General features: G+C 39.2%; 2 protein-coding genes across 2 annotated transcripts in view; one reads left to right on the forward strand and one right to left on the reverse strand.

The window, feature by feature from the left end:
* The first annotated feature begins 3,811 nt into the window (after positions 1-3,811).
* On the forward strand, positions 3,812-58,071 carry NAPB (NSF attachment protein beta). Its single transcript, XM_049775255.1, has 11 exons — positions 3,812-3,972; positions 21,770-21,849; positions 31,730-31,846; positions 35,497-35,543; positions 35,691-35,768; positions 46,662-46,717; positions 46,880-46,964; positions 53,465-53,569; positions 54,645-54,713; positions 55,052-55,102; positions 57,529-58,071. Exons 1-11 carry the CDS (start codon positions 3,875-3,877, stop codon positions 57,637-57,639), a joined length of 897 nt encoding a protein of 298 aa, XP_049631212.1. The 5' UTR covers positions 3,812-3,874; the 3' UTR covers positions 57,640-58,071.
* A 6,638-nt stretch (positions 58,072-64,709) lies between these two features.
* The window catches only part of GZF1 (GDNF inducible zinc finger protein 1), a 12,863-nt gene continuing 5,483 nt past the window's right edge, over positions 64,710-72,089 (reverse strand). The window contains exons 2-6 of the mRNA XM_049775250.1: positions 71,202-72,089; positions 69,337-69,431; positions 67,344-67,511; positions 65,621-65,778; positions 64,710-65,118 (exon numbers count right to left, since the gene is read on the reverse strand). The exon at positions 71,202-72,089 is cut by the window's right edge and continues 490 nt beyond it. Of these exons, the coding sequence (XP_049631207.1) occupies positions 64,768-65,118; positions 65,621-65,778; positions 67,344-67,511; positions 69,337-69,431; positions 71,202-72,089 (1,660 nt within the window). The 3' untranslated portion in view covers positions 64,710-64,767. The remainder of the gene's footprint in view (positions 65,119-65,620; positions 65,779-67,343; positions 67,512-69,336; positions 69,432-71,201) is intronic.

The raw sequence follows: 72,089 nt of genomic DNA on the forward strand, positions 1-72,089 counted from the left end.
TTGTAATCAGTCTTCTGTAATTAGTGGTCTTGGTTTTTGTTCAGAAACCTAGAACAGAGCCTAGGGTTATTTCTGAGTGTTTCTTAGTGTGTATTCATGGATAAATATGTGTGCCTGTGTCAACATGTGTGGCTGAGTGTGTTGAGTATGTGACTGTGGGTGAGAGTATTAGTGAGTTTGTGTGAGAGTGCGAGTGTATTCTGAGTGTTTCTAAATTTGTGCGTGAGTCTGTGAATATGTGAATGAGAGTTTGTATGTGAGTGGCTGTGAGTGTGATTCTGAATGTGTGGACCTACATGGTGCTTGTGTGTATGTTGTGAGTGTGTGTGTGTGATTGAGTGTGCATTGTGAGAGAGTGTGTGACTGTGTGAATGTGTCTTAGTTTGTGTGTGAGTGCTTGAGTGAGAAAGTGTGAATATGTGTATATTTATGTAGTGTGTGATTTTGTGCATGAGTATTTGTGTCACGGTGTGCCTTGTGTTTGTGTAGTGTGTGATTCTGTGTATTTGTGTCACTATGTGCCTTGTGTCTAAGTGTGAGTGTGATTGATTGTGAGTATTAGCACATGAGTATATTGTATGTGTGATTATGTGTGAGTATATGTTTGAGTTATGTGTGTAGAGTGTTGTGAGTTTGCATGTGAATATTTGTGAGTATGAAAATGTGTGAGTGTGTGAATGTGTAAGTATGTGAGTGTGTTAGTTTATCTGAGTGTGAGTGTGTTTGTGTGGTTTGTGTGTACTTTAGTCATGTGTATTTGAGTGTGCATGACTTTGTGCATATGTGTGGGTCTGAGTTTGCGGTACTGTGTGCTAGTGTGTTTGCCTGGGTGTGTGTGTATTTGAGAGTATGTGTGAGTGGGTGGAGTAGATATTTGACTACTTATATGTGAGTCTGCGAGTGTTCATGTGTGAATATTTGTGTGAATGTGTGTTTAAATGTTTGTGAATTAGTGTGTGTGATTGTGTAGGTCTGTGAGAGTTTATGCGAGTGTCTGTGTGTGTTTTATGAGTGTTCTTAGTGTTTGTCAGTGCGACGGTGAGAGTGTTTGTGTGAGTTGTGTTAGTGTGTTTTTGTGTTAGTATTTCTGAGTGTGTGTGATGAAGTGTGTGCATGTCTGTGTGAGTGCATGCGTGAAATGTGTGTATGCATATGCTGTGAGTGAGTTTATGTGTCTGAGTGTTTCTGAGTGTGTTGAGTGTGTGAATGCATGAATGAGTTTGTGTGAGTGTGGAGTTTGTGTGTGTTTGGGGGAGTGTGTCAGAATGTGTATTTGTGTTCACGTGTGATTGTGAGTGTTTGTGGGTGACCATGCGAGTATGTGTTAGTGTGTGGAGGACATGAGCTTTGTGAGTGTCTATAAGTGTGAGTACACATCTGAGTGTGTGAATGTGTGGGTCTGAGTTTGTGTTAGTGAGGGAGAATATCTGTGTGGAGCACATATTTGAGTGCTTCTGTGTGAGTGTGTGGTTATGTGTGAGTTTGAATGTTGTGTGTGTTGTATAAGTGTGTGCTTGAATATGTGTATGTTAGCTTATGTGATTGTGTGAGTCTCAGTGTAAGTATGTTTTTTACTCACTGTAACCTTCTGAAATTCTTTTCTGTGATGAAAAGGTAAGACTCCAGTTCCAGGACCAGGATAAAGGTTGAGACTGATTTTTCCTTTTTCCTGAAAGGAGCATAACTTCATCTCAGCCTGAGAACTAGGAGCCCCCCAACATCCAAGTGATAGGAACCAGTTCCTATGCTTATAGATCAAGTGGGTCTCATACAGAGTTTGAAAGATACCATAGTAAAGCTGGTATGACCCTATATCAACTCAATGCAGGAACTTATGTAGACTTTACCAGTTCTGATTTTCCTAGCCACACAGCTTGAAGTTTTCCACTTCACTTGGGTGTTGAGTGAAGTATTTGACAAGTTTCCAATTAAAACCATGAATTCTATTGACTTGCTATGAAAAGAAATGAAGATATGTTTAGATTTAGCAAAAAGATCAAAATAATCACCTGTCTATATCAAATACAAGTTCTAATTCACAAAAGGAAGTTGATTCTACCTCCTTTTCAGCTGGTGGCAGATTTGAGCACTCAGAATCTGAGAACTCAGAATTGTTTTCTGCTTCTGAGTTCTTTGAAAAATATGTTTGCTAGGTTCCAATTTAAGGAAATCTTGACACAGAAAGTTAGAATCTTAAAAATTGCTATTTTTTTTTTTTTTGCAGATTAAAGTTTCTAAATTGAATCAAGTTTGGAAACTGCTTCCACTGACTATTTTGGAGGTTTATTTGTTTTTGGCCACACCTGGTGGTGTTCAGGCCTTACGCTTGGCTCTGTGCTCAGGGATCATTCCTGGAGGGTTTAGGGGACCATACCAGGTACTGAGAATAGAACTCAGGTTGATTGTGTGCAAGGCAAATGCCCTCCTCGCTGCACTCTCCCCATGGCCTCTCCACTAACATTTTGATGCTGTATTGAGTGTTAGCCCCACTCCATTAACTCTCCAGAGGCATCTCTGCTTTCTAAGCACATACCCACTTTTTGTTCTTTTCTTTACTCTTGTATTTACTGCCACCCCAATTTTCTCTGCCTTCTTACTTCATATCTTTCCCAAAGTAAATTAGCTTTTCAAAGATAGAGTTATATAAATTCTGTTAGTAAATACATCATGCCTGAATTCTGAGACTTTATTCTAGAATGTCCTGCAATGTATGAATTTCATGACATATGCTTTTGTTATCTTTCTTTCTATGAGTCTGGCACTTCATACATTAGTCTCTCTGAAGACAGGCTTCAGTTTTTAAAATATATTTTGTATACTGATATCCATAATGTACTTAACAGTTTGAAGTTGTAACAAGCTCTTACTTGGCAGTGAATTTTCAGTAAGATTCCTTTCAATATCTCTGCTTGAGCATTGCCAAATGTAAATTGTCTTACTGAAAAATAAATCTCTTAGGGACGTCATTGGCTCATGTAGCATCTATCTATGGATAATTTTCCTAGGAATTTAGAAGTCTTTCTAATGGGGAGAAATTGTATTCCAGGAAATCCATCTCCTATGGCAAGCATTAGGTTAAGGGCAATAAAGCACAATGTCTCACATATATTGGAAAGAATACAGTCGACCAAAGGAATGAATATGTATATATTACAGACATGAGCGCATTTCTTTTCTAAAAACAGAGGCTCAACAGTCAGAAAATTGTAGTGCCGGCCAACTAAAAAAAAATAACTGAATTATGTTGGTGACAACGATACGTTTTTAAACGTCTTGTTCTGGAAATAAAAATAATTCCTTATGCCAGCTGTTGCTGATAGGTGGGTGGATGAACATCGCACGATTAATTAAATTGCTTTGGGTGGTTTCCAGATTTCCTTTTTCAGAACTTGCAAGTTGGTTGAGAGTTCCAATCTGTTAGCACATTACTTCATGCCTCCTAGGCCCTCTGTCGGTGTACCCAGCAGGGATTCTTAAGCCAATGAAATGCTGTAAATTTAAGGCGATAAGCGCTTTATTCATAAACTCTGATTCTCTCTGCTCTTTTATTTCTTCTCCTTGCCCTCTTGCAAAGGATTAAAGTTCACCTTGGCCTACGATGCCCACAGAGGGCCACGCCCCTAACCTCGAGACCCGGGGAACGAGCTCTAGAGACCGCTAGGTTCTTACCCGCTCTCTCCTGATGCCTGATGGGAACTGTAGTTGATATTTTCGTCGCGGTCTTCACCAGGACGGTCATAGAGACTACAACTCCCGAGAGGCCTTGCGCGCGCGCCTGGCCCGCGCCCCACCCGCGAGACGCGAGCCACGGCGTGGACGGCGCCTGAGAGCATCTGTGCTGTTTGTGCTGGTGGCGGCGGCGGCGGCGGGCAACATGGACAACGCTGGCAAGGAGCGGGAGGCCGTGCAGCTGATGGCGGAGGCCGAGAAGCGAGTCAAGGCCTCGCACTCTTTCCTTCGAGGGCTTTTTGGGTGAGCGCTTCGGAGAGGTGGGAAATCTCGGTCCCCCGCCCTGCATCAACCCACCTGGGTGCTTCCCGCAGCCCCTTTTCACGCCTCCCGGGACGTCCTCGGAACCCCCCAGGCCGCCCGTCGCTCCCAGGGGTGCGGTGGCCCCGGAGACCTTCCTGTCAGTCGGCCTCGATGCCCTCCACCCCGGCGGTCTCTTCAGATCTCTGCTCATCACCTCCAGCTCCTCCCCGGGCCTCTGACGACCTCCCGGGGCTGGGTGGCCCCTGCAGCCTCAGCGTGACCCATCGAGGTGTCGCCGCCTCGGGATGGGGTCCGGGGGAGCAGGCCGGGCGCGGGACCCTCACCCCTGCTGGGTGTGAGGCCTGCAGTGGGGTGGCCCGTTAGCCCGGAGCCCAGGCAACTTTGACGAGTGCTCCCCGGCTAAACGGACCCGTTTTTTTTTTCTTCCAGCATTTGACGTTTCCATCACCGGATGGAAGGCACAGACCCCTGTCAGAGCCTTTTTTTGCATTTTAATGGGGGGACTTGACCCGAAGCGGAGCCTGTGCGCAGGACGCTCTTGGGGAGAATTCTGGGGCTGTTGAGTCTGTGAATGATTCAGCTATTTAAAAAGGAGGGAGGCAGAAATTTCACTTTCTTGACGCTTGTGTGTGTGTGTGTGTGTTTTTTTTTCCATCTCTGGGAAGCGATACATTTTCTCTCCTCAGGGCCCATAGCATGTATTTATATTCTTGAGAAGGAACCTATGGTCCCTATTTTGCCATTGTTTATTAAGGTGTCATTTCATTTCTGTTTATGTGTAAGCTACTTGTCTTGGCACTTCTTTTATTTATTTATTTATTTATTTATTTATTTATTTATTTATTTATTTATTTATTTATTTATTTATTTATTTATTTATTTATTTTGTCCCTACATGATAATACTTCGGCTTTGGAAATTCCATCTCCAGTAAGCATTTAAATTCAGTATTTCCTATTACTGTGGTATGCAAGCATGCAGAGATAAGAGTTCATGGCTTCAAGAACCTTTCAGAGGATATTTGTCCCAACTGGTTTTTAAATTCTTCATTTGGTAGGGAATTTAGAAGGACAACAAAAATTCTAACTTCTTTCCTTCTTGAAAGTTAGGACAGAAGATGTTCTGCTAATCCTTGATGCTAATGTTTGACAATTGCATCTTTTCTCTGATTCACGCATTTCAAATCTACTCAAATAAAGTATCTCGTTAGACAGAAGGCAAGGAGGTGATGGATTACTTGTTGAAAGTAAATCTAATTGGCAGATTATGAAAACACTACAGCACTTTGTGCTTGTTTTAGAGGAGTCCTCCTTTTTTTTGTGAAGAGTTATTAAATTGTATTGGTGAAATGAAACCAAATCTTGAGCCACCAAAATTCCTAAATGAATTTTGAGGGTTTTTTTTTTTTTGACTTTCTGCAGTTTCATTTTAGTGTCATAGATAATAGATTTCAATAGAATGAATAGATTGAAAAGTTTTTTTAATGATTTATAGAGTATATTTGTCTGTCAGTGATAAAATGCCATCACATCATGCTCATCACTAGAGTGTTAATATTGCTACACCACTTGTCCATTTTACATAATCTTTTTAGCTCATTCACTTCTTTTCACATCTCCTCAGTTCTGTAACTGGAATCTAAAAAAGCTTAAGTTCATAAAGTTTCTTTCAGTCTATGAAGTGTACCATCACTACTACAATTTCATAGTAGAGGGTGAATACAGATGCTTCTTCAAAAACTGAAAGTTTTTATTTTGATGAACAAAAGGATTGTTTTGATAGGACAGTGCCTTTCATGCCCTTTATAAACTGTAGATAAGTGAGGTTATCTTGTCTTTTTCCTTCTCTCTTATTTATCTTAGTATGATGGCAAGATTTAGCTTTTCTAATGGCTGAGAAGTAATCCATTGTGTTTAGTATATTACATCTTGTTTATTCACTCATTCCTCACTGGGTTGCTTTCAGAACTAGCTACCATATTTTTCGGCGTATAAAACGACTTTTGAAACAAAAAAAGTCACCGAAACACCGAGTATATCCCGAAAAATGTTTCAATATGCCGCTAAATGAAACAAACAAACAAAAAAATCAGGCCACCGAGTTTCCAAATCTCTTTCTTGGGGGCTCCCAAACAGTACTCAGGAGATCTGGCAAAACCCAGCTAACCATGTTGATGGTTCAGTGCTAGGGTCCAAGGATGGGGTGTTGTTTGGTTCATGTAGTGGGGGAGATTAACTGATGCCACCAGGGAATTGCCAGGAAAGGTGTTTATGATAAGGGACCAATCACTGCAAGGCTGCTCGGACCGCCTCTCTAACTCAGCCAAATCAAGAAGGCTTTTGATGCATGCAAATTAGACAATGTTCTGGACCCAAATCTACAACTGTCAGAATCCTGCTTAGATTGGCCAGAGTCAGAGAGGAAGTCTATTACAGTATAACCTTTGACCCTTTGCTTGTTGTGATTGGCTCACTGTGGTACATACAGTTGCAGCACAGGAACGTTCTGTCTGATACAGTGAATACAGGCCTAAACCTATGTTTTAACCGCAAAATTAGGGGGTCATCTTATACACCCAGTCATCTTATACGCCGGAAAATACGGTAATAAAAAATAGCCCTGCAGTAAATGTGGGTGTACACTTATCTTTTCATATTAGTGGGTTTCCCTCCCCAAGTTAGTGTATTTTGGAGAATCTGATATGTTTTGGGTCACACCTAGCTGTGCTCAGGGTTTACTACTTCTGGTTCTATGATTGAAACATATGGGGATATATTTCATGCACAGGATTAATTTCTGAACTAATTTGCCTATGCCTTACAGGCTTTTTTTTTTTTTTTTTTTTTTTTTTTTTGGTTTTTGGGCTACACCCGGCGGTGCTCAGGAGTTACTCCTGACTGTCTGCTCAAAAATAGCTCCTGGCAGGCACGGGGGACCATATGGGACACCAGATTTGAACCAACCACCCTAGGTCCTGGATCGGCTGCTTGCAAAGCAACACCGCTGTGCTATCTCTCCGGGCCCAGGCTTTTTGTTTTTAAAGAACCAGTTTTCTCATTGACTGTAATTACCGATTGATTAGCAGTCCACATAGGAAAACTTGCATCTTCACCATCCCACTCAAATTTGCACAGAAATCACTGAATCATAAGTTTAACCTGAATATTGCCAGTCACTTTATTTTAGCTTTGATTACTGAGATAAGTTACTTAACCCCTTTGTGCCTTGTTTTCTGCTCTAAATTTGGGGTTATAATAACACATTTCACAATTTGTGAGGACTTAGTTTGTATGTAATGTATGTAAACATTTAGAACCATTGTAAATGATTGTGAAATATTAGTATATTCTTTGAAATTGTAAGACCCTGGGGCCGGAGAGATAGCATGGAGGTAGGGTGTTTGCCTTGCATGCAGAAGGATGGTGGTTCGAATCCCAGCATCCTATATGGTACCCCAAGCCTGCCAGAGGCGATTTCTGAGTGTAGAGCCAGGAGTAGCCCCTGAGTGCTGCTTGGTGTGACCCAGAAACCAGAAACCAAAAACCAAAATCCAAAAAAAAAAAAAAAAGAAATTGTAAGACCCAATTATTTATGAAAGAAAGCAGAGAACCAGACGGATTAAGTAATTTGTCTAGGATTTCAAAGCTACAGAGGATTTTTGATTTTTGGACTGATTATTGTTCTTCTAATGAAATATTCATATCAGTTGTATATCAGTGCCATATCAGTTGTATTTATACAATGAAATCTTATTTTTCAGTAATATCTGATTCAAGAAAAGATCAGAGAAGAGTACACAGGATTCTTTGAGGTTTAATATGTGAAATTTAATGTTACATCATTATTTTGAAACCATGAACCTTAGTTTTTATTTCTACCAGTTGTGATGAGAATACAGATATTTTATTGCTTTTTGAGATTTAGATCCTACATCATATTTGGCATCCAGTGATCCTGCCATCACCCTCCTAGGCTGGAGTACTTGCTTGTTATTCTACTTTGGCTGCCTTCTTTAGCCTTACAGTTTTCCCATTTAAGTTGTTATCATCTATGTTATTCTTTATTTAAATCACAGTGTATTTATTAAATCACATTGTAGAGGAGCTAGAGTACATCAGAGAGGGTGCATATGCTTGCATGCAGCCTACCCAGGTTTGATCTCCTACTCTCTTTAAGGTCCCCCTGAGCCCACCAGGAGTGATTCGTAAGTACAGAGTCAGAAGTAATTCTAGAGCATTTCTGGGTATGCTCCAAAACAAACAAAAATAAAACAAATAAATTATAGTGTCCATGCCAGACTCTTGAATTTTGAAAGCACACATGGAGATAGGAACCCTCATACTGAGGAACTGACCAGTATTTGGCTGAAAAAAGAGGTGATACTATTGGAACAATGATCTAGATATTAAATGATGTTTATGGGTTAGAGTTATAGTACAGCCAGTAAGGCTCTTGCCTTGCACCTAGCCCACCTGGATTTAATCCTTGGTACTCTGTATAGTCTTCTCAGCCTGCTAGGAGTAAGCCCTGAGAACCTCTGGTTATAGCCCCTCTATCCCCCAAATAAAATTAAAATGTTTAGCTATTTCCCAACTCATTCTATTGTGAAATCCTAGTTGCCAGTGACAGTGTGCTCTAGTTAGTTCATCTCTTCTTTTACTCAGAGATGTTTGGTAATAATGCATTATCATTAGTATGAGAAAAAAACCACTTTTTTTTTGGGTGGTTGTTTTCAGTCAAATAAGGTCAGTTGTATATTTCTTCCTGTGTAAGTCACAAGGTAAAGTTATCTGCAGAATTGTCACATCCTTACTATAATAAAAGAGCTGCTGATTATCTCACGAAACCAGTCTTGTTTGTAGACTGTTTTTCTGCTGACTACTAGTTAAATGGTTATGTCTTTGTAATTACAGAATTAAATTAAAATATACTCCTGAAAGGCTTGTCTATCACAGGGCTGCTAGCGGTAAGACGTCTGCCTTGCAAGTGCTAACCTAGGATGGACCGAGGTTCGTCAATCCCCCAGCACCCCATATGGTCCCCCAAGCCAGGAGAGACTTCTGAGCGCAGGAGTAACCCCAGAGCATCACCAGGTGTGGCCCCCAAACAAATAAACGAACAAAAAAATACCACCCCTCTAAGTTGTGCTTTATTGTTTGTATAGATGTGTCCTCATCAATTCACATTCTGATTTTAATAATCTTAGTGAACTGCTGTTAGGATTTTATGTTGGACCAATTTGCCAATTGAAATGGTTTTCAATTGCAAAGACTTCTCTTATGATCCTCTGGGCTTGTTCTAGGAGACCAGATTAGTGAGAATTTGCACAGTGCACATCGACGAAAGTGACCATTTAAGAATGATAGGGGGAGGCTGTTCTGCAATAGTTAATAGTCTTCTGCTTTTGAATATTCACCTACCCCATTTTTTTGTTTGTTTGTTTTTGGCCACACCTGCCAGTTACTCCTGGTGGGCTCCCAAAATATTTTTTAATTGAGGTAGCATAGTTTATAATACAATTAAAGTTCACTGTTTTATAATTGCAGATCACTCTATCAGTCCCTCTATCAGTGTTTCCAGATAACTTCACATTATCCCAGGGTCACCCTCCTACCCCTACCCCCCATTTTTATTTCTCTTCAATTCTGCCTCATGATTTGTTTCCATTGGGGATTGCCTAACCCCTTTATTTATTTGTTTTTTAATACATTCAGAATATGAGCGAAGATTATCTGAGATTTATCCTTTACTTTCTTTTTTTTTTTTTTGCCACACCCGGTGACACTCAGGGGTTACTCCTGGCTATGTGCTCAGAAATCGCTCCTGGCTTGGGGGACCATATGGGATGCTGAGGGATGCTCCCTCCCCTATTCTTTACTTTCTGATTCACTTTACTTTTGCTTGACCCCCTCCAGTTTCATCCAAGTAGTAGCAAACTGCATTTCATCATTTCTCATAACTGAATAATACTATTGTGTACACTTATCACAACTTTTTTGCTTTGATTTTTGTTTTGGGGCCATACAGAGCTCAAGGATTCCTGGCTCTGCACTCAGGGATCATTCCTGGTGGTGCTCAGGAATGTCAGATCAAAGCCAGGTTAGTCATGTGCAAGGCAAGTGCTATACTTGTGCTATTTCTCTGGCCACTCATTTTTTTTTTTTTTTTGGAGGAGAGGGCCACAGTAGGTTGTGCTCAGGGCTCCTGACTTTGTGCTCAGTAATCACTTCTGTTGGAGATTGGGGTCCAAGTGTGACCAGGGATCAACCTAGTTTGATTTTGTAAGGCAAGTACCTTACTTTCTATACTCTGTCTCTCGTCATTATTCTTAACTCTGTTCACAAAGATTGTACTTAAGTTTTGCTAATCTAGAGCAAAAATGTAATTGTGTTTATAAAGAATTTCAATTTTTTTTCTTAGTTCAGATCTGGAGTTGTGAAGATGCCTCAGAGGATTCTAGTACATGCCTGGCACACAGGAGTTCCTGAAATGATTTTGGGCACTGAATATCCTTGCACCCAGCACTGCTGGGTATTGCCTTGATGGCTCCCAGTACCCAGACATACTCAAATGCAGAAGAAACTTAAAATTACTAGCTTTAGTTTTTCTTTTCTTCTTCTTTTTCTTTCTTTCTTTTTTTTTTTTTAGCCTTAATTTTTCTTAAAGATGGGTGGCATAGTATTTGACTTACAATGGTAAAAATAGAGTAATACGGGCTGGAGAGATAGCATAGCAGTAAGGCGTTTGTCTTATATGCAGAAGGACTGTGGTTCGAATCCCGGCATCCCATATGGTCCCCTGTGCCTGCCAGGGGGCAATTTCTGAGCATAGAGCCAGGAGTAACCCCTGAGTGCTGCCGGGTGTTACCCAAAAATCAAAAACCAAAAAAAAAAAAAAAAAGAGTAATACATGTTGGTTATTTTTATATTTTATAAATGTTAAATTTAATAACAAATTTAATAATATATTTATTACATTAATAAATGTAATAACATACTCTGAAAAGTTGTACAAATATTATAATGCCTCTGTTTAAATAAATCATACTGGGCTGAAGTGATAGCTTAATGGGTAGAGTGCTTACCTTGCACAGCGCTGACCCGGTTACAATACCTAGGACCACAGATGGTCCCCCAAGCTCTGCCAGAAGTATTCCTGAGTGCAAAATCAGGAGTAAGTCATGAGAAGCACCTCCACCCCCAACAGAAAAACAAAACAAAATAAAGCTAAATGAATCATCGGTGTAGCTCTGGCTATTTTAGCTTTCAAGTGGGAAGAGGAACAGAATCTTCATTTCAGAGTTTTAAGGGTTGAATAGTGTTAGAAAGCTTATTAAATCACACAGAGCTAGGCTGCTGTTAATTATAATCATTTGACTGCTAATTTTAGGGTCATGTTACAGTTTGTATACCAAATGATAACCCTTTACTAGGTTATGGTGTTCACCCTGTTTTCTCATTCTTTTGAACCCCTGAGGTGCAGAGTTGTTTGAAAGGACCTGCTGTGGTGTGTGACTAGCTCCTAAGGAGTCAGAATGTTTAGTTGTCCAATACTTTACCCAGCATGTTTTGGTGCTTGTTCAATATTGGTAAAAAGAAAGAATATATAAATGTTAATACTTGCACTGGGGTTTTTTGTTTATTCTCAGTTTTGCTTGCAGGGAGGAGCCACAACTGGTAGTGTTCAGGGCTTACTCCTGCCTCACGCTCAGGGATTAGTGCTCTGGTGACTATATGGGGATGCTAGTGTTTGAACATGGGTCACCTGCTTGAAAGGCAACACTTTACCCACTGTACTATCTCTCCATCCCCCTCCCCCTTTTTTCTTTTTCCATTTGGCCTAACTTGTCTGCAAGGTGAACTGGAATTCCTGTAACTTTATGTGTTCTTTAATTATGGTATCGTTAATACTAATCTGTATATTCTCTTTCTGGTCCCAAGTTGTCTTTCTCTTTTGTTTTTTGTTTTTGTGCCACACTGCTCAGGGCTTACTCCTGACTGAGCTCAGGGCACACTCCTTATGAGTTCAGGGGACTATCTGGGATGCTGAGAATTGAATTTAGTTCAGCTGCATGCAAAGCAAGCACCCCACTATGGCTCTGTCCCTGAGCTGGAGCTGTGGTTCTTATGAATAGTCAGGTTGTAGGGCTCTTTGAGGTTGCCTTCTGCTTACTGGAGATTGCACTTCTGGCTGTGGTGCTTGTCTTTAATTGCATTGCTGACGTCCATCTGACATAAGTGGGAAATTGCACATAGTTTCAGCACCATAAATCCCAAATAGCAGGGACATTGGACAGTTCTTGGTATATGTGAGTAGTTTTTGGTATATGTGAGCAAATTTGGGGCTTCAAATTTGGGGCAAGTGCTTTTACTGCTGAGCCATATTTTGGACCTCATTGTTAATATTTTTTCTGTAAATCAAATACTTTAATTTATTCGTTTTCATTATTTTAATGTTTTCTGATTTAAGTAAAGAGTAAATTTTGCCTTTACTGTTACTGTATTCTTTTGTACCCCTCCCATGTCTTTGGGGGAGGGTTGAGAGATGATAGTTCACTGTTTCCATTGTATTAATTACATAGTTGTAAATATTTATGTATGGGACTTTCTTTAAAATTATGTGAATAGTTGTATTTTGTAGGTCCTTATTTTCATTTTTAGTTACTTTTAACTGAATTTTTTGGGGTATTGTGACAAGTGTATTTTTGTATATCACTAATTTCTAGTGTTAGTTTATTATTATTATCATAATAAAGCATCATTAATGCTTTCTTTGCCACCTAATATATTAGATTTTATAAATAGTCCATGTGAACTTGAGAAGAGGGAGGATATTCTCTTATCAGAGACTGATTTTGATAAGATCTTTATTGTGAGACTTATGCCTGAATCTTTCATGTCTTCTAACAACTAATATTTCCCAATGAGTTATAATACAATTTCCATAAATTTCATCTTATTTTATTTAAGCTTATTTGAAGACATTCATAACAAATTATACCTTGTGTGGTACTAGAATGGCAGTTCCTTTTTCTTTTTGGGGTGTGTGTGTGTTCTTTAACATTTTTTTTTTTAATTTGGAAACAGGATTGAGAATAGTGAGTTTCTAGATTTAATTTGTCCAAATTGCTGGGTTGTAGACAATTAGCCAAAATTACTAATTTTTAATCCTGACACTGTATTAAAATAATCTGGTGAATAGTTTTTTGGGGGGCACCACACCCGGCAGCGCTCAGGGGTTACTCCTGGCTCTCTGCTCAGAAATTACTCCTGGCAGGCATGGGGGACCATATGGGAACCACCATTGGCCCTGGGTCGGCTGCTTGCAAGGCAAACCCCCTACCGCTGTGCTATCTCTCTGTCCCCTGGTGAATTAATTTTATTTTAGTTACTGTGATTTACAATTATTAAATTGTAACAAATTAACATTATAAAATGGTAGAGTTTTATGCATACAACATTCAAACACCAGATCTGCCACCCTAGTGCCTGTTTTCCTCCACTATTGAGGTAGGGTTGTTTTTCCTTCCCCCACTTCCTCCTCCTCTTGATCCCCAAACCACTTCCACCCTTTCCTACCCCCATCCTTTTACTGTCTTGATAAGTGGTCCTGTAGACCAGTTCTCAGATTTTATTGCTTTGGGACTACTTGCTACTCTCTTACTATGCTTTTATATGTTCCCCACATGAGAGACATTATTCTGTCTTGTCTTTTCTGCTGACTTTACTTAGTTTGATATCAAATTGCTTGATTTCATCTTTTCTTATAGCCATATGTATATATGTACCATATATTTTTCCACACTATTAAACATTTTATTTTAGACACCGTGATTTACAATATGTCACGATCATATGCATAAAACATAAGGATCATAATAATCCTTATCCCAACGGGAGAAATGTTGGGGTGGCTTATTCTGGCCTCTTCCTTTAAATCTGAGTTTTTAAATATCTGATTTAAGGTATTGTTTCAAATCTGCAGATATTTGTTTAGTAATGTTTAAATCATATGGGACTATTTGTCATGTGGGTGGAGAATATATTATTTCCAGCTATAATTTTTTCTTGCTTCTTATATAGTAATGTTATTTTGCTGCTGCTTTTTATTCTGTTTAAGGTCTTAGAATTTCTGGGGCCCTGAACAATTGCACTTGTTTCTACAATGCAAGACAAAGTATTTGGGGGTGTTTCACAGGTTTCTTGTTTTGGTTGCCCTCTTGAATATAGTTTCTTACTGAAAGTGTCCTGGAGGCATGAGTAAGGGTTAATGGGACCTCTACTTCTTTATGCTTTTTTTTTTTTTTTTGGAAATAAGGGAATATTTTACTTTACTTTTCTTTTCATTACCAGACCTCTTTCTGTCTCTGGCTAAACATTATTTCCCAGTCTTCAGTTGCATTGCTCTGGCCCACTGGGTTTTTACACCAGGCCTCCTTATTTCTTCACACAAGGCTCCTTTTCTTTGCTTATTATCTCTGTCCATGAACCTAGGGTGCTTGGACCCGGCAGCACCTCCCTATCTGTCCCAAGATTTACTTCTCCATTTACATTTAAGTAGAATACTTAATTGAACTAGTTTCGCATTCAGTATAGATTAAAGGTAACTGTTGCTGAATGTGTTTTGGATGATATGTGGATAAATACGTATTTAGCCATGATTACATTATACTAATCATACGTCCCACTATTTTTTTGAATATTGAACTCCATGTTTCTTTTGGTGGAGTGGGATTCGGCTACTTGGTTGTGCTTGGGGACTACTCCTGCCCATGCTGGGGGACTATGCAATGCATTGAACACTGCATTGCGTGGTGTTTTAATTGCATTAAGACAAGTTCTATAACCCCAGTACTATTTATCTCTCTGGCCCCTGAGTTTCAGTTTAAAAGTTTAATTTTTATATGCACATAAACATAAGGGTATTTCTTGACAAGTTATGCTTTATGTGACAGTCATTCTGAGTTACTATTCCTTGCTAATGTTTTTAACAATGTTAACTTCTCAATATTTCCAGTCTAGGGCCAGAAAGCTAGTATAGGCATGTACCCTGCATCTCACTCATCCTGGTTTGAATCCCTAGCACCACCTGTTGTCTCTTGAGCAGTAGGAGGCGGCCATTCATGAGCACAGAAACAGGAATTGGTGTGCCACCAAACAAAATTTTCTGTCTCTGTATAGGAAGGTGTCATTGGGGAACAAGTGAGATGGCAACTCCAGAAGGGAGACCCTCTTACCCTTTTACCCACCTTGGTCACCTAGGAAGTAACCAAGTGATCAATCTAGGACTGATAATAGTCAGCGATGTGTCTAGATCTTGTATCTCACCAGCCCTCAATGAGGCAGTTTTCAAACCATATTTGAGTTCCATATGCTCTACTGGTGTAGGAAGTGATCCCTGCTACTTGATTACTTTTTTTTTTCCCTGAGATGAGGGGAGGCACACCAGGAATCACTCTTGGTGGTGCTCCGGGGACCATATGGAATGCTGGAGATTGAACCCAGGTCTGCTGTGTGCAAGGCAAGCTCTCTACCTGTGGTATAATTGCTCAGGCCTACTTCCTGATTTCTTGGTGGAACCTAGACTAGAGCTAGTAAATTGCTCTTTGAAAAACAGAAAAGTCAGTCTTAAAAATAAAACCATCTGGGGCCAGGTAGGTGGCGCTGGAGGTAAGGTGTCTGCCTTGCAAGCGCTAGCCAAGGAAGGACCGCGGTTCGATCCCCCGGCGTCCCATATGGTCCCCCCAAGCCAGGGGCGATTTCTGAGCACATAGCCAGGAGTAACCCCTGAGCGTCAAACGGGTGTGGCCCAAAAACCAAAAAAAAAAAATAAATAAAAAAATAAATAAAGCCATCTTAAATTCTACCCAGGCTTTTCAGGAACTTAATCCTTTTCTTCACAGAAAAATTTCAAGAAACGAATAGTGAAGTAAATGTTTTATTTGGATGTTATGAGGGGGAAGGAAAAACAAAAGAGAGGACACATTCAAGAGAGAATGCAAGCTTCTCCAAGGGGAGAACTGAGAGTACTTATCTCAGTTGGAGTTATAGGCTATCCCTCTACAATGAGGAAGCACCCAACTTGGCCTTTGCAGAGTTGGTTTCATAGGTTTTCTATGCCCCCATGGGGAGCTTTATACAGACCTAAGCTTCTGTTGCAATGGCATCAAAGAGGAAGAGTGTGTAACTTTTAGTGTCCATGTTCTTGACAATATCACAACTTTTTTTCCTTCTGGAACTTTTTTCTAGAAGGGGGTCCTGGGCTGGTGCTGATACCAGTTGAGTCTTACTACCCTCTGTTTCTGTATCCATAAAAGGAACCTGGTCATTATGCTTTTTGACTGTTTTAGGATTAGACACTAACATTTTTATTTCCCACCTTAGTGAGCTTCCAATTGAGGGTAAACAAAGCTGAAGTAGAGCAAGTCACTAATGGCCAAATATTTTATGATGACAAGTGAGTCTTCATAAAACCTCTAAAACCTCTATTTTTGTTCATAGAGCAGCATTACATACATTATTTTGTTTCTCATTCAGCTTTCAGATCATCATATCACTGTCATTGTCACTATGACTTTTCACTCTAAGATCTGGTTATTTTAGAAACAGCTCAGTGACAATGCTGAGTGGTTGTCACCTTTTCTATTGAGTACATCTTGCAATGTATCTGTCATTAGTTCCACAGATTCTACTTTTAACACTTCCCTCCTCCCACCCATGGTTTAAAGATCATGCATGATAGTTGCCAGTCTTTTACAATGCTCTCAAATAGTGCTGGTTAAGAATGAGAAAAAAAGGGCCCGGAGAGATAGCACAACGGCGTTTGCCTTGCAAGCAGCCGATCCAGGACCAAAGGTGGTTGGTTCGAATCCTGGTGTCCCATATGGTTCCCTGTGCCTGCCAGGAGCTATTTCTGAGCAGACAGACAGGAGTAACCCCTGAGCACCGCCGGGTGTGACCCAAAAACCAAAAAAAAAAAAGAATGAGAAAAAAATGAAGACTAGCTTCTTTGAGTCAAATTGGTTCTTAAAAGATCAGTGACTTATCTGCATGTAAGATGGCATTTGTGTTCTTTGAAATTAATGACCAATTTTCTATTTCTTTTTGTATATTTTATAACACTGATTTACCAAGTTACACATTTTTAGGCTTTCAGTCATTGTTTCACATCACTAGGGTGACCTGCTGTCTACCAGTGTCCCTAGTTTCACACCTACCACTGAAGCTTGGCCCCCTTGCAAGCACAAATTGACTTCATAGTGCTTGTTAAAATTGCTAAAAAAAATTAGTAAAAGTCAGTTTATGTTGTTATATCTCACAGTGGTATTACTAAAGTCAGTCATTGTCTGAGGACTTAACAGGCTTGTTTGGACTAGTTGAACTTTTGATGTATATTATTTTTGCTCATTGAGTTTAGGTGTTCTGTCAACTTTTCCATCAGAATTTTTGTAGTCCTATCGAAAATTTTAATACTATGAAATTTGGAGGCATTGTGCAGCTTATGTGGCTGCATATTCCAGGACCTATAGAGCTGAAACTATTTGGTGGCTAGGCAGCTTGATGAGATTTGGTTGTGGAGCTGGGCTGTTTCTATGCCAGAGGGTGTTTGATGTCACTGGGGGCTATTGTGACATCAGACAGAGAGCTGGAATCTGCCCCAGCTGAGAAGTCTATTCTGAGAAGTCCCCAGAATTTTTAGGCAGAACTGTTCAATAGTCAGTGAACAAGATTCAGTAGTATCATGGTCTTTTTGAGATTCAGTGTGGAACTGAACCATTTCTTGCAGGAAGATTTTGGGTGTGAGTATCTTTTTTGTTGCCCTGAAGGTGAATGACTAGTCTGATCTTCAGTATTCTGACTTTCCTTGTGAATAAGAACTTTTTTCCCTTAGTATTTTATGATTACATACTCATTTCAGTGAAATGCTTTTTTTGAATAAGAATGATGGAGAACATGAGAAATCCAGTTTTACTTCTAAAATTGAGGGAAAGGGACTCTAATCAGGGTTGCCTGATGATGGTGGTAGTTCTTACATAGGCAAATCACAGTTTGTGTTCTTGATGGAGAAAGCATTATCATGGTACTGTGATGCCAAAAGTGAGTAAGTTTACCTTTCTTAATAACAATACCATGTGCTTAAATTGTCCATTTTGTAATGTCCCCTCACAGATTCTTGTTTCTTGTTTTTAAGGATCTAAATTTAAGGGGCTCTGAATGATAGTTTGATTATTTTAATATGAATTCTATATTTGTCCTTTAAACCTATACAAATTAGTTTTTTCATATCAAATGGGCATTTTGAAATAATACACATTTTAGGGAAGTTTTAACGTTTGGTTTATTAGAAAGGAATTTCCTTAGTGCTTGTAAAGAGAGAACACTCTGGTGTTTATTTTCAGAGAGGTGGGACAGGGTTCCTTTAATATTTTTTTAAAGATCACTGATCTTGACTGGATGACCTTGAACCTAGTCATTGACCTCCAGATCATTTTAGTGTCTTTTAAAGTTGATAATGAAAGAGACAATACATATGTAGAAATACTAGTATAAAAACCTGGCATAATGTAGGTGTTCTATTCCTAGTTGAATCTGTCTCTGAAAATAATAGGATAAAGTACTTTTTAATTAAGCTAGTTTTATGTACAATCCCTTAGTGAGAATGATCACACTATAATTACAGTTCGAGATTCTTGGTATGCTTTAGAAAAGCAAGATATAATAAAGTGGCAATCCTTTCTTAGCTCCCAGGGTCTGTGGCTAAAATCAAAAACTTTCTCATGATAGGAATTTTCCATTGGGGAAATTAGTTCTGCGTGAACGTGTGTGTGTGTTTGTGTGTAAGCGTGTGTGCACATTCATGCACACACACATGTATGTAGATCTGAAACAGAGAAAAAGGAATGTGAATGTGTGGATGAGAAAAAGTTTTACTTAATTCTGACATTTTATTTTTGGAGTGCCCTTGCCATTTGTCATTCCTGGGGTGACATAGCCATCAAACATAGGTAAGGCACTTGCCTTTCATGTGACTGGCACAGGTTCAGTTCACAGCATCTCTACGGTTTCCCAGTCTCTACCAGTAGTGATCCTTGGATACAGAAATGGGAGTTGAACACCACTGGGTATTACCCATAAAGTCAAAAAGATTTAAAAGAATTATGTTTTGTTTTTGGGGAGAGATTGTATAGCTTTGTTGAGATTTTTTTTTTTTTGGTCAGTAGTAGTTTTTTATTTTATTTTTTAGCAAATCTATGAAACTATCACAATTGAGGACATTTTTATCACCTCCAAAAGAAAATGAAATTTCCCTGCCCCCACTAGTTATTTCTCTAGTACTTCTAGATCTAGACAACTACCGTATTTTCCGGCGTATAAGACGACCCCCTAATTTTGCAGTTAAAACATATTTGCTGTATCAGACAGAACATTCTGTGCTGCAATTGTATATACCACAGTGAGCCAATCACAACAAGCAAAGGTTCAAAGGTTATACTGTAATAGACTACCTCTCTGACTCTGGCCAATCTGAGCAGGTTTTTTTACAGTGTAGATTTGGGTCCAGAACATTGTCTAATTTGCATGCATCAAAAGCCTTCTTGGATTGGCTGAGTTAGAGAGGCGGTCCGAGCAGCCTTGCAGTGATTGGTCCCTTATCATAGGCACCTTTTCTGGCAATTCCCTGGTGGCCTCAGTTAATCTCCCCACTACATGAACCAAACAACACCCCATCCTCGGACCCTAGCACTGAACCACCAACATGGTTAGCTGGGTTTTGCCAGAAGTGGCCCCCAGATCTCCTGAGTACTGTTTGGGAGCCCCCAAGAAAGAGATTTGGAAACTCGGCAGCCTGATTTTTTGTTGTTGTTGTTTCGTTTAGCGGCATTTTTCGGGATATACTCGGCGTGTAAGACGCCCCCCGATTTTCGGTTGACTTTTTTTTGTTTCAAAAGTCGTCTTATACACCGGAAAATATGGTATGTTTCTGTAAATTTCCCAATTCTAAAACTTTCATACACCAGGAATACACTATGTGCTTGTGACTAACTTCTTAAAGTAATGCATTCAAAGCTCATCTGTGTTGTAATATATTGATATAATCAACTCATTCCTTTTAATTTATTTGTTTATATTTAAGAAAAATTTGGGAGGGGCTGGAGCGGTAAGGTATCTGACTTGCCAGCACTAGCCTGGAATGGGTCTCGGTTTGATCCCCTGGAGTCCCATATGGTCCCCCAAGACAGGAATGATTTCTGAGCTCTCATAGCCAGGAGTGACCCCTGAGCATCACTGGGTGTAGCCAACCCCCCTCCCCCCCAAAAAAAAAAACAAAAAAAAAAAAAGGAAAGAAAGAAAAAAGAAAAATTTGCGAGAATATCTGGCTGTGCTCTGACCTTAACCCTGTCCCTGTGCTCAGGGATCACTCCTTGTGGATCACTTGGAACCATTTGTGGTGCTAAGGATTGAACCTGAATTGGCTGCTCTAGCTGCTGTTCTGTTGTTCTGGCCCCAACTTCATTTTTTTTTTTTTTTTTTTGGTTTTGAGGCCATACCCAGCGGTGCTTAAGAGCAGCTGCACTCAAAAATCATTGCAGACAGGCTTGGGAGACCATATGGGATGTGGAGTTTCCAACCTCGGTTGGCTGCATGTCAGGCAAATACCCTCCCTGCTGTGCTATTGCTCTGGCTCCTCTTCATTACGTTTTATTGTTTAAAAAGATCTCATTATGTATGTTTGTACTTTATTCATTATTTAGTTGATCACTTCTTTGGTTTTCATTTTGGTGGGGCACAATTTATATTGAATACTGTCGTAGAACATTTTTATTTATTTATTTTTTTTTGATTTTGGGCCACCCGGTGATGCTCAGGGGTGACTCTTGGCTACATGCTCAGATATCGCTCCTGGTTCGGAGGACCATTTGGGACACCAGGAGATTGAACCTCGGTCCGTCCTAGGTTAGCATGTGCAAGGCAAACACCCTACTTCTTGCGCCACCATTTCAGCCCTCATACTTTTTCTTTATATGTTTGAATACATGTATTATCATACTCTGAAATTAACAGGGTAAAGATTTCTTTATCCTTCAGAATTTAATATTTTTTAAAGATGGACTTCTTGGACTAGACGGATAGTTAAGGTGTCTCTGCCTTAATTAAATTGGCTAACCAGAGGTTTTATTCAAGCACCACATTAACCCACAGCACACTCCCATCCAGCCACCCCACCCTAATGTTGTCTAACTTCTCATATTGATGTAAACCTTCAGGTTTCATTCATATAAAAGACTTATTATTGGGCCCGGAGAGATAGCACAGCGGTGTTTGCCTTGCAAGCAGCCGATCCAGGACCAAAGGTGGTTGGTTCGAGTCCCGGTGTCCCATATGGTCCCCCGTGCCTGTCAGGAGCTATTTCTGAGCAGACAGCCAGGAGTAACCCCTGAGCACTGCCGGGTGTGGCCCAAAAAACCAAAAAAAAAAAAAAAAAAAGAAAGAAAAGAAAAGACTTATTATTGATGCAGGCTCAGGGGTCAGCCTGACCTGTATTAGTTCAGTTCTGTTGGTATCCTTGCTTGATGATGGTAGGCTTCCTTATACTTGTGTGCCTAGGTTTTCTTATTTGGAAAAAGGGGATACTATCACTTGAGCAGCTGTTAAGATGATTGCTTAGCACATAATAAGTGCTCATTAAATTTTTTTTGTTTGAGGGAAGGTGGATTAGGAATGTGGAGATAAGAATGACATAGTAGATCCAAACCTCATTTTGATATTTTCTTCAGAGGAAATACAAGAATAGAAGAGGCTTGTGAAATGTATACCAGAGCTGCAAATATGTTCAAGATGGCTAAAAATTGGAGTGGTATGTATGACATTTCTGTTTTTTTCCTTTTGGGGACCAAAAAAAAGCTTGATAATCATACCTAAAATAAAAGAGGGACTGTGTCTATTACATTATATAAAACATTTAATTTAGAAGACTTGTTGCTTTAAAGCAATGTAAGTTGTTTCCCCCCTCAAAAAATAATGGGGTCGAAGAGATAGCATGGAGGTAGGGCATTTACCTTGCATGCAGAAGGATGGTGGTTCGAATCTCGGCATCCCATATGGTCCCCCGAGCCTGCCAGGAGCGATTTCTGAGCGTAGAGCCAGGAGTGACCCCTGGGCACTGCCGGATGTGACCCTTCCCCCCAAAAAGCAATATAAGCTGTTTGTAACCAATTAAAGAATAATCTTGATGGGGCCAGAGTGATACTACAGCAGGTAGGGTGCTTAACTTGCACAAAGCTGACCTGTATTCAATAAAGTTCATTGAGTAAAACATAGGCAGAACTTAGACCTCAAAGAAGTCTTTGATGATAAAATGCCAATGGCAAGCACTATAAAATCAAATCTGAGTAAATAGGACCACATCAAATTAAAAAAGTTTCTGTATGACAAAAGAAACACAAGCTAAAATTAGAAGGTAGATAACTGAATGGGAGAAAATATTTGCACTCAACACGTCAGGTAAAGGTTTGATATATAGGATATACAATGCACTCACAAAGGTTAACTCCACAGAAGCTAAAAAATCCATCAAAAAAATGGGAAGAGGAAGTGAATAGGCACTTCTGAGGAAAAGCAACAGATGGCCATCATGCACATGAAAAAATGTTCATCTTCACTTATCATTAGGGAATTCCAAATCAAGACAACAATGAGACATCATCTTACACCAGTGAGGATGGCACATATAAAAATACTGGGAATGGGCCCGGAGAGATAGCACAGCAGTGTTTGCCTTGCAAGCAGCCGATCCAGGACCTAAGGTGGTTTGAATCCCTGTTCCCATATGGTCCCCCGTGCCTGCCAGGAGCTATTTTTGAACAGACAGCCAGGAGTAACCCCTAGCACTGCTGGGTGTGGCCCAAAAACCAAAAAAAAAAAAATAAATAAAATAAAATAAAAAAATACTGGGAACAATCTGTGTTGTCAGGGCTGTGGTGTGAAAGGAATTCACATACATTGCTGGTAGGAATGCTGCCTGGTCTAATCACTATGGAAAACAGTATGGAGGGTTCTCACTAAACTCAAAATTATCTGCTATATGACCCAGCAATCCCACTTTTGAAGGTGTACTTTTATATAATGGAATACTACATAGCTGTAAGGATTGATATAATCATGCAGTTTGTTGCAACATAGATGGAACTGGAAGATATTATGTTAAACGAAATAAGCCAGAAAGATACAGAATGATATCACTTATATGTGATATTTAGAATAACTGCATGAAGAAATGCAATGGTGTAAATGGGAGTTGTCTCAAACTCCTTTGGTCCCAGAGTATAGAAAGTAAAAAGAAATTGAGTGGAGGGAGTGGAGGAGGAGAAAAATAAATATGAAAGGATAGGGGCTGGGGCCAAATGATATCAGGTGCTTTGGTGGTGGTAAAAAAAGGACAGAACTAAATGTCATGGAGTCAGGTGGCTTCTTGCCTTATGATTTCTCCTTTCTTCAGGCTGTCAAACTGAAACCTCTCTTTATTTACCAGTTCAAATCTCCTCAGGTAGGGGAGGGTCAAGTGAGAGATAAAAGTACCAATAAACCAATCTACTGTTAGATGCCAAGGGAGAGATCAAAGGAAAGAAGCTGGGGAATGCCTTTGTTTTGGGTAAAGGCAAGGTGTTCCAACAATTCACGCTTTTCTGTTCAAGTTTTTTCCATAAACTCTTCTAAACAAAATCATCAGAACATTTCAACAGATACATAATTTGAAAATAAGTTTGCTAAAATATTCTTAAAAGGAACACTTTTCTTTTTTTGGATTTTGGATCACACCCGGCAGCGCTCAGGGGTTACTCCTGGCTCTGTGCTCAGAAATCACTCCTGGCAGGCTTGGGGACCATATGGGATGCCGGGACTTGAACCAGCGTCCTTCTGCATGCAAGGCACACACCTTACCTCCATGCTATCTCTCTGGCCCCCAAAAGGATCACTTTAATAAGAATCTATAGTATCCAAGTTCCTTTTCTACAGACATCTGTGGACAAAAACTTTAGAACATGCAAATATACTTAATTTGAGAATAAGTTGCTAAATAATATATACAATCAAGCATTACAGCAATTGGGAAACTTTCACTAGGATACCCAAAAACCATTAAAGATCCAACAACATTATGCATTTCCCCAGAACTGTGCAAACTAACATTAAACCACTAGAGTTGGATGCATAATTATCTGTTTTCATTGGGGCCTAGAACAAACTATTGGGGCCAGAGAGATAGCACAGCGGTAGGGCATTTGCTTTCCACGCAGCCAATTCAGGACTGATATGGTTTGAATCCCGGCATCCGATATGGTTCCCCATGTCTGCCAGGAACAATTTCTGAGTGCAGATCCAGGAGTAACTCCTGAGTGCCACTGGTGTGACCCCCCCCCCAAAAAAAAGGAAAAAAGTATTAAGATCTATACAAGTAGAACACACAGTTTAACTTGCAATACAGTGACCGATGCAAATAGGATCAAGAGAGTAACCTAGAGGAAAGTTAATTTTTGGAGGTGACCCAGATATAGGAGTTTCTGAAAGCAGCTTCTCGATTGAGCTCCAGCTGGGCTTTGTTTCTCCATCTTCACCTTATGTGATAGGCTGCTGAGGTCACCTGGGATAGAAAGGCCTTTAGTACCTGGGCTGGAATCTGGGTGGGGGAACCTGCTCATCTCCTTGCTTGGTCCCCCTCCAGTGGGGTTGTCTCTTTGGATTTTACCCCATCAGTAACTTTAATAAGTTGTTGCAGGTTGGGGGCCAAGTTCCTCGAACAAAGGGTTTTCAGTAGAAGAAAGGTGTCAGCTTCTGGGACGCTGCCCAAAGTCTTCAGCTCTCTCCCTTTCTACCTGGTTCTGTCCCACCTGAAGGGGCCTCTGCCACCATGGGTGGTGGGACAGCTAAGCTAGGTTGGGGGATGAATTGGCAGAATCTCTGTCCATTGGAAGCATAGGAGACACTTTTACTGGCATGCTGCCAGGTCCAGATATATTCACAGCTTTTGTACTCCTCCATTCACAATATCAAACTCCACAGTCTCCCCAATAGCTGTCCAGTGAACAAAGATATCTCTTTGCTGTCCTTTCTGTTGATAAATCCATAATTATTCTGGACACGGAACCATTTGACAGTACCCAGGACTAGAATTGCCAGCACTGGCTTGTCCACTTGACTTCATGCTTGGAGTATGGTTGAGCCAAATTTTAGTGTCTGAAAATGTGTTAGACTCTGTCAAGGCATCATCCTTGGGAGATGGGAATCTCTTGGGTGTAGTGCCAGTAGTGAACATTATATCATCAGCCCTGGGAAGGCCTTTAGATTGAGAACTCATCACCACTGGAAGGCACCCCTCTCTTTTGGGGGCATGCGCATGGAAGAATTTGTAGGGAGCATGGCATGTACAGTCATAAAGAAGAAATGCAAGTAGATAGACTAGAGCAACATGAAGCCAGTCAGAAGGGGGACCATGTATGCTGATGTTCAATGAAATACGAATGATACAGCATATTCAGACTAGCTCGAGTGGGCTGTCAAGGTGATTAACTACCCTCTGCTAAAGTCACTCACCATTCTTGGGATCTTCTTGGGTTGCTGGGTCCCTGTTTGAGCGCCAGATGTAAAATAACTCACCACACTGTATTTCCAACCTGGGTGAGCTGATCTGAAGCAGGGTCGCCATGTGAATTAATAAACCAAGCCAGGCATAGGGAAGAGAATCATGGAATTAGGTGGCTTCTCGCCTCATGCTCTCTCTGGGCCTGCCAAACCAAAACCTCTCTTTATTGACCAATTCAAATTCATCCTGGAGGGAAAGGGTTCAGTGAAAGACAAAAATACATATCCAGGTGGACTTTTACAAGTCAAGAGGTTAGTGAAAAGGAAAGAGGAAGCTGGGGAAAGACTTTGTAAGGCAGGATATTCCAACCACCTTTGTTTTGAGTAAAAACAGGGTGTTCCAACTATCATAGGTATGATTCAAAGATAGAATTGATATGTTGCCCAGCATGTGCTTCACTTGAGTCAGGCTGTTGTAAGTACTTGGTAAATTTAAGTCACTTCTCTTAGGCAAACCCCATCAGAGCTACTGTTCAACAAGTATATTCCTAAAATGAAAAGAGAATTTAGCTGCTGTCTTAAAATACATGCTTACTACCATGGCAGTGCTCTGAGGCCTTCTCTGTACTTCTTTTTTTTTTTTTTTTTTTTTTTTTAGTTTTTCGGGCCACACCCGTTTGATACTCAGGGGTTACTCCTGGCTAAGCACTCAGAAATCGCCCCTGGCTGGGCCCGGAGAGATAGCACAGCAGTGTTCAGGACCTAAGGTGGTTGGTTTGAATCCCGGTGTCCCCCGTGCCTGCCAGGAGCTATTTCTGAGCAGAGAGCCAGGAGTAACCCCTGAGCACCGCTGGGTGTGGCCCAAAAACCAAAAAAAAAAAAAAAAAATTGCCCCTGGCTTGGGGGACCTTATGGGACGTTGGGGGATCAAACCGCGGTCCTTCCTTGGCTAGCGCTTGCAAGGCAGATACCTTACCTCTGTCGTCACCTTCCCGGCCCCTTTCTTCTCTGTACTTCTTGTTTCCCTAGTCAACGACTAGTATCTTTGATTGGTCAGTGCCCATATCATTTTAGTGTTAAATATCTTCCTTCCTTCCTTCCTTCCTTCCTTCCTTCCTTCCTTCCTTCCTTCCTTCCTTCCTTCCTTCCTTCCTTCCTTCCTTCCTTCCTTCCTTCCTTCCTTCCTTCCCTCCCTCCCTCCCTCCCTCCCTTCCCCTCCTCCCTCCCTCCCTTCCTTCCTTCCTTTCCTTCCTTCCTTCCTTCCTTCCTTCCTTCCTTCCTTCCTTCCTTCCTTCCTTCCTTCCTTCCTTCCTTCCTTCCCTCCCTTTACTCCCTCCCTCCCTCCCTCCTTCCCTCCTTCCTTCCCTCCCTCCCTCCCTCCCTCCTTCCTTCCCTCCCTCCTTCCCTCCCTCCCTTCTTCCCTCCTTCCCTCCTTCCCCCTCCCTCCCTCCCTCCCTTCCTCCCTTCCTCCCTTCCTCCCTTCCTCCCTTCCTCCCTTCCTTCCTTCCTTCCTTCCTTCCTTCCTTCCTTCCTTCCTTCCTTCCTTCCTTCCTTCCTTCCTTCCTTCCTTCCTTCCTTCCTTCCTTCCTTCCCTCCCTCCCTACCTTCCTCTCTCCCTCCCTCCTTCCCTCCCTCCGTCCTTCTCTCCCTCCCTTCATCCTTCTCTCCCTCCCTCCCTTTGAAATGTTTATGTTTAAATTTTTTTTAATATATTTTTTATTTAAGTAACATGATCATATTTGGATTACAGTCATAACCAGAACACCTCCCTTCACCAGTGCAACATTACCCCCTACCCCCTACCGCTTCCCTGCCTGTATTTGAGACAGGCATTCTACTACAGTAATTTGTTTTTAAGTTCATTAAGTTGTATTTTTTTCCTTAAAGGATAAGAGTAAAAAAATATAGTAAAGGTGTGATAGTGGCAATCGCCAATGTTTGCATAGGTCCAGAAAAATGGAGAAAATGGAAAAAAAAAAATCCTTGACCTGATTACAAAAAGGCCTCACCCCAGAAGTTTATTGGCATAAGACAGACTTTGGGTTCCAGGCATACCAATCTATCCAACTCCAGTCATTCTCAAGGTCCCGGTGAAACTTTTTCACACTTTAGCTATTGTTGGTATCAGACTCTTATATTTAAAGACTCTGGATTCTGTGCATTTCTTTCATCGATGTCAGGCTGATGTGGAGCATCCTCTAGTTTCAGTATATCATTAAATGCGGAGCTATCTGCCCTGCATGCAGACTGTTGCTGAGTTGCCTGGGTGTTGGGAGCACTCTTTGGAGTAAGTCAATGCCAAAGCAGTGGTAGGTCTTCTCTGGTAGAGGCTTGGATCCTGGGAATGTTAAAGACAATTGTGGTTGTTTCCATAGATGGTATTCATTGTTCACGTGTGTGTGGGCGATGCCCATTCTTCTAAGGCCTGAGCCAAATCATTATGCCAATGTTCAGGGTAAAAGGCCTATATTACATTACCAAATTTGTGTTCCCATCTCTATTAGATAAGAACTTATTTGCATATGTATTATTTCCCCATTTTAATGTGCCTATGCAAAAGAGAAGCAATGCCACAAGATATTGTTGGTGCCTCTGGGGGCTGAAGAATAAAGTCCAACATTTCCCGTAACTTGGTATAAATGTGAAATCTATACAGAGTTACTCTTATACCAGTATAGCTTATAAAACATCTCACAGGGGGAAAAATCAAACAATCAAATAACTAATCTAGTGGGCAAAATTGTCACTATATGAGAATATTCGAAAAGAGTTATAGATGTTAAGGGAATACATCTGAGATATACAAAAGAGATACACATGACCCTTTTATGTTTTAAAAAGAAAAAAAAAGAAAGAAAACAAGGGTATTTGAAGACAACAGGTGATAGTTGAGTTTGAGACATGTTTTGCGGCATTATGGAACCCTATATTGTCCTTGAACTAGGGGTTTTGCTGAAGCTGATTCTGGTATCATGCAATAGTCCATAATTTGATGGGGGCATGAGGGACCACCAAGCATGGGTCAACAGGCATATTGGTTGTAGTTATTTGTAGAGGCATGAGCTGGGGAATGAGAGGGTGTCTTTCAATGAGGAGCTGGATGGTGGTGTTGGGACAGAAGGTCAGTCTTGGTGTCTACCCAATTAGGAACTGTGGATAAAGGAGGGTTGAATAAGGGGAAGATAATGGTTCAGGGTTTGGGTATGAGGAGGTAGGAGAGACACGGGTGAGGGGAGAGGCAATACATAAAAGACTAGACAATAAAGGTCAATTTGAGTGTTTTATCAAAATCTTGGGCATCCTGATTCTATTCCTAGGAACAGTCTAGGATCAGGAACGTTTTTGGGTAATGCTTTAAAAAGTATATTTGCACCTGCGCGGTTTTGAAAAATAGTATTACTAGCAAACAAAACAGGGGGTCCAATATACATAGGGGAGGGGTTTCCCTCCTCCGCCCACCCCCCAGGGCCCGAGTTGCCAGGGCTGGCCATGAAGACCCGCCTGACGTGGGGGGTCCCAGTCTCCTGGACCCAGTGTTCAGTCCAAGAGATCTGTGGCCCGCTGTCTGACCAGCTACCCTGACATACCAGAAAAAAAGAGGGACGGCTTTCCTGGCATGTGTGCTCTGCTGGGTCCAACTGCGAGCTCGTATGTTTAAATTTTAAAATACCAAAAGGTTTGTAAAATTTTTGTTTTTGTTTTTGGGCCACACCCAGCAGAATTTAGGGGACTCCTAGCTCTGAACCCAGAAATCACTTTTGGCAGGCTCAGGCGACCATATGGGATGCTGGGGATTGATCTGGGGATTGAGCTGCACAAGACCTGGGTCTGTCTTGTGCAAGGCAAATACCCTACCTGCTGTGTTATACTCCAGCTCTTTCCCTCCCTACCCTTCTCTTCCCTCTCTCTCTCTGTTTGTCTCTCCCTTCTCTCTCCCTCTGTCTCTCTCTCTCCCTTCCCTCTCCCTCTGTCTCTGTCTCTCTCATCACACCCTGCTATGCTCAGGACTTAATCCTGGCTCTCTATTCAGGGATCACTCCTGACAGGACGTGGGGGAACTATATATAGTGCCAGATATTAAACCCATGTGTGCAATATACACTTAATGTTTCTTATACAATGAGTGCCTTACCCACTGTACTTTTTTTCTGGCCCCAGTTTGTAGTATTCATAATTGTGCTTTCCTAGTGGAATAAAAACTTTTAGATCCTTTCCCGTTGTACTGACTTCTCTAGACCTCACTGAGCTATATTTCTATCTGTGCTCATTGTTCTGAGTCTGAGCATAGTCTCTCTGAACTGAGAACCTTATGATACAGTGAATTTGTCCTCTGCTATGTCTCATGTTGACATGTAAAGCCCTCCTTAAATTGACCTAATGAAGCCTTGATTTCCACTGCTCTGAATGTTCTTTTCCTTCCCCTATGAGAAGCATGGACCTATCTTACTTATAGTTTCAGATCCTTTTAACTCATATGTGTTTCCTTTGGTAGGAATTATTTTTTTTTTTTTTTTTTTTTTTGGTTTTTGGGCCACACCCGTTTGACACTCAGGGGTTACTCCTGGCTATGTGCTCAGAAATCGCCCCTGGCTTGGGGGGACCATATGGGATGCCGGGGGATCGAACCGCGGTCCGTTCCTTGGCTAGCGCTTGTAAGGCAGACACCTTACCTCTAGCGCCACCTTCCTGGCCCCTGGTAGGAATTCTTTACCTCATTTTCTCATCCCAGTCCCTGATACAAAATATTTTCTGAAAAATTTTTAGGGAATAAGCCTTTCATGTTTTGCTGTGTTTCAGCAAAAGCCTGGGCAATACCCCATACGTCAAGCCCATTCATAATTCTTCCTAGAAAGTTTTCATATGAAGTGTTATACAGATGTTCTAGTTTAAGTTTTAGTCGTGATTTGTCTTTCAGAACAAAATTTTGAACTTTTAAAGTGTGTCCCTTTTACTTTGAGAAACTTTGTTCATGAAGACATTAGTAGTTTCTTCAGTGACAATGAAGTTGAGTAGATGTTGTAAGATGAGCAAATAAATATCCTTGACTATATTTTTTTTACTTTATTTTTTCTATTTTTATTTATGAAGACAAAGATGCAAAGAAAGAGGACAAGGTGAAATTACAGTGGGAAGACTATAACCCATAAACAGAATTCTCAAAAGAAATCTTCTTGCTGACACCTTAATTCTGAATTTTCAGCCAAAAAACATTAAGAAAAACAAAACAAAAAACCATGCACAATACTTTGTCCCTCAAGTTCGCAGACTGTAGTACATTATAACATTTCTTAGAGTACACAAAGCAATCCAAAGCCATAAAATTTATATAACTCCTTTCACATTGAAGGCTATAGTATTGTTGACATGATTGATCATAATACATTATTTCATTAAGAATGAATCAAAGGAACACAGCAAAGATGGTGTTTGCATAGGCCCAGAAAAATATAGGGGATATAAAAAAGAAAAGCCTTGGCCTAAATACAAGGAGACCTTACCCCTGAAGTTCTCCAGCACAAGACTATCCCATGGGGCCGGGCGGTGGCGCTGGAGGTAAGGTGCCTGCCTTGCCTGCGCTAGCCTAGGACGGACCGCGGTTCGATCCCCCGGCGTCCCATATGGTCCCCCAAGAAGCCAGGAGCAACTTCTGAGCGCATAGCCAGGAGTAACCCCTGAGCGTCACAGGGTGTGGCCCAAAAAAAAAAAATAAATAAAGACTATCCCACACAAGTTCTCCAGCTCCAGCCACACGAGGCTGTCCAACCCAATTCATTGTAGTGCCAACACACCCCTATCCTCTACACAGTACTTGACTATAATTTTTATCTCATTAAACATTTGTAGCTTGAAGCCCCTACTTAATGTTGTTATAAACTGAGAAGCAGAATTGATGGTCTAGAATGTAATTCTTGGTACTGTTGTTGCTCATGTTAGTCCACTTAAGAGGTTATTGTTGCTGACAGAAATTTTTTGCTATTTGAATTTAATACAGATTATTTTTATGTACAGCTAAGATGTTCTTAATCACATTTACATGTGCTTTTGACTGGAATGCTTCCTTTCAATGAAATGGAACTTTATTTTAGGAGTGGGTACAGTTCTTAGAGTTTGGGCATATTTGAGCTTCTTGTTTAACTATAGTAATTTATCTTGTTTAGCTGCAGGAAATGCATTTTGTCAGGCAGCCAAGCTCCATATGCAACTTCAAAGCAAGCATGATTCTGCTACCAGCTTCGTAGATGCTGGGAATGCCTACAAAAAGGCAGATCCTCAAGGTAAGACATCATCTCCGTTTTTATTTAAATTTGACTGTCAAGTCAATATTTGTGAATTTTCATAGATATACTGTGGAATTTTTGAATCTTTAAGAAAAGAAATTTTTTTTTACCTTGGGATAATATATTTGGAATTATAGGAATTTTTCTTCAATTATGGGTAGCTTCTCTAGAAGATAAAAAAATTGGGGGGGAGTTTGGGCCATATCCGGTGGTGCTCAGGGGCTACTCCTGGCTATCTGCTCAGAAATAGCTCTTGGCAGGCACGGGGGACCATATGAAAATATTTTAAATTTATTCGGACTGTGTAGTTTTTCAAATCTCTTTTCTTTTCTTTCGTGGTTTTTTAAATTTTTTTGGAGGTCACACCCAGCAGCGCTCAGGAATTACTCCTGGCTCTAAGCTCAGAAATTGCTCCTGGCAGGTTCAGAGGCTATATAGGATGCTGGGATTTGAACCACCATCCTTTTGCATGTAAGGCAAATGCCCTACCTTCATGCTATCTCTTCAACCCCCAAAATCTCTTTTCTTAAACTAGGTTATGCTGCATTTTGGAAAATTTTTGGAAATGTGCTTTAATTTTTACATGAGACTTCTTATTATCTTATTTATGTAGCTTATATTTTAGCTTAATGAATATGTATATTGATAACTAACTAAAGGAGACCTTATTATTCTTCCCAAATATACTGCATTTTGAGGTCAGTTAATAAATTATAATATATGCTAGTTAAAAACAAGTTCTTCACAGTTTTATATAACTTAAATATATTTTTCAAAGTATGTTTTGAGGAATAAATGGACTTGGTTATTTCAAGTGATAAAATTCTGCCAATGTTTATATTTAGAATATTCTTCATAATTAAAAATACTAATTTTTTCTTTCTTGTACATTTGCTGATAGCTGTGAAGTCTCCCTTTTCCCGTTTAGCTATTTATTTCAGTGCAGAAATTCCAACTTTTATGAAAATATCAGTGAAAAATATGATAATTTCAAGGACTTTTATATTAAAATTAAGCAATTTATTTCCAAAAGTGAAGTCCTACACAGAGCCTAAATGAGCAATGAGTACCATGATAGAGATCAGTTATATGGCTCATGGTACTGCATTTGCTTTGCATGCTTGAGCTCTGGATTCAATCCCTGGCATCTCAGGGGGTTAAAAATTAAGGTAGACAGGGGCCGGAGAGATAGCATGGAGGTAAGGCGTTTGCCTCTCATGCAAAAGGTCATCGGTTCGAATCCCGGCATCCCATATGGTCCCCCGTGCTTGCCAGGAGTGACTTCTGAGCATGGAGCCAGGAGTAACTCCTGAGCACTGCCGGGTGAGACCTAAAAACCAAAAAAAAAAAAAAAAAAAAAATTAAGGTAGACCAATAAGACTCTCTAATTTATCGGTATTTCAGAATATGCAGACGTTAAAATGTCTGTTTTAAAAGAATTTTTAGTGATTTGAAAAATGTTTACTTGGGCCCGGAGAGATAGCACAGCGGTGTTTGCCTTGCAAGCAGCCCATCCAGAACCTAAAGTGGTTGGTTCGAATCCCAGTGTCCCATATGGTCCCCCATGCTTGCCAGGAGCTATTTCTGAGCAGACAGCCAGGAGTAACCCCTGAGCAACGCCGGGTGTGGCCCCCCCCCAAAAAAAAAAAAACAAAAACAAAAAAAAGAAAGAAAAATGTTTACTTGATAACTAAAGATCCACTTGAGACCTGCTCACACTCTGCCTAAATGAGAGGTCTATAACTTCTGTTGCAGTAGAAAGATTGGCTCTACCCAACCCCTCTTTGACACAATGGATTTTTTTCTTTTTTCTTTTTAATGCCACTAAAGTTTTTTAAAACTTCTGAAATGTATCTAGATACATGGAAAGGAAAACATCCCAGTGTTGGGCTTGAATGGGAATAGAGATATATTTTTTTATATATAGACAGATTATTTTCTTTATTTTGAAAGGTGTAACAGTAAACCTATTTTTCTTACATAATATAGGGGACATTCCCTTTTAGTTTTCTACTTTTATTTCTTTGTAGTTTTTCATTTAGGCCTTTTCATTTTGCTGCCTTTCATGTGTGTATGTGTTTAAATCTCCCCCCCCACCCTTTCCCTTCATCATTGTTGACATTGTGATGACATGGCTGTGGTATTTGAATGTTTTTAGGTATGTTGCTTGCTGGGTTTTCACATAGTTCCTGGGGTGTCACGTTTTTAGCTGAGGCATGCAGGTTATGATTTTATTGTGCATCAGGCTATGGCACTTGCAGACCTTTTTAGTTGCTGTGCTTTTTGGGGATGACACACACCCTTCTGTGCTGTGACTAGCAATTTATTGTAGTACGAGGAACCATAGACAGTAGAGTTGCCAGGATTATGATGAGCATATTGCACTAGGGACTTTGCATTTGTGACTCCATTTTAGGCAGTGCTCCAAAATTCTTAAAGTGTTGGTCACTACCCTGTATGTGTAATTGAGCATATCTGAAATGAGTATATGTGAAGAATTTGAAAATGCAGTGACCAAAATTATGCAGTGTCAACTGAAGTCAGTTGTAATGAACTCAGAGTGTTTCTGACAGCACTTGCCTTTCTGGCATTTCTCAGGTGCAAAGGGGTTTAAAGTGGAAAAAGTGTAAGAATTTCTGCCTTCACCCACTGCACTATTTCTCCAGGCCCCTAGTTTCTTTTTAAACTCAAAGTGAAACTTGAGAAGTAAAACAAAATGGCAGTATTACAAATTACAATTACAAACCAAATGCCAGAATTACAGATAGCATGATTTTTATGACAAGAGAAATCTGTTGTCTTTGTTTTATAAAACTGATATATTTTCTTAGTACTATCATTTATTAGATTGGTTTTTCCTTTTATGTGTATGCTAGTGCACCATAAGTTATCCTTTTTAACATTATGAAATGTTGACCTAAGAGTTGTTGGAACAGCAACTGGAGCTGCTGGGTAGGTCATTTGCCCTGTATGTGGTTGACCCAGATTTGATATCAGGCATCCCATCTGGTCTTTTGAGCACTGACAGGAGTGAATTTTGCATGCAGAGTTAGAGCATCACCAGAGGTGGTACGAAAACAAAAACAAAAGTTGTTGGAAATAAATGAAGTCAATGCTATTGTAAACTATGATACGTCAAATACAAAATAAATAATTGTTAGATTGGAATTTTAAAAGTGCTTTGATTTGAATTTGCCTGGAGAAATAGTTTGTTGTATTGATCTTTCTTGTGAAGTTGTACTGTCTTCCAAAATCATTGTACATACCTGATGCCAATGCAGAATACATATTTACATTTATGTTTTAGCAGATGTAGTCGATCAATGTTGATAACAACCCACATGATTTTGTCTTCTTTATAATGCAGTCTTTCCTCTGGATGGAGTCTCATGGTCGGGTTAAGAGTAATTGAGCTAATACTCCTCCAGCTCTAGTTCCCTAAATTGCACTACAGCCGCTGTGGGCAGAGCATGCTGATGGGTCTGGACTTGTGTATGATTTGAGTTTGCTTCTCTGCAACTAACCTGCCCACCCTCTAATCCAAATGGGAGATCCGTAACATCTAGTGGCAGTTAGGAAGATAGCCTCAACTGAACCTTCTTTGACTGAATGGATTTTTCATTTTTTTTTAAATGCCTACGCTTCAGAGGCTATCAACTGCTTAAATGCAGCCATCGACATTTACACAGACATGGTAAGATACTGCTTTGTGTAAGAGGCTGTGGGGTGGAGTTCTTGAGATGACTTAGAGTTGTATTCTTTTCTTGTTGGTTGTTCCCCCAAATACTGGCATTCAAATAGGTAAAACGGAATCTGACTTTGTCTTTTGTTTTCTTCCCAGGGACGGTTTACCATTGCAGCCAAGCATCATATTACTATTGCTGAGATCTATGAGACTGAACTTGTAGACATTGAGAAGGTAAGTATATCTCCTAAACTTAATGTACCACATAGTTGCCTTGAAGAGCTTGCTTTTTCAGCAGTGATAGTGGCACAGCCTTATTAGAGATGGACTAATATAGAGCCTTGAGGGATCATTTGGCTGAGAATTAAACTTTTTCAGGAGTGTCTGAAATACAAGAGCTGGTTAAAACATATCAGTACCAAGTCACCTGTTTTGTTTCTGCTTTCTCTGTTTTGTGTCAGAATATTAGTATTACTGAGGAATTTTTACTTCTAACACTGAGAGGAGTTCTTTGCATTTTGAGGAAAGCATAAGTACTGCAGACATCTATGTATTTTGTATTCAGCTTTGATCATTGGGAAAAAACTATATTTATACTGCCTATAATCTGTTAAGTGTGCAATTGCATTGTCTAAATATGTTTACATATATTTAAAATATTTTATTACTAAAATGCTAAGCTTATTTGAGCAAACATTATTCCAGTATATGTATATGATATAGATTTGCCACAAATATTGAATTATAAAACATGCTTAATTTTTAGTGCAAACAAATAAGGTGGGCTTATAGTAACAAGGGAAGAGAAGATGTAGGAAACACGGACTGAGCACTTACCCATATTTGGTAGCATGCTATGATTTTATTTCATTTTAGCTTAATAACACTGAACCCCTTTATGGTTGACAGAGGGTTATGGTATTTGGTTATGGTTATGTTTATTCAGGTAAGAGTAATATTTTACTAGTCACAATGCTGTACTTTCTCCTCTTGTATTGTTTCTCATTTTTGGTATTGCTTGTAGGGTTGAAGGGTGAGTGGAAAACACCCATTAGACTTCTTTGGCAGTCTTAGCTCATACTGTAGACAAATATTTGTGGAAAACTGTCCTCTGCACTATGGAGGATAGCAGGTGTGAATGGGAAAGAGGAAATGTTGTAGAGGAGATTGTAGGTAATTACTTTTTGCCTAAGAGATGTCACCTTCCACTTAGAGATTATAGTTTCATTCTATTATTAGACACTGGCACACTTTCCTCTTTCATTTCATTTCTTCCCTTAGTTTCTAGACATGGTGTCTACCTGATTCTACCTCAGCTGCACACTTCCAGCAAATTAGCTGGTCCTTCTCTTCTACCCTCATTCATTTTGGGGTGTGCTCTGTGGCAGTATTTTTCACTTCACAGTTGCATCCTTGATACTGCTCTGCCATCCACACCACAGCTTTTGCTTAAGTATAAGCTTATGCTAATGTCTTAAAATTCTGTCTGTAGAACTCTGTGTCAGCTTGAGATTCTCTAAGTCCCTTTCTTCCAACTTCTATTTGTATCTCCCAGTGTTCTTGAAACCCTAGTCTTACTCACTCCTTCATAATGCCCTTCAAATGCTGGTATCCTTGAACTTTCTCCTTATCCACCTATGAATATTTTCTGTGATTCTTTTCTTAAGGCTCCTACATCTCAACACTTTTTATTGCCTCCTTGTCCCTCACTTTCCACAGATCACTGCAATAACTTTCAGATTGACCTTTCTGTGTTTACTCATACTGAAGTTCTGAGCTCCATTGCCTAAGATTCCCACACAGCTATTCCAGAGTCATGCTCTTCATCTCTCCTGTACATTTTCTCATGGAAAGGGAACTTTATTCTGAGAAATAAATAGGCTTATCAAAATTTGGGGCCAAAAATACAGAACAGTGGGTAGGGTACTTGTCTTGTACACTGCTGACATAGGATTGATCCCCAATGCCCCATGATTACCAGCACTGCTAGGAGTAAGTCCTGAGTGCAGAGACAGGAGTAAGTCTTGAGCACAGCTGTGTGTGAACCTAAACATAAACAACAACAAAAAACCAGTACTGGGGCTGGAGCAATAGCTCATCGGTAGAGTGTTTGCCTTGCATGTGGCCAACCCAGGACACTGGTTCGATCCTGAGCATCCCATATGGTCCTCCGAGACTGCCAGGAGCGATTTCTGAGTTATTCAAAGTCAGGAATAACTCCTGAGCACTGCCAGGTGTGCCCCCAAAACACCAAAAAAAAACACAAAAAACAAAAAACCCAAAAACCAAACCATTATGTTGCCAGTCTCTTGGCATAAAATTATGCTGGTTTGGGCCTGGAGAGATAGCACAGCGGCGTTTGCCTTGCAAGCAGCCGATCCAGGACTAAAGGTGGTTGGTTCGAATCCCAGTGTTCCATATGGTCCCCCGAGCCTGCCAGGAGCTATTTCTGAGCAGACAGCCAGGAGTAACCCTGAGCACCTCTGGGTGTGGCCCAAAAACAAAACAAAACAAAAAAATTATGCTGGTTTTTGATGATGTCAGTAATAATGTGTCCCTTTTTCTCAAGTGTCTCAGTGGTCCTCAAACTATGGCCCGCAGGCCACATATTGTATTTGAATCTGTTTTGTTTCTTCATTGCAAAATAAGATATATGCAGTGTGCATAAGAATTCGTTCATAAGTTTTGTTTTTACTATAGTCAGACCCTCCAATGGTCTGAGGGACAGTGAACTGGCCCCTGTTTAAAAAGTTTGAGGACCCCTGATAGAGCTTGTAAACAAGTAAGCTAGATTATGTTTCTTCACTGCTTTCATAGTTGGCATTGGCCTCCTTCAAAAAACAATCAAGGCCTTGCAGATGCTTCAAGTACTATTCTGACTTGTCCCACATTCTACCATCATTTACCTCTTAGACTTCCTATTTTACTCTGCTCTTCTCATCCTGCTTTACTCTGCTGTTGCATCCTTTTTTATATTTTTTTATTTTTTTGCTTTTGGGCTACACCTGGTGGCACTCAAGAGTAACTCCTGGGCCCGGAGAGATAGCACAGCAGCGTTTGCCTTGCAAGCAGCCGATCCAGAACCAAAGGTGGTTGGTTCGAATCCTGGTGTCCCATATGGTTCCCTGTGCCTGCCAGAAGCTGTTTCTGAGTAGACAGCCAGGAGTAACCCCTGAGCACCGCCGGGTGTGGCCCAAAAACCAAAAAAAAAAAAAAAAGAGTAACTCCTGTCTCTGTGCTCAGAAATCTCTCTGGCAGGCTTAGGGGACCATATGGGATGCCAGGGATCGAACCTGGGTTGGCCACATGCAAGGCAATGCCCTATCCGCAGTGTATAGCTCCAGCCTTGCTGTTGACCTCTGCTACTCTTTACACATGCCAGATGAGCTCCTGACTTGGAATCTTTGCAGAGCTGTCCATTCTGCTTTCACAGCAATCCTCTCAATGTCCATGTGACTGACTACCTTCTCTTTGTTACTCAATGTTTGTTTTTGACCCATATACAACGTGCTCAGGGATCATTCCTGCTTCAGGGGACCATATGAGGTACTGGGGACCGACTGTAGGATGGCTGTATATAAGACGTGATTTACCTGTTGTGTCTCTCCTTGTTCTTGATTTTGCTCTGTCTCAACATAAATGAATGTTTTTGTGTTTTGGATAGATGCCAAGAAGTGGAATCTCTGAGTTATGTAAGAAAAGAGTTCTATTCCTAATTGTCTTTTAGCTTTTGAGCCACAACTGGTGGTGCTCAGGGATTACTTTTGGTTCTATACTCAGAAATTACTCCTGGCAGGCTATGGGATGCTAGAAGAAATTGAACTCAGGTTGCTGCATGAAAGACAAGTTCTTACCTGCTGTACTCTCTCTCCAGCCCTCGTTTCTAATATTTTGAGAAGTCTCCGGTTTGCCTTTGGTGGAGGCTAAACAGAGGACATTCTCACTAACTGACTGTAGGCTCCTTTTTGTCATACCTTCCTGCATTGATTTTTTTCCTTTTAAAGTATGATATTCTCACTGAGAATATCTTTTATATATTTTTATATATCTTTTGATATTGAGATATCTTTTGATTTGCATTTTCCTAATAATAAATGCCAAATAAACATGTTTTCATATGCCTATTAGCCTTCTGTATATCTTCTTTGGGGAAAAGCCTAATTTCCTTGGAGAAGAATTTTTTCCAATTTTTGATGACTTCGATTATTGTTTTTGAACTTTCTGAGTACTTTATAAACCTAGACATTAGCCCTTTATTTGATGTATTTTGTGATAACATTTTATCCTGTTTAATACGTTTTGGTCAAAGGTGTTTTTTGAGTTTTTGTTTTATTTTTCCTTGCAAAGCTTTTCTGATTTAATGTACTCCCTTTTGTTTGTATTTGTTTTTTAGTTATCTTTGCCTCTGAAATCAAATCATTGATGGTATCTGGTCTTTTAAAAGCAATTCTAGGGGACGGACTGATAGCACAGTGGTAGGGTGTTTGTCTTGCATGCTGCTGACCCAGGATGGACCCAGGTTGGATTCCAGGCATCCTGTATAATTCCCTGAGCCTGCCAGTAGCAATTTCTGAGCACAGAGCACAGAACCCCTGAGCACCACCAGGTGTGGCCCCAAACCCAAATCCAAAATAAAATAAAATATAAAAGCTATTCAAAAAGCATATTACTACATAGAATTACCTTGTGTCTTTGGACTTCTGTGTTTAGCCACCATATAATCTTTATTACATAGACTTGCCAGGTTTTGACTAGTCAGTTTCCTGGGACCAGAGAGATAGCATGGAGATAGGGTATTTGCCTTGCATGCAGGAGGACGGTGGTTTGAATTCCGGCATCTCATATGGTCCCCTGAGCCTGCCAGTAGCGATTTCTGAGCGTAGAGCCAGGAGTAACCCCTGAGCACTGCCGGGTGTGACCCCAAAACCCCCCCAAAAAAAATTGGGCTGGAGTGGTGGCACTAAAGGTAAGACGTCTGCCTTGCCTGCACTAGCCTAGAACGAATCGTGGTTCTATCCCCCGCATTCCATATAGTCTTCAAAGCCAGGAGTGATTTCTCAGTGCATAGCCAGGAGTAACCCTTGAGAGTCACTGGGTGTGGCCCAATAACCAAAAAAAAAAAATCAGTTTTCTTAAAGTACATCCTAACCCTGTATCCTAAAGTATACTGTATTTAACTTATTATAAAATAATTTCTTTACTATTAATATTAGCCAAAATATGTTTTCATTCATCTATAGCTTAACTTTTGAATACTAGTAATTTATCAAGTCTCATAAACATTACTGCTTTGACTTCATAAACCCAAGTAATGAATGAACCCTCTTTAAATCATGTTTTAAATTGTTGTGATCAGTCATGGAATACATGTTTAATAATAGGATGTGTTTAAGGCAGATTTATGACGGTTCTGTTTGAGAAAAAGATTCTAAAATCTCTACATTGTAAGGCTATTTCAAGTATTTTACTTACTGAGAGGACTCTTGAGCTCAAATCTTGGAAAATGAACTTAGTAAATTTGAGACAATTTAACTACAGTCCTAGAGAGCCTTATCTTTAATTTTAGGATTCTTGTTTTCTTGGCATCCTGGCATTTACAGATGTCCTAAAGAATATTGTGATCTTTTGGCATACTGCTTAATAATCAACCAGTTTTTTGCAGTTATGTCTTGATACCTATTTTCTAATTTAATACATGTTACCCTTGAAATTATTACATCCTGGAGGCTAATTCTAATGTGTAAGATTCTACTTATGCTTGGTAAATTTTACTGAAATTGTCCCTCCTTTGGACTTTTCTACTGTTCCAGTTATCTGTGACCTAAAGTGATCTGAAAATATTACATATAGTAAGTTATTTTGAAAGATTATATTTACATAACTTTCATTACTGTATATTGTTGAAAGTATTCTATTTATTCTTTTTTTTTTAGTTTTTTTTTTTTTTGGTTTTTCGGGCCACACCCGTTTGATGCTCAGCAGTTACTCCTGGCTAAGTGCTCAGAAATTGCCCCTGGCTTGTGGGGACCATATGGGACGCCGGGGGATAGAACCGCTGTCACAATCTTTCCTTGGTTAGTGCTTGCAAGGCAGACACCTTACCTCTAGCGCCACCTCGCCGGCCCCATTTACTTTTTTTTTTTTTTTTTTTTTTCTTTGTGGTTTTGGGCCACACCCGGTGGTGCTCAGGGGTTACTTCTGGTTGACACTCAGAAATTGCTCCCAGCTTGGTGGACCATATGGGACACCGGGGATCGAACCGAGGTCCGTCCTGGGTCAGCCGTGTGCAAGGCACTGCACCATCGCTCCGGCCCCCTATTTACTCTTAATTTATTGTTAATCTCTCTCTCTCTTTTTTTTTTTTTGGTGGTTTTTGGGTCACACCCGGCAGTGCTCAGGGGTTATTCCTGGCTTCAGGCTCAGAAATTGCTCCTGGCAGGCATGGGGGACCATATGGGACACCGGGATTTGAACTGATGACCTCCTGCATGAAACGCAAACGCCTTACCTCCATGCTATCTCTCCAGCCCCTATTGTTAATCTCTTAATGTACTTTTTGTTTCTGGGTCACAGCAGGTGATACTCAGGGCTTACTCCTGACTACTTAGGGATCACTCCTGGTGGGCTTGGGGGACCATATATATGGTATCTGTATCAAACCAGGATCAGCCACATCCAATCAAATACTCTACCCACTATACTATTGCTCGTCTTCCCCCTTATTTTGTGCCTAAGTTTTAAGTTTAAACTTTATCATAGATATATGTTTGTGTAGAAAAAGCATATATGGTTCAATACTGTCATGGTTTTTAGGTATCAACTGGTTTTTGAACTTAACTTCTCACAGGTAAGAGGGCACTACTGTAAATGTTGAACATTCCAAAGTGGACCAGCCTTCTAAAGATAACCAATAGGTGGTCAACCTCATTTTTCTGACAGTTCTTTTTTATTTGTTTTTAGGGGACAGTTTGGAGGGTGGTGTGGATGTGGTGTCAGTGGTTATCCCTGGCTTTGGACTTTTGTTTAAAATAAATCCTCAGAGTTGTGAGATCACCCCATGCACAGCGTTTCCACCCTTAGGCTGTCAGGTCTGATGAAGGTAGGATGGCCATGAAGGATTAATTAGCCAAGCCAGTCAGGAGAGAGTCAGGGAGTCTGTCTGTGCCTTGTGGTCTCTCTCTGAGCAAGACAAGCCAAACTGCTCTTTATTCTCCCAGAACAAAATCCAGTGTGGGGCAAGGTAGAGTGATCCAGGTGGGCTTTTACATATCAAAGAAAGAGGTTTAAGGGAAAGAGGAAGGTTAATAGCTTGGGTTAATAGCTGATAGGTGTCAGCTTACACATAGGAATGACCCCTGTTGATGCTTAGGAACCAGATGCAGTGCCAAAATATTCCAGGTGGAGTTAACTCCATGCAAGTCACATGCTTTATTTACCACCTTTACTATTTCTCTGGATCCTGATTTCTTAAACCAGGATAAACTTTCAGCTCTAGTTTCTATCAAAATTTGGAGATATCACAACATTTGATTATTGGTTTGTTAAAAACTAAGTTTATTTTACTCTGTATTTCACACTTAAGTTTAGCTCTGGTTCACAGTTAAAGCAAAGCATATTAATGAGCTTTTATTAATGAGCATATTAATGAGTATGTTTTTTAATGTTCATTGCTTTATATTTGGGTGTCACACCATGTGCTACTGGGGAGCTTTTCTTGGCTAGGTGGTTGGGTAATGGTGTGGTGCTGAGGATCAAGCCAAGGGCTCCTACATGCATTTTTCTCTGCCCTTAAGCTATCTCTCTAGTCCTAACTTTGTTGTTGTTATTTCAACTTTCAAAATAGTTGTACCATATGGTTCAACTTTATTATTGCTGTCTAGTGCTCTAGGGACTAAATGCATCCTTCTCTGAGAAGAGATTATGTTATCTGGTGTTCTTCAAGGAAAATTTGGTCATGTTTCTTATACTTTACCACACTTACTATAATGGGAAAGAATTAAATAAGGACAGTTGAGAAACTTTCCTTCATAGACTTTACATATCAATTAAAACATTGTAATGAACAGGATATGTTATTTGAAATGCAGTTTGTTTTTGTTATATTGTCTATATGTTAGCACATGATAGGTTCATAATTAGGCCTACGGACATAATGGTGAGCAAAAGTATATTACAAAGGTTACAGTTTAATGAGAGAAGATGTACACTTATCAGCTAATTCTTAATTGTATCTGATAGCTCTGACAATTGTCAGAATATATTCTAGATGTTTTCTGTATATGTTTATATATTCTGTAGATGTTTTTGTAATTTTTATAGGGTTTTATATAAAGGAGCCAGATATCTATTCTGTGATCATTATTTAATACTTCATGAAGAATTTTTCACATTTATGCTTTCTTTTTATTTGCTTTATCATTACTTTTTATTTTTATTATTTACTATTTATATTATATTTACTATTATTTACTAAAATACTATTGTTTCAGCCCCAGTAAATGTCATTACATTTTTTTTTTTTGGTGTTTGGGCCACACCTGGTGCTCCTGGCTATGTGCTCAGAAATTGCAGGAAGATGAAACCGCAGTTCGTCCCATGTTAGCATGTGCAAGGCAAACGCTCTACCGCTTGCGCTACCACTCTGGCCCTGTAAATGTCATTACTTTTTATTTATCTGTCATTTTTTTGGGTCACCCCCAGCAGCGTTCAGGGGTTACTCCTGGCTCTACACTCAGAAATCTCCGCTGGCAGGCTTTGGGGACCATATGGGATGCCAGGATTTGAACCACCGACCTTCTGCATGCAGAGCAAATGCCTTATCTCCATGCTTTCTCTCCAGCCCTGTCATTTTTTATTTATTTGATTTGAGACACTGGTTTTGCTCAGGTGCTACTTACATCCCTTTGCTCCTGGATTGTTCCTGGGAAGTACAGGGGGATCACACAATACCCAGAATCTAACTTAATCTACTGTGTACAGTGCATGTGTTCTAGCTCTTCTAGCTATCTCCCTGCTTTACTTGCAATCTAAATATAGTGTTCTATTTTTATCAACCACTTAGTTTCAGTTTTTCTGCTAATACTTAGGACATTTGAAGAATATGTTAGGATAGATTGAATACCGGAAACAACATATAGATTGGACAGATTAAATGCTTGAAATAAATAGGCATAGTTTTCAAACCAGAATGTCTGTTTTTTACAAAACATGATGCTCTTCAGCCTGGACATGGTCAAGATCAACTTTTCCCTGTCAGCCTCTGGCTTCACAGAAGACACTATAACAATATCTCTTTTCTTCTAGTCAACTCCCATTGCCAGTAACTATAACCAAAATAATATTATAATATAATTTTCTAGCCTGTTTTATTGTTTTGTTTTTACACCACACCTGCATGTGATCGAACTTATTCTTGGATTCACTCTCAGGGACCACTTCTGACAAAGCCTGGGGGTCCATATGGGTTCCTGGCTATGCCACTTGTAAGCAAATGCTTTACCTGCTGTACTACTGTTTCAGCCCCAGTTTGGATTTTTGATCCTGTGCCTTTTGTATTTTGTTAAAGTACCTTTTAGCCGATCTCTGAGCTTTGTTTTCTCTAGACAATTGTCTACCAATGCTGCTTAATTCTTGACTGAAAATAGCAATTTACATTGTCATTTGTATCAGGCTCTTTCCACAGAACTTCCTTCATGAAGATGTACACGTCAGTGACATATATTCTTCCTTCAGTGTTGTCATGTTCTTGATTTCACTAAATCTTTTTTTTTTTTGGTGGGGGACACACCCGGTGGCACTCAGGAGTTTCTCCTGACTCTGCTTTCCGAAATTGCTCCTGGCAGGCACAGGGGACCATATGGGATGCCAGAATTGAACTGGGGTCTGTCCTGTGTTGGTCTCGTGCAAGGCAACGCGCTACTGCTTTGCTATCTCTCCAGCCCATATTTCACTAAATCTTAAACCACACTATGACACAGGCTTTTATTTTTCCAGCTTTGCAATCTCTGCTACTTCTCTTACTGTTCAGTACCACATAATAATAGATTGAAGCAACAACCTTATTGTAGATGATATATATGGTATTGGGAAAACTTGTGTTCCTGTAGCAAACTATAGGTCTAAAAAGAAATTTTATATGTCTTGAATAATCCTAAACCTTACTACAAACAAAAATAAATGTTTTTTTTGGATTGGGAGGTAGTTGTAGATATATGGAGGTTGAGTTATTTTGTTTTCTTTTGTTTTTGGATCATACCTGGCAGTACTCAGAGTTCTGGCTCTGTGTTCAGGTATCATGAATACCATGGATTAACCCAGTTCATCCGCATGCAAGGCAAGTGCCTTGCCCTCTGTTGCTTTTGCCCCACATTTTGCTTTTTATAGTTATTTATAGAAACCAGGCTGACAGAGCCAGAGGAAATATAAGGGGTAAAGTGTTTATCTTGCACTCTGCTGACCCTGGTTCAAATTCTGGCACTATATAGTTCTCCAAACACCAAAATAAAAGAATAAACTTTTTAAAAAAGGAATGGACAAAGCTGGCAGAAATTCTGCCCCCCTTCCCCTTCTTTGGTTATATCAAGTGTTGCTTAGGGCTTATCCCTAGTTCAACTGAGGGATCACTTCTGGAGGTGCTTAAGTGACCATATGTATGTACCAATAATTTAGCCAGGGTCTGCCTTGTACAAGACAACAAGCTCCTTAATCCATGTATTATTCTCTCTGGCTTAGTTCTGCCTTCTTTCATTTGTGACTTCTAATATTGCTTTATAATTGGTTATAGTCATAGTAGTTCATGTCATGAAAGACAAGGAAGGCCTAAAGAAGTATATACAGTCAGATGACAAAGTGTGGAATGGCTTACAGCATAGCATGTCTGCTTATATCCACTGTAAAGGAGTACTCACACTGCTACCCCTAACTACAGTGTAGGTAGGGAAATGTGTAGCTGGGCATTTGCCATGAGAGATGGCAAGAAGACATTTTTTATGGGTGAATGCATGTTTGTATTCTCTTAGGAGTTTTGCTGTTGGGATAGGATGATTTATAGGAAAAAACTAACTGAAAATGTAGTCTTAAAGTATAGTCTTAAGAAAAAGGTTGAATTAAAAATGTGTATGTTTCCAGGCCATTGCCCATTATGAACAATCAGCTGATTATTATAAAGGAGAAGAATCCAACAGGCAAGTATTACTTTTCTTAATATACTGAAGTAAGTTTGTTATTGTGATAAAAAGACATACATTTTCTATATTTGGGGCATATTGAACTGTTTCAGATCGATGTATGTAGGATGTTTTTAATTTTCCCTCTTGGAATTATATTTACTCTGTTCTTAATTTCAGTTCAGCTAACAAGTGTTTGCTGAAGGTAGCAGCATATGCTGCCCAGCTTGAACAATATCAGAAAGCCATTGAGATCTATGAGCAGGTGAGGCTTTTTCTGCTTTTACTTCAGACTCTATTGTTTTTAAAATTTTTTCTTTTTTAACTAAGATATAATTCTCACATGTTTCTTTTATTTTAGGAGTACCAATCAGTGGAGTTTAATATAGTCAAAAATGTATAAAACATCCCACTGCTTAAATCCAAAGCTTTTTCATTATCTTCTCTCTAAAACTTTCTCCCAATTCCTGAAAACCGTTTTCTCTCTTTCTCAGTGAATTAACTTTTTTTTAGATCTGTGGTGTGAAATGATATCTCATTGCTGCTTTGATTTGCAGCTCCCTGATGATTTGTAATGCAGACCAATTTTTTATGTGCCTTTTTGGTCATTTGTTTTTCTTTAAGGAAAATTCTGTTCATCTCTTCATCCCGTTTTTTTTTTTTTTTTTGTGAAAATTGATTTTGTTATAAAGGTTTTTTTTGGGCTCGAGTGATAGCACAGTAGTAAGGTGTTTACTTTGCATGCAGCTGACCCAGGATGGACTCAGGTTTGATCCCGGGTTCGATCCCCAGCATCCCATATGGTCACCTGAGTCTGCCAGGAGCAAATGCTGGGTGTGGTCCAAAGACCAAAAAAAAAAAAAGTTGTACCAGTGTCTTATATACATACCATTGATGTTAATCCCTTAACAAATGAGTGTTGATAAATAATTTTTCTAGTTCATGGGCTGTCTTCATCCTGGTCATTTTCTTTGAGGTGCAGAAGCGTCTTAATTTAATGTAGTCAAATTTGTTTGTCTTTATTTCCATTTGTTGATTGAAGATGCCTTTAGATTCAGTACCATGGAGAGTTCTGCCTGAGTTTTTCTCCATATACTTCATGCATTCACATCTGATATTAAGGCCTTTAATCCATTTTGGTTTGACTTTTGTACATGGTATAAGAAAGAGGTATGAGTTAATTTTTTTTCCAAATAGCTGACAAGTTTTCCCAGCACTACTTGTTGGAGCTATCCTTGCTCCACTTCATATTTTTTGCTTTTTCAAATATGAACTGATTGTATACCTGAGGATCATTTCAGGAAATTCCAACTAATTACATTGATCTGTTTTTCCTGCTTTGTAGTACAGTTTGAAGTTGGGGAATTTGATGCCTTCCATCTTCTTTTTCCCAAGGATTGCTTTATCTTTTTAGGGTAGTGGATGTGAAGGGTTAGTGTCTGTATGTTTTAGAAGGCATTTTTATGAGTTTGAGAAATTTTACTTCTTTCTAGCTTGCTGAATGATTTTTTAAATTATTGAACAGTGTTAGATTTTGCATTTCCTGAATCAGTTGAGATGATTGTAACTTTTGTCCTATATTTATTAATATGGTGTTTTCATTGATTAATGAGTTGAAATAATCTTACATTCTTTGGGTAAATCCTATTTTTTACTGCAAATTATGGGATTTCTGAGAATAGGTTCAGATTCTATAGTTCTTTAGAAAGGCTTACGGAACTCAATGAAATTTGTTATACAGTATAGCTAAGATTTGTTGTAGAAGAAAATACATAGCTTAAAATTGTTCATGGAAAGACACAAAGGTCAAAGGCAGTTTAAAGTATGGAGCTTGCAGTTGTCTTCTCCCAGCCACAGTACATGAAAAACACAGAGGGTATTGTCAAAAGAGGAAGCTCACCAGAACTAATTCTCAATGTAGATGTGGTTAATATTCTTTTACTTAACTACATTCTCTAGTTTCTCCATAGATTGATTTTGTACCAGAATGTCCTGTCTTTCAGAAGATATTCTAGTTAAAGGCTTAGTTAAGATTGCCTACTAAGATCCACGGGCAAGTCTAAGAATTTGCAAACGATTAGTACAAATTAAGATTTGGTAAAACGGGGCCAGAGTGGTGGTGCAAGCAGTAGGTTGTCTCTTTGCCAACGCTAGCCTAGAACAGACCGCAGTTCAATCCTGTGGCGCCCCATATGATTCCCCAAGCCAGGAGCAATTTCTGAGCACATAGCCAGGAGTAACCCCTGAGTGTCACTGGGAGTGGCCCAAAAACCAAAAAAAAAATTCTTTTTGGTAAAACTTGGTATTTTTCTTTTATTTTAGTTTTATTCATTTCTATTCTCTTACGTCTGTCTACCTATCTTTTAATTTTATTACTGTTTATCTAGAAAGTTAAGATGGAAGCTTAGCCTGTTGATTTTTTTTCTTTCTTTTTTTTTTTTTTTTGATTTGAGGATATTCTTTTATCACCGTCTCTTCACATTGCTTTAACAATTGTGGGTTTTTTTTTTTTCAAATTTTTTCCATGAATTATTTATTTAGAAGTGTTTTATATACTTTTTAGAGCTGGCTGTTTTACCTTCTTTTTGCTGATATTTAGTTTTATTTTGTACAGGTAGAGAACTTAGTTGATGTAATTTCAGTTCCTGTTATTGCTGAGAATTTGAAGTTGACAACCATATTGTAGATTTGTATTATTTCTCTTTGTTTTCTGTTAGTTTTACATCACATATTTTGCAACTCTATTTTGCTACTATAGCTTTGGCATTTCAGTTGTGTTAAAGATCTTCTTTGAGTTCCCTTGAGGAGAGTGGGTGACACAAACAACTAGTTTTGGCTTTTCAGTTGCATTAGAGAACTTCTTTGAGTTCCCTGGAGGAGAGTGGGTGACACAAATGGCGAAATATGGGGCTGGCAAGGTGGTGCTAGAGGTAAGGTGTCTGCCTTGCAAGCGCTAGCCAAGGAAAGGACCATGGTTCGATCCCCCGGCATCCCATATAGTCCCCCCAAGCCAGGGTCAATTTCTGAGCACATAGCCAGGAGTAACCCCTGAGCATCAAATGGGTGTGGCCTGAAAAATCAAAAAAAAAAAAGGCGGAATATGAAGAAATGAGAGGGCCACAAAATGGGCGAACAGTGTTCTAAATTTTAATATGAAGGATTTAGGGGTATAAATGGGGTATTTTGTCAATCAGTTTTTTCTATGGTATGAAAAGAATGCTCACATTTGCAAAGCACAAATATCTTCTAGTTAACAGAAACATATCAGTAAACATAGTTTGATTTACAAAGAATTCACCTAGCTAGAGTGACATGGAGATCTGATGAACAGACATATATCAAGTAAGAGTCCTAAGTTAAAAAAAGAGAAGGTTAATTTTAACATCTTAAAGTAGTTCCTGTTTGCTAGCCTCAGATGTAAATTAGGAGTTTGGCAAGGAGCTGAGTTTCCTTATCATACTTCATATTTCTTATTTTTTTATTTTTAATTTTTTTTGGTTTTGGGGCCACACCCAGTAATGCTCAGAAAAGCAGACAGGGAGCATGGCAGCAGTCCTTTATAAGTCTCCTTATTGGGTGGGGCCCTTACTGGGTTTAGGCCCTGGAAATTGTGTTTGATGGTGTCTTCTTGGCTGACTTGGGCAGAAAAGCATATATATATATATATATATATATATATATATATATATATATATATATATATTATTTTTTTAAATAAAATCATTTACTAAATTCCCCACTTCCAAAATTTCCACTAATTCTTTGTATCTTTCAGAATTTTGCTATGAATCTTTTTGTTTTGTTTTGTTTTACCATGGAGAAACTAATACCTGATGTCTGAACAATATGCTGCTTAATAATAAGAAGGGAAAAATATTGAATAAGTTGAAAGATTTCTTGAGATTAATGATAATGAAGAAACAAGTTACCAGACTCTGGGACACAGCAAAAGTAATAAATAGGGAGAAATTCATAATGATACAGGCTTATATAAGTAAAGAAGAAAAAGATAAAAATTAACAATTTAAACACACGCCTTAAATATCTGGAGAATCAACAACAAATGAACCCAAACAATATTAGAAGAAACCCAGAGCAGATATCAATGATATAAAAAAACCAACAAAGCAATACAAAGAGCCAATGAAACCAGGAGCCGGTTCTTCAGAAGAATAAATAAGATAGACATACTGTTGGCAAGACTCATGAGGGAAAAAAAAGAGAAAATGCTCAAATAAATTAGATCAGAAATGAAAGGAGGAAATTCCACAGAACCTCCAGAAATCCAAGACATTCAGAGCTTTCTTACTGTGCTAAGCTAGAGAACCAAGAAAAAAGGACTTATTTCTTGAAATATATACTCTCCCAAAAGAGAACAAGGAAAATATAGATAGCCTGAATAGACTGATCACAAGCAAGGAAATAGAAAATGGAACAATAATTAAGAATCTCCCCAAGAATAAAAGTCCTGGCCCAAGTGGGTTTACAGGTGAGTTTTATAAAATCTTCAGAAAGGGGGGCCAGAGAGATATCACAGCGGTAGGGTGTTTGCCTTGCAAGTGGCTGACTCAGGACCGACGGTGATTTGAATCCCGGCATCCTATATGGTCCCCTGTGCCTGCTAGGAGTGATTTCTGAGCACAGCCAGGAGAAACCCCTGAGCACCGCCAGGTGTGGCCCAAAAACCAAAAACCAAAACAAAACAAAACAAAAAAAAAACAAACTTCGGAAAGGATTTATTGTCATTGGTCCTTAAACTCTTCCAAAGTATAGAAGAAGGAAAGTATTGAAGGAAGGAAATCAAAGGAATACAAATTGGAAAAGAGGAAGTTAAATTGTCTCTCTTTGCAGATGACATGATGATAAACATTTAAGAGCCTAAAGAGTTCATAAAAAAGCTAGTAGCAACAAACCAACACAGCAAAGTGGTTGGTTACAAATTTAATATATAAAATTGGGTTGCATTCTTTGGTACAAATAATGAATCAGAGGAGAAAGAGATTGAAGAGTCTATCCCATTTAAAATAGTGTTCAGAAACATCAAGTAGGAATCAATAAAAGAGGCAAGAGCCATATAGCACAAATACTTCAAAACACTTAAGAAATTGAAGAAGTCCTAAGGAATTGGGAAAACACTCCATACTTGTGGATTGGAAAAAATCAATGTTATCAAAATGATCATCTTACCCAACTACGATATAGACTCAGTGCAATCCCTATCCAAATCCTGACATCTTCTAGAACTTAGAATATTATAGTTATTATTAAATCTAACTATTATAAAGTTTGCAATTATAAAGCACCCTGAATAGCTAAAACTATACTGAAAAATAAGAAACTGGGAGACAGTCCCATTACTTACCTTGAAGCTATATTACAAAGCCAGAGTGGTCAAAACAGTGTGGAATAAAGATACTCTCTGACCAGTGGGTCAGAATAGAAAGTCCAGTGACAAACCCTAATTTTTGACGAAGAATCCGAGAACATAAAATGGAATTAAAACAGTCTCCAACAAATGGATAACTACATGTAAGAAATTAAAACTGGATCAGTAACTCATACTTTACATAAAAATCAACTTAAAGTGGATCAAGTACCTTGATCAGACCTTAATCTATAAAGGACTTTGAGGAAAGTACGTACACACACACACACACACACACACACACACACACACACACACACACACACACACACACACTGGAATACTATATAGCTATAAGGAATAGTGAATTCTTGCCATTTGCTGTAAGGTGGATGGGACTGGAAGAGACTTAAATGAAGTAGATAAAAACAGGAATATAGGATATCAATTAATATTGTATTTAACTGAGGAATGCAGTGTATTATTTTTTTAAAATTTATTTTTGGGCTACATCTGGCTTTTCTCAGGGCTTACTTCTGGTTCTACACTCAGGAATGACTCCTGGTAGTGCTTAGGGATCAGACAAGGCAAGCAGTCTATTCACTGTACTATTGCTCTGGTCCCAGAATGCAATGTCTTTTTTTTTTGTTTTTGGGCCACACCCGGTGACGCTCAGGGGTTACTCCTGGCTATGCGCTCAGAAGTCGCTCCTGGCTTGGGGGACCATATGGGATGCCGGGGGATCGAACCGCGGTCCTTCCAAGGCTAGCCCAGGTAAGGCAGGCACCTTACCTCCAGCGCCACCGCCCGGCCCCCCAGAATGCAATGTCTTAAAGAGGGGTTTCCCAGATTATCTTTGGCCCCAAAGGGTAGTGAGGAAAGGGAAAGAAATAGAGAGGCAGCAGAGAAAGACAGATGTGAGATAATGGGGGACACTGTGTCAAGGGTATTCAAGTACATTGATGATGTTAGGAAGGATAGAGCTAAATATCCAAACCACAGAGTCTACATTAATAAAATTATGAGACCCAAAGTTTAAAAAAAACCAAACCAAAAAATGTGCCTGTCAAGATGACACACTGGGAGGGCGCATGTTTACAGAAAGGAACTTGGGAAAAGGGAGGCTGACTGGTGGTAGGATTGAATGGTGCTGGAACATTGCATATTTAAAACTCAACTGAATAACTTTGTAAATGACAGTGCTTTAATAAAATAATTTTATAGAAAAACGTCACTACTATGCTTGCCTGGGAAATACATATATGATTACTGTGGACAAGAGCTGGGCACTGAACGGGGAGAAAGAGACACACAAGGCACTCCTCCATGAACAATAGTGCAAAGCACAGTGATGAGAGAGGGGTGTGAGAGAGAAATCTAACTGTACTTTTTGTGTCTAGGTTGGGGCAAACACTATGGACAATCCTTTGTTGAAGTATAGTGCAAAGGATTACTTCTTTAAAGCTGCCCTCTGTCATTTCATAGTAGATGAGTTGAACGCCAAGGTAAGTTTTTTTAGAGTCCAGTCCTTGTTTTCCCCTACTAGTGAGCTGTGAAAACAGGCTTTGGGTACTATTTTATTTTTGATACCAGTTGTTTTGGGACACATTTATACTAACAAGACCAAACTGGTCACATTAAAAAAAAAGATCACAGTAGATATCTGTTCCACCTGTATTCCTGGACCAGCTGCCAGAACTGTTCTCTCAACTACCTAGTTTTCTGCTAGCTATGTTTGCTTCAATAGTTTGCTTTAAAGAAAAGTAGGGGACAAAAGAAGAGATGTAAAAGAAATCCATACTTTTAAAATCCTTAAATGGAATTGGAATGGAGATTGGTTTTAAAAAAAAAAAAGAGAAAAAAGAAAAACAGTAAAAACAGAGATAAAAGGCATGAGATTTAGGCATCTTGATGTCAGTGTCTGGAATCAGAAGAGCAAAATGAAAACTGTCTTCTAATCTTGATTAGTGGCCTAATTGTTTTATATGAAATCTGGATTTTGTCGGGGAAAACCCCATTCTTGTAGATGAAAACAATACTCATTTGTGAGTTTTTAGAATTAGTTCACTTGGTATTTCCCACAGTAACTATAAGGAAAATTGATTTGGGGGCCAGAGTGATATCACAGTGGGGAGGGTGTGTGCCTTGCACACAGCCAACAATCCAGGTTTAATCCCCAACAAAGAGTCCCTCGAGCCAGCCAGTAGTGATTTCTGAGTGCAGAACCAGGAATAACCCGTGAGCACTGCCAGATGTAGCCCAAAAAGAAAAATTGATTTTGATGCTAGTTTATTTTTTAACTTTGTATTCCCATTTTACTTATTTTTGTGGTGCTGAGGATTGAGTGAATTTAGGGCCTCAGACTTCAAGACATGTCTCTGCCACTGAGTCACATTCCCTTTCCTAAAAGCATTAATGAAGTTTGAAAATTCAAAATTAATAGGTCTTCTGAATCGGAAGGTAAAAGCATACTTCTTTAACAGTTAAGTGGGATGTATATCATTCTTGAGATAATAAAATATTTAAACCTTTTTTTTCCTTGTTCAGAGATAAATTTTAACAAGAGAATTTTTTCCTCAGCTTGCTCTTGAGAAATACGAAGAAATGTTTCCAGCATTTACTGATTCAAGAGAATGTAAATTATTGAAAGTAAGTGATATTATAACAGAAGAAAAAAAATTTGTTGTTTGGGAGGTTGGTTATAAAGTTACAATTTAATTTCTTGAAGTCTGCTGATTAGGAACCGTTTCCTACTTCTGTAAGATGTATTTCAAATGCTGCTTGTTGCTTTCTGAAAAGACAACTTAGAACAAAATTTTATTTCTGACTTGGGTTAATTCTTGATTTATATTCTAATATTTCTTCAACTTTATATTTATATTTAATATTTAGCAGTATCTATTAGTATGATATTAAGACTTAAAATATCTATTTATAGATTATGTAACTTTTCAGTTAACTCAGTTTTTCCACATTTATGTTTCTAGAAACTTCTAGAGGCTCATGAAGAGCAGAACAGCGAAGCTTACACTGAAGCAGTAAGTTGCCTTTGGGATATATTACAAGTTGTTTTTTGTTTGTTTTTGATTTTTTTTAATTGAGACCATTGTGAATTGCAAGTCCTTTATAGTTATATTACAAGTTTTAAAGATCTATGTTACTTTTCTTTTTTTTTTTCCTTTTTTCTTTTTTTTGGTTTTTGGGCCACAACCACTCAGGGGTTACTCCTCAGAAATAGCTCCTGGCAGGCAGGACCTTTGGTCCTGGATCGGCTGCTTGCAAGGCAAATGCCACTGTGCTATCTCTCCGGGCCCACTTTTCTTTTTTCATTACATAAATGCTGAGTGTTTATTGATTATGAACCTATTATATCTAATTTGTATTTTGCTAAGGTTGTTTTATATATCCCACAATCTTTACAGCCTTTATCATTTGCAAGTTAGCTATAAGGCAAATTTAAGAGTATGTAATACTCTTATTCTAGGAACCACAGGGATAACACAGCGGGTAGGGTGTTTGCCTTTCACACAGCTGACCTTGATTCAATTCCCGGCATCACATTTGGTCTTATGAGGCTGTTAGGAGTAATTTCTTTATTATTCCTTTTTTTTGGGTGGGGGGGGGGGGGCGTTTCACCTGGTGGCATTTGGTTTACTCCTGGCTCTTCTCTCAGAAATCACTCCTGGCATGCTCAGGGGACCATATGGGATGCTGGGATTTGAACCACTGTTCGTCCTGGGTTGGCTGCGTGCAAGGCAAATGCCCTACTGCTGTACTATCTCTCTGGCCCCTTGTTAGGAGTAATTTCTGAGCGCAGAGCCAGGAGTAACCCCTGAGCACCACCAGGTGTGTCCTAAAAGCCAAAAAAAAAAAAAGTACTATAATTTGTTGTTTGAAGATTTTTTTTGTTTGAAAATAATCTGATGCATAAGTTAGAAAATATAAAATTATGTCCATTATATACTATTTAACAATAAGACCAAATAGAGTTTTTTGTATTCTTATGAAATATATGGAAGACATTTTTCTTTGTGTTCATTGTTTTTGTTTTTCCCTCTTTTGTTTAGAATCAAGGATATTTCTAAGTATCCTCCATGAATATATTTATCCTGTTTTCCCTTTCTACTTTTGCTAAGCTATTTTTATTTTATTAAAATTCTATTCTTTGATTATGTATAGAAATGAGTTAAGGGGCTGGAGAGATAGCATGGAGGTAAGGCGTTTGCCTTTCATGCAAGAGGTCATCGGTTCGAATCCCAGCGTCCCATATGGTCCCCCGTGCCTGCTAGGAGCAATTTCTGAGCATGGAGCCAGGAGTAACCCCTGAGCACTGCCGGGTGTGACCCAAAAACCACAAAAAAAAAAAAAAAAAAAAAAAAAAGAAATGAGTTAAGGTAATTCTGCTTTCATACATTATGTGCAAGTATGGGTGTTTTTTCTTTACAATGATTATTGTAGTATTTTCCATGTTTCTAATTTTTCTAAAGGGCCTGATTTTTATGTTACATTAATTGTCATTCAATTATAAAGTTGTTAGAAATTTTTGACACACATATGCATAAGAACTGTGCTTATCCCAGCACAGGATAGTAAAAACAAACAAACAAAAAAACTCCCCTATTTTTTGTGTTTCTTTGTGGGTTGGAGGTCTCCCAAGTGGTCTGCTCTTGCCAGGAGTTTCCTGGGCTACCCCAGTGGTATTCAGGGATTTCAGTGCTGTACTTAGCTTTGTTTGAAGGGGGCATGCAGTGCTTGGGGATTACTATGTGCAAATCATGCATCATAGTCCCTGTATTATCTTTCCAGACCCCAAATAGAGTTTTGGACTTTGACACTATTCTAATGGGTGCCAGAGCAATAGTTCTGTGCATAGGATGTTTGCCTTGCATGCCACCGACCTGGGTTCAATCCCTAGCATCTCATGTGGTTCCCTGAGCCCACCAGGAATGATTTCTGAGTACAGAGTCAGGAGCCACCCCTGAACACAGCTGGGTGTGCCTTCCCCAGTAATGCTCATTAATAATTAGCAGGAAAGTTACACTGGTGAAGGGTGGTGTACATACGATGACTGAAACCCAACTACGAAGATTTTTGTAACCACGGTGCTTAATAGAGAAATTATTTTAAAAAAATACCTCATTATTCTGACAACCTAAAGTATATAAGAAAATTGTAATGAAGGGGCCAGAGTGGTGGCACAGCGATAGGGTGTTTGCCTTGCACGTGGCTGACCGAAGACGGACTGTGGTGTCTCATATGGGCCCCCAAGCCAGGAGCTATTTCTGAGTGCAAAGCCAGGAGTAACCCCTGAGCATCACCATGTGTGGCCCATAAAACAAACAAAAAATTGTAATGAAGAAAGCGGAAAGATTATCACTGTTTCTAGAAACAACTGTGGGTAACAATTGTTCGTAGTTTTATTTATTTGCATGGAATAATTCCTGTTCCTTTTCCCTTAAACTAGGTGAAGGAATTTGACTCCATATCTCGTTTGGATCAGTGGCTTACTACCATGTTGCTCCGCATCAAAAAGTCCATCCAGGGAGATGGAGAAGGAGATGGCGACCTAAAGTGAATCATTCCTGTCTTTGTGGCATGCGGCTAATTCCTCTTTAGTTTTAGGGCCAACTGATCTCATGGGATGCTCATTTAATGGCTTTATTTTGTTGCACATGAGCCAAATGATGTGTATTATTTAAGCTCTTTGTGTTTGTGTCACTGTGAAGCAAGACAGATGGGAAGTTTCTATTATGTACATATAGTATGGGTAAGATGGGCTACTTTAAACTTGTCAGAGACCCAAGAGTTTTTTTGAGCTCTTAGTCATTTGAAATCTGATTTTTTTAAGATCTTATTTCTGATGTTTTATTATTTCCAGAGCCCATGTTTAATTTTGCCATATAATTTTAAGTTGTAACCCTGTTCTACTAGATGTTTTGCCTATTGTATAAATTGGCATCTGGATGTAGTTTCTAAATATATGTTATTTAAGATGGCTGTTAGGAAAGAGTTTATGATTTTTTTTTTCATTAGGATAGTTTTCTGTTTGTTACCTTTAGATTCTTTAAGTTATGCTAGTGACCATCAAAATGCTTTTTATATTTTGTGTGCTCACTAATGTGCATGTGAAATTCAGTCCTTGGGTCTGACTGCAGATACCACTTACATTGTGAGAAAATGGAGCTTGCTGCCAGTTCTAACTTATATGTGTGGATGAATGTAAGCTTGATTTGACTATTTTGCACCTACCATATAACCTATAAGAGAATTTTTACTCATGCAGTCTTTCAGAGTCTTTTAAGAAACTGAATTTTTTCCTTTGTCTGGAGATAGTTTTACTTTGTCATGGGGCTTCCCTTCTTATGTTCACTTAAAGATATTTAAACTAGGATATCCCTTTACTCTCATGTATATTCTTTCCCATTTTGACATGAGTTTTCTATGCCCTGTACTTGTAAATCTTGTCAGCACCAAATTATCTTAAGTTAATGTTTGAGAATATTTATCATTCATTTATCCATTTATTGAATGTGTTGGAGTTGGGAGAAATAATTTTCCATTTAGCTGGTGGAATTGTTAAGCAATCATTAATTGTTTATCTTCTCCTGCTTATGTACTTAAAACTCTACATGAAGTTATACACTTGGCATTATATTTTAGACATGACCCTATTGCCTGAATAATCTCTGCTTTTTTATGGAGGGTGCCACACCTGGTGGTGCTCAGGGGTTATTTCTGGCTCTGGCTCTGTACTCAGGGGTCATTCCTGGTGGTGCTTGGGTGACCATATGGGAAGCCAGGGATCGAAGTCGGGCACATGCAAGGCAAGAGCCTTCCTTGCTGTGCTATTGTTCCAGTCCATCTACATATTAAGTTGATTTATGTTCGGTATAACTTGCTACATACCAAACATATATACCTTTTTTCCTACATTGTGACAATAATCATTCATGAAAATTAATGAAATTTCCCATGTATTATCAGATGGTAATCTATTTGAATGGTTTTAGTTTTTGTATGTCTTTCAACTTGGATTTATAGACTTTTGTTGGACAAAGGTAGAATGGGTTGGCCCGCTCAGAGACTGAGGAGAAAGGTTCAGGGATGGTAAATGAGTCCATCATGGAATAAAAGAGGAATAGCAGGAAGTGAATAGAAATAGGGTAGGCGAGGCTCTGTTGTAGAGACTCTCATCAATGGCTATGATTACAGGTGAGATATGAGATAGAGGGGTCAGTGATGTCAGTGTCAGTTTGAGGTAGACAGGAAAGGACCATTAAAGTATCTTACTCTGGCATTTGGCATTGAAATCTCTTAGGAACCATTCCCCCACCCCTTTCTTGAAAGGTCTGGGATTCTTTAAAATTGATTTATTCATACAGTTCAATTCGTATTAGAGTCTCATGAAAAAATGAGCAGAGAAAATAAATGGGTCTTGCTGCTGTATCACATCTGTTTCCTAGGCAGCTTGGTGCTCTCATGAAAATAAATGTGAAAATGTAAAAAAACTCATAGGGCTTTTATGCCCTATGACTGTTTTATTGGAGAGCATTTAAGTGATAACAAAATGACTTTAGCATGTCTGTTCAGTTTTTATGATGATCTACTAAGAATCTCATTAAGTATGACTTTTAAAAAACATAGGTAGCATTTTATTGTCATTGTCCCTTGTTTATATTGAAATAAACACTGGAAAATAAACACTTAATTCATTTTGTGGGTTAAATTTTGTTTTTTATTCTTTGGGGAGGGGGCCATACCCAGCAGCCTTCATGGGTTGCTCCTGGCTGGCTCTGTGCTCATAAATTGCTCCTAACAGGCTCAGGGGACTATATGGGATGTCGGGGATTGAGCCCTGGTCAGCTGTATGCAAGGCAAACTTACCCACTATATTATTGCTCTGGTCCCCTTGTGGGTTTTTTAAAATACATCAAATAAAAAGAATAAAAAATAATGTCAAGGACTAATAGAGCTGACAGAAAATAAGTGGAAAGTTAGAGGAGAAAAGTTCCTTTTTTACCCAAACTTACTTCCTTGAAATGCCCCATCAGCATAGGGCATATGTGATTCAAGATACCTGAGTTAGGTTTTTCAGATTTATAGGAAGTTACTTCTAAGCAAAATATAATTTGATTTATATCATAATTCTTGTATTTAAGCAAATTTGGGATTCACAGCAGAGTCATTTGAAATCTCTTAGGGGAAAGCCTTGCTTTTTGTGGCACATTTTTATAGCTTGTGAGTTCCTTTATTTGATAACAGTATTTTTGCACTTGTGTGATGTGTTGCTGTCACTGTATCCAAAGTGTGTGCATTTATTGTTTCCTCTGATACCGTATATTTACAATGTCCAAATGCAAATCTTTGTGGCTTTCTTTGGAGGACTTGGCAACACGCATGCCACCCTGTGACCTACCTGCCTAAGGTGTGATCCCTGATCAGGAACAGATTTCTGCCTCTGAGGCTCAGAGTTGGAGACCTTAGTGTTCTCCTTTATGGTTGTGGGCAGACAATTCTAATACGAAAACTATGTGACAATAAAATGTTTTATGTGAACCTGTACAGTAAATAAAGTGGAAATTATAACTACTATCTTGACTAGTTTTTCAATTTCTTTTGCACAGATAAAGAGTAATTTAATTATCTTTAAGTTATTCCCATTTAGGTATAAAGGAAAGAACATTAGTATTTCCTAGACTCGAGCTAGATAGCATAGGGATTAAGGCATATGCCTTGAATGTGGTCAACTGGGGTTCTGTCCCTGGCACATAGTTCCCCAGGTAGTACTGCTGCTTTTGAACCTTGCATTGAACTGCTAACCCAATTGACCAAGAATTTCTATGATGGCATTGCTTGGGAGAAAATACCCTTTCCTCAAATTTTCATTTAACTGTATCTATCCAGTTTAAAAATCTCAATCATTCATTGCTTAGTGGCTAAAAGCACTTCATTCACTTCCAAGTCTAAGGACATGAGTTTAAATCATGTCAGGGCAAGTCTGTCAGTACTGCAATGTGTGCAAAATGTCCAGCACACAGCCAGGTGTATGTGAATACTGAAGCCATAAGGTACAGGCACACAAACCAGATACAGCCCCCAATATTGCAGTAGCAGCAATAAATAAAAAGATGTGGGGAGTCGATTTCTTGATGAAGTTCTGGGAACTTAATGGTTTTACATGCTAAGGGTTGTTTCATTTTATCAAGCTTGCACAATGACTACACATTTTCATTCTTTCCTGCTGCCCACTAGTGTCTATACACACCCATTAATTGTGTTCTCTTTAAAGTTGAGGGAAAGAGGAATGGTTCTTGGAAGGCAGAGGTGAAAAGGTCTGAAGCCTAACAGCTATTGGTAGTATAAATGTTTACCTATGCATGTCTATACAGAGCTATTACATGCTTCTGAGGACTGACCACACTAGTCACTCTAACCTGAGGTCCAGGCGGAGATTTCAATCATGCAAGTCAGTTTGTCTTGTGACAACACTAAATATATTCACAGTAACTGAAATCATTTAAACATTAAAAATGGCAACTTAAACAGGTTGAGTCAACCTGAGAAATAGTTGCTCACTCAGGATTAACCATTTAATCATTTGAGTTTATTATTTAAATAAATATTTCTCATTCATTGTTTCCGAAGGCAAAGAAACCATCATGGTTTTTCCAGTTTTTATTGAGTTCCTGTACAAATTAGCAAAGGTAAGTAATGGTTTCTGTGACTCTTGGCTAGGCTTGATATGCTCAGTGATTTGGAGGCTGTCTGGGCTGTGTGCAGTCTACTTGGGTTATACTTGCCCATTTCCACATGTAGACAATCTGTGTGTCCTTTCCTGCTCCCAATAACATTACTTTAAATAGTGAATTTAACCAAACACGTTTAAAAAAAATTCTCCCTTCCTCCTAGCTTGACGGTATGAAACTCAAATTGGAAATAAAATTTATATTTGTTTGATTCACTACTTACTGCAAATCCACAGTTAAAACTACAGAGCCTGCTTTAAAAAATGTTATTTGAATGAGGTTCAGCATAGAAGAGTATCGTTCTGCATGAAGTTGGGAGACACAGAATAACTCATAAGATATATATATATATATATATATATATATATATATATATATATATATATATATATAGGGCTATAACAAATACCCAGAGGCAACAGAAACAGACTGCAGGAGTATAAAGTGAGAGAGAGGAGAGGAAAGATACTGGGACAATAGGAAAGAAATGGACACTGGAGGGTATGAGGCTGGGCTGTGTTATGCTTGAGTATCATTAATAAATCAGTGCCTAAAAATTTAAAAAGTAGTAATGTCTCCCCCATCAATTGTGATGTCTTTCAAATTGCAGAACAAAAATTGTGACTGACTAGAAGGGTCCTTTCTTATTGCTGGGAGAGGCAGTGCCTGAAATAATAGCACTTCCCTGCTTTCATCTCTGGAACTGAAAAACCCAGGATAGATTTGCTTTCCCTGTTGAGGGAATACTTGGGTTAAGAGAAACCAACTGCCAAACAGAGTCCTCTACTCAGTTTTCTGTTCTCCTGGGTGACCTTACTCCCATATGCAGATATTCTTTCTGAATATACTGGATGTTAGTGGAATAGAAGACTTTAGCATTACATGAAACCAGTAATATTTAGCTTTAACATTTCTGCTAAGCAGAGGTTAATGTTCCCCATTACCAGGCCTTTCAATTAGAATGTGCAACCCCAACACTTCATAGGTTCATGCTAACCTATTGTAGAATCTATCTGAAATAAAGGAAATGCTTGTTACTATTATCTTCTTTCAACAACCTCAATTCTAAAAATGCAAATACTTACAAAACTGTTTTTACAAAGCAAACATTTATTAATACTTTAAACAATTTTTGGTAGAATTTCTAAAGAAACAAATTCAAGACAAAACCTCCAGCAAGTAACAAAATAATCTATTATTTAAATTACTTCTCTTATTAAGATGACTTTATTCTATGTAACAAAACAGTACATTAGCTAGGCAAGTCCATTCTCTTAGCAAGAATAAAAGGATGGGATGAGTCACTTTTTGTTCTGTAAACATCTAGGCTAAGCTGTCATAATTGAAATAATTCAGTACTGTTATCTTCAAGAGCAGGTGTGAAACATGTTATCAGCACTTAAAATACCTTGCAATAGTGGATTTAGTATTACAAGTTAACATGTAACAAGCTCACAGCAAGCACCCAGGAAGTCTTCCCTTTACACCTGGCAGAGTGAAGCTTAAAGTAACTTGGTTAGAAAAAATGTATTTTCACAGCAAGTTTAATAAATTAACTATTGAACAAAGCAATTCAATATTTTTAAAATTGTTTAGGGCTACATGAATCAGAACACTTCATTAGGCATGCAGCAATACCTAAACCTCTGGAATCAAGGATCAGGCTTCATGAATATAGCAGAATTATGTCATTGCTTATATCTTTTGAGCATAATTAAGTCCAATATGAAATAGCCAAAGACAAAAAGCATGGGTTCTTCACAGTCACTCATAAAGTATAATCAAAGACAAGTATAACAAGGCCTTTGGTCCTTTTCTGCTTTATTCTCACACGTTCCCAATTATTTGCCTGTTTCAAGCTCCTGATGTGGAAATGAGGTCTGGCTTTTTCAGATTACAGAAATTATGTTAGAACAACTTAGCAAAAATAAGCATTCTGTGTTCTAAGATTTGCCAGTCAGCTCAGTGTCATTTTGTGAACAAAATGACTACCATTTCAGTGAAAGTGTGCTAAAGGCTTTTGATTTATATTTCACATCTCATAAAATACCACAGATTATTATTCAGTCTTTGGTAGGACAGCTTTTACCTAATCCGATTTTCAGAAACGAATCTCAAAAGTCACATTTAATTTCAGAAATTACAACAGATGTCATAGCTGTGTGAGTAGATATTAGAATAACTTTACAAGGGTCCAATTTGTTACTCTTTTCACTACTTACAAATTAGGAAAAAAAGATGAAGGCAATAACCTGTTCAAAGGTTCCTGAAGCAAATTTGGTTTGATTCATTTTTATGAGACAGTGTGAAAACACATGGCTCCAATTTAATTTTAGCTTGTAGAAAAATACAAGTATCAGAAATAAACCCACATGGAAAAGTCTAAGGCAGGGTGAACAATCAAAGAGATCAGCAATCTCATGAGCTGGGATTGTGGCTTTCTTCTCCATAGTTAAGATGAACAATTTTCCAGACTATAAATATGAAAATAAGCATTAGCATGATTAATGCATAAAAGCTACACCAGAAACAAGTGATGTTACTGCCTTTCTTTTTAAGTGTAGCTGAATCATGCAGATTTTTTTTAATTAAAAAAGGGCCTCCATAGTGCTGATGGTGAGGAGAAGTCAGAGGCCACTTCTAGCAGTTATCAGCCCAAGAGTTATCAAGAGGCCATTTGGTACCAGTGATCAAACCTGGAGCCCCACACATACTCTTGCTTGAGCTATTTCCCAAACCTAGATCAGGATTTTTAAGGGGAAACTTTAAAAATGCTTCAGTAAAGATGTGCGTGCATGTTAGTAATAGTTCAGGAAAATCTGGAGAAACCATTCTTAGCCACTTCCTTTTTGTGTTCCCCTCCCCCCTGCCCCCCAGTTCTTTTTCTTATCCCCTCCCTGACATTTTCTTGTTTTCCTGGGCAAAAAGATAGACCTGCTTGGCAGGTATCTTTAAGCTTATTCAATGTTGGTTAAAGGATGAAGTTGTGTAGGCATTGACTCTCTCTGGGGAGTCAGCTCACTAAGCTCACTGATAGTGGTGGCCAACAGTGTGTCCTGGGACACCATGGGAGTGTCTGACTTGCAGGCAGTGTCCGCAGACCTATTTTCATCCATGGTCGATACACTGTCCTGAACTGGGACCAAGTTGTGAAAATGGCCATTTTCTGCAAAAGACAGCAATTTATCTGAAAGTTTGGATGACACATATTCTTCATCAGGTTGTCCAGTCTTGTGCCCTTCATCATTCTTGGGTGAGCCATCCACAATAACAAGGAAAGATTTCCATGGGGTATTTTTATCATGTATCTACAACCAAACATAAAAGATATGCCATTGACTATCGAAAAACTGTAAATTCCCTAGTTCTATTATTTAGAAACAAATATATCTAAAATAATAGCCTCAATAAAGTTAAATTTCTCCTTTAGTTTATTATAATAAAATGATGATCCTTATATTCATCTACAAATACTGCTCAACTACCACTGAGTAGAGTATCAAGGATAGACCTTCCTGAGATTCTGGTTTATTACATCTCAGAGAAAGACCAGTCATCATCTCTCACCACCTATAAAATGATGACAAGTTCTAGGACTGTGCATGCCAAAGGACCAATAATAGTCTATGATTCTTGTTTTGATTTTTTGGGCCACACTCTGTGATGCTCAGGAATTACTCCTGGCAGTGCTCAGGAGACCACATGTGATGCCAGGGACTGAATCTAGGTAGGCCATGTGCAAGACGAGCAACCACTCTACCTTCCCCCTCCCCAGTCTGTCATTCTAAGGCAAATTCTACTGTCACTTACTGATGTGTGCCTCCGGAGAGTAGACTTGTCAGTAAAAGTTCTCCCACATGCATTACACATGAAAGGCTTCTCTCCTGTGTGGATCCGATGGTGCCGCTGCAGAGCATTTAGCTGAGTAAACTGCTTACCACACTGGTCACAGCAATAAGGACGCTCCCCTGAGGCAGAAAAAGAAAACTGGTTGCTCTATTTAGTCTATGTCTTTGAATTCTGAGCACTCTGGAGCAATGCTGTTTGTAAATGACTAAAAACAAACAAACAAAAAAACAGCACTACATCATCAGATCGCCTTAAAAGCAAAAATTCTTTTATTGCTAGAAACCCAGGCCTGCAACTGAAATTACATATAGGTATTTTATTTTATTTTATTTTATTTTGGTTTTTGGGCCACACCCGGTGTTGCTCAGGGTTTACTTGTGGCTATGTGCTCAGAAATCGCTCCTGGCTTGGACCATATAGGACGCTGGGAGATCAAACCTCGGTGTGTCCTAGGCTAGCTCGGGCAAAGCAGATGCCTTACCGCTTGCGCCACCGCTCCAGCCCACATATAGGTATTTTAGAGGCCGAAGCAATAGCATAGCAGTAGGACATTTGCCTTGCATGCAGCCGACTCAGGACGGATCTGTGTTCAATTCCTGACATCCCATATGGTCCTCCAAGTCTGCCAGGAGCGATTTCTGAATGCAGAGCCAAGAATAACTGGAGGACCGCCCCCATGTCTGACCCAGAAACTAAAATAAACAAACAAACCATAAAGGTATTTGCCTATCTATAAAATAGTAAACTCCAAGTCCCCTAATTACGAAATGCTATATGCATAAAAATGTATAGATTAATAAATTACTCTAAAAGAAATGAATCCTAGTTTTCCTTTCAAGTCAAGCATCTTGCTTAAATTAACTTCTTGTTTAAAATGAAAAAAAAAAAACAAAAAAACAAAAAACAGTATAGATTATCCCTAGTTTCTTTTTTTTTTTTTGGTTTTTGGGCCACACCCGGCGTTGCTCAGGGGTTACTCCTGGCTGTCTGCTCAGAAATAGCTCCTAGCAGGCATGAGGTACCATATGGGAACCAACTACCTTTGGTCCTGGATTGGCTGCTTGCAAGGCAAACGCCGCTGTGCTATCTCTCCGGGCCCTATCCCTAGTTTTAATGTGAAAATGTTAAGCTGTTCAGGTATCTATATTCAAACATTCAAACTTTGTCAGTTTCTCAAAACCATCAATGTTTTTTTGTTTTTGTCTTTGGGTCACATCCAGCGGTGCTCAGGGGTTACTCCTGGCTCTGCATTCAGAAGTTGTTCCTGGCAGGCTCAGGGGACCATATGGGATGTTAGAATTCAAACTGGGGTCTGTCCTGGGTTGGCCGCATGCAAGGCAACCGCCTTACTGTGCTATCGCTCGGGCCCCAAAAACCATCAATTTTAAACACAGTCTTGATATATAAAAGAAAAGCTAATTTCAGGCTGGAATGATAGCACAGCAGTAGGGCCTTGCACATGGCCAACATAGAACGGAAACCTGGTTTGATTCCTGGCATCCCATATGATCCCCAGAGCCTGCCAGGAGTGATTTCTGAGCACAGAGCCAGGAGTAACCCAGCGCCGCTGGATGTGACCCAGAAACAACAAAAAAGGCTAATTTCAAGTAATTTTCTAGTCAATTTAAAACTTTCCAATATTTTTCTTGCCACAGTGAATGCTCTAATCACATCCGAACCATACCTGTATGAACTTTAATATGTTGGTAAAGTGAATTCCGCTGGGCAAAAGTCCTGAAACAAACTTCACATTTAAAGGGTTTTGATCCAGTATGAATTCTATTATGATGTTTTAAATATTCCTTGGAAGCAAAACTCTTGCCACATGTTTCACACATAAAAGGCCTTTCACCTACATGGAAAAAAAAAAAGAAACCGTAAGTTCAAATGACTGAAATATTAAACCACACAGAAAGAATCATCTATACTCCTAAAACAGAAACTCAAAAGTAATTTCAGAGGCAAAGGGCTACATTTTCTAGTAAAACTATATCACATAGTAAACTATTCACATAGATTGATATTCCTTGTTCAAAGCTGGTATAAAAAATTCTCTAAAGTTCCATGAAATTCAAATAGAACAGAATTACAATAAGGCTCAAGTAGCTCAGGGTTTGAAAGTTTTTGTCGTTCTAAAAATGTTAATTTTACAGTTTAAACAAATTAGAATTTGTCAATAAAGCATTTCTGTGGAAGCTGATCAAAATAAGTCTTAAGAGTCTTATATAGCATATAAAATATGCATATTATATTATTATGCATAATCTATAATCTATGAATAGCAATCCAAATTAATGTGGGTTGGTTACAAGAGTTAACAAAAATTTTATTATACATATGAAGTCTGAATCATTTAATCCCAAAATCAGATTCATCTGATTATTAGTTTCGCCCTTTATTTTGCAATATCAAAATAAACATAATAAGATTTAATAAGATTAGATTTAATAAGATTAGAATTCCCTCCTCCCTCACCAAATGACTGAACCTAATCTTTCGGTATGACTGAACTCACCTCCTTGCCATGTTTCCATTCAACAATTCTCATTTTATTTCATTTTTGGTTTTCAGGTTATATCCAGCTATGCTCAAGTCTTACTCTGTGCTCAGAAATCACTTGGTAGTGGTTAGGAAACCCATGTGTGATACCAGGGAACCAAACCCAGGTTGGCCACAGGCATGGGACATAATACATGCCCTATCCTCTATATTATTATCTAGACACAATTCTGTTCTTGTCACAGTCTGAACATCATTAAATATTTCATCTCTGTCTTAAACTACAGATTTGTGTGATTGCTTAGAAACAACTTTTCAAATGCAAGCAAAAACCTGTTTAAAACTATAGTACACAACACATTTTATATGCTTATCCTATACAATAGGATTCTGAATCTTAGGGTTAGTTACTATGTTGACTCAATAAAACTTAAAATTTTCTACCTAGGAGATCATAAAAAATGCTGATAAATAAAAGTTTTGGGACTCAGAAAAATAACAGTGGGTAGGATATTTACTTATGTTCTATCCCTGCCACCACATATAGTCCGCCATAAGCACTGTCAGAAGTGACCTCTGAGCATGCCTGGTGTGACCCTCAAATCAAAACAAAAAATCTTACATTAGTCCTAATCTTTTATATGTAAGCTTACAGTATAATTGAGGTTTAACTATGCTTAACTATGCATTTTACAAGTTGACATCCATGCAGTTTTCATACCATTCAGAGGAGTTCTTGCTCAAAACGATTAAGGCAGATCTTAAACTTGGAGGTGGATTTATCAGTTTACTGAACATACTAATTGAACATCCTAATTATTTCTACTGCTTTGTTATTAAAAAAAAAAAGAGTAGAAAGGATAAAAACAGCATTTTTTATTTTCCCATATTCTGAATATCGTCAAGTGGGACCCTAAAGAAAGAATATGGGACTACCTTAGCAGAAACTCTTTTCATACCACCTAACACATAAGACCAGTTCCTAATGCTGAGTATGCTAAGGCTATTACCACACATTCACCAGCACAGGACACTGGGCATATTGTATCTAATCATTTGCCTTAACTCACCATATAAAAAGCTACGACTAACCTGCTCTACTTTGGTAGATGCTAATTTCTAAATAAGGTTCCTGCTACCAGTAGGAAAAAATATTCAAACATAATATGAGCATTTACCTGTGTGGCACCTTTTATGATAAATCAGCATGTGGTTCTGAGTGAATCTTGCACCACACTCATCACAGACAAAAGGTTTTTCCCCTGTATGAATTCTGAAAGTACAACATTCAGATGATAACTTAGGTTGTATTTAAAACCTCACTTTGCCAAACAATTTTTATTCCAGCCTGCAAAGACGATGATGCCTAATGAGAATGATTTAGTTACAAGCAAAGGGACCCATCATCTCCATCCCCAGGTCTACTGCTGCATGTCACCAGCAGAGTCAGACTACTTTCTAAGAGTCTGAAAGTTGACTCACATTTGCTTTATAGTGTACTCCGTTCGGGTAAAGACAACCAAATCATTCATTATTTGTAAAGCTTCTTTACTCAATCACAAGAACTTTATGAATATTATTGCTAAACTGTACTAAAATTTTCTAATACAATAGAATCTATTCAGAAGAAACCTTGTCTCTGAGAAGTGTGCGTAAACATTTAAATTTCACAAATAGTATAAAGTAGCCCTTTAACACTTTTTCCTAGGAATTTCCTAGGTTGTTTTTCTTTAGTTTAATATGAGATTTAAAAAAAAAAAAAAAAAAAAAAAAGAACCAGCCTGAGACTGGAGTAATAGCACAAAGGGTTAGGTGTTTGCCTGGCATACAGCCAATCTGGGTTCTATCTTTGGCATCCCATATGGTCTCCAGAGTCCACCAGGAGTGATTCCTGTGCAGAGATTGGAGTAACCCTTGAGCACTGCTGGGTATGGCACAAAAACAAAAACAAAGATGCCTAGAGCATAACACTAACCCAAATACAGTCCAAAATTGAGAGGAATTAAAGGAAGCTCATTTTAAAACTAACCATCAACCTATAGTTAAAAACAATACTTTGCATTCTGATTCTAGTATTTAGATTAACCATAGGGCACATTTCTAAGCTTGAAGATCTAATAAGACCAGAAAAGTATCTGTTCTAAATGCACAGTGTGGTACTGGGATAATCAAGCCAGTCTTTTTTTTTTTTTTCTTTTGGTTTTTGGGTCACACCCAGTAGCGCTCAGGGGTTACTCCTGGCTCTATGGTCAGAAATCGCTTCGGGTAGGCTCAGGGGACCATATGGGATGCTGGGAATTCAAACCACCGTCCTTTGCATGCAAGGCAAACACTCTACCTCCATGCTATCTCTCCAGCCCCCCAGAGTCTGTCTTACCTGTATCATCTTTTTTTTTTTTTTTTAATGCAAAACCCACCCAGCAGTGCTCAGGACTATGGCTCTATGCTCAGCAATAACTCCTGGCAGGGTTGAGACCTTATATGGAAGGAACTCAGGTTGGCCACATACCTGACAATAGTCCTACCAGTACTTCAGCCCCACCTGTGCAATCTTAGCACCTGTACTATCTCTTCAACCCTCACAGATGTCTTTAATGAAACAATGCCATCCCATAGGTTTTAGATGCGAGTTCTAAATGTGTCAGAGAAAGAAAAATAAAAGTAGTTCTTATAGTAAGACCCAGAAGTTATCCTGGTGGTTAAGAATCTTTTCTTGCAGCACAAGCAAGATGAAACTCATGGACTCTGGCCAGCCAGGCAACCAGATGCCACAGCAGAAGTTAAAGGGTCTGGGAGGGCCTGAGGCCTGCAGGTACTCTCACAGTACCCCTACCCAACAAGAATTTAAAAATATCTCCAATCTACCTCTCCAACTTTTGAAGGGCCATATTAAGAAATGAAAAGTCTGGAATGGAGAATGAAATAGATAGTCAACATTCCAAACCCTCATCCAATTTTCCCTGTGTATATCAAGAAATTAAGCCAGACATTCTAAGAGAAAAGCCTTTTCAGAACCTCTAATCTGTCCCACCACTGCCCATACCTCATGTGGGTCTTGAGTGCAGAAGGCTGTGAGAACTTGGCCTCACATTCTGTGCAGCCATAGGGCTTGTGACCCGTATGTGTCCGCTCATGTAGCCTTAGGGCCGTCTTGGAGCTCAAGCCCTTGCCACACTGCTGGCACTGGTGCCGCTCACCTCCACCCTCGTGGACCTGCACCACATGACGCTTGACATCCTTCTTTCTTTTAAACTTCTTCCCACAGAGATCACAAGGGAAGTGGCGCTCACTGCTATGCACATGGCGCTGGTGGCTCTTCAGGTTGCAGCGGTTGGCAAAGGTCTGGCTGCAAGTATCACAGCGATGAACCACTTCCGTGGCAACTCCATGGTGGTGCCGGATGTGTTTTAGAAAGCTCTTCTCATACAAAAAGGCTTTGTCACACATAGTGCATTTGAAGTTGCTCTTCTTATCTACATCCTCATCCTCCTCTTCCTCCCCCTGGCCCACTTTCTGCAGCACTTCCTCCACCTGCACCCCACCACTGCATTCCTCATTATTAGTACTTGGCTCCATCTTTACCTCAGTATCTGGGCTGGGATCTTGGGGATAGGTGTAGTTTCCTATGTCATCCTCAGCAATTTTCTGCTGCTCTCGGAGTCGTCTTGTGTATTTCTTTTTGGGAATTTCCACAAATACCTTTCTACCAGCCAGTCTTCCACTAGCTCGCCTGATTTTCGGATAGGAAGGCTTAATGATGTCTTTTTTCTTGTCTGGTTTCTCCTTTGACTTCTTTAAGGGCATGTCTGATAACAAGCCATTGCTCATTCTCTCCCCTGGCAGCTCTAAGGACTCATTCAGGCCATTGGTGAGAGGAGTGTCCTCCACTGCACTGGTCGGAGCCAGAGGCTGGTTATGAGCCACAGAGACT

Source organism: Suncus etruscus, chromosome 6, assembly GCF_024139225.1.
Source record: "Suncus etruscus isolate mSunEtr1 chromosome 6, mSunEtr1.pri.cur, whole genome shotgun sequence".
Taxonomy (NCBI): Eukaryota; Metazoa; Chordata; class Mammalia; order Eulipotyphla; family Soricidae; genus Suncus; species Suncus etruscus.

Coding starts and splice junctions, on each gene's coding strand:
- NAPB (XM_049775255.1), top strand. CDS start 3,875: ATGGACAACGCTGGCAAGGAGCGGGAGGCCGTGCAGCTGATGGCGGAG. Junction 21,850..31,729: donor GATGGCTAAAAATTGGAGTG/GTATGTATGACA, acceptor TATCTTGTTTAG/CTGCAGGAAATGCATTTTGT. Junction 35,769..46,661: donor AACTTGTAGACATTGAGAAG/GTAAGTATATCT, acceptor GTATGTTTCCAG/GCCATTGCCCATTATGAACA.